This window comes from Nerophis lumbriciformis, linkage group LG09, assembly GCF_033978685.3.
Source record: "Nerophis lumbriciformis linkage group LG09, RoL_Nlum_v2.1, whole genome shotgun sequence".
Lineage (NCBI taxonomy): Eukaryota > Metazoa > Chordata > Actinopteri > Syngnathiformes > Syngnathidae > Nerophis > Nerophis lumbriciformis.
The window spans coordinates 13,092,373-13,164,461 of record NC_084556.2 but is presented as its reverse complement, the minus strand read 5'-3'; the positions used below and the strand labels follow the sequence as shown (position 1 = coordinate 13,164,461).

The 72,089-nt window shown below is 38.1% G+C and overlaps 4 protein-coding genes across 8 annotated transcripts in view; all 4 read left to right on the top strand.

The window, feature by feature from the left end:
* Window positions 1-22,513, top strand: part of hspa4a (heat shock protein 4a) — a 30,766-nt gene extending 8,253 nt beyond the window's left edge. Inside the window, exons 6-20 of the mRNA XM_061962550.1 lie at window positions 1,938-2,037; window positions 4,373-4,506; window positions 5,845-6,089; window positions 6,271-6,347; window positions 6,463-6,614; window positions 6,686-6,792; window positions 7,003-7,136; window positions 7,944-8,125; window positions 14,034-14,111; window positions 17,239-17,391; window positions 17,518-17,643; window positions 17,712-17,819; window positions 17,892-18,011; window positions 18,081-18,242; window positions 21,722-22,513. Of these exons, the coding sequence (XP_061818534.1) occupies window positions 1,938-2,037; window positions 4,373-4,506; window positions 5,845-6,089; window positions 6,271-6,347; window positions 6,463-6,614; window positions 6,686-6,792; window positions 7,003-7,136; window positions 7,944-8,125; window positions 14,034-14,111; window positions 17,239-17,391; window positions 17,518-17,643; window positions 17,712-17,819; window positions 17,892-18,011; window positions 18,081-18,242; window positions 21,722-21,919 (2,076 nt within the window). The 3' untranslated portion in view covers window positions 21,920-22,513. The remainder of the gene's footprint in view (window positions 1-1,937; window positions 2,038-4,372; window positions 4,507-5,844; window positions 6,090-6,270; window positions 6,348-6,462; window positions 6,615-6,685; window positions 6,793-7,002; window positions 7,137-7,943; window positions 8,126-14,033; window positions 14,112-17,238; window positions 17,392-17,517; window positions 17,644-17,711; window positions 17,820-17,891; window positions 18,012-18,080; window positions 18,243-21,721) is intronic.
* Window positions 22,514-28,140: 5,627 nt separating this feature from the next.
* Window positions 28,141-39,627, top strand: rnf14 (ring finger protein 14). The gene is made up of 9 exons (XM_061962551.2): window positions 28,141-28,258; window positions 29,601-29,756; window positions 32,094-32,224; window positions 32,304-32,496; window positions 34,965-35,341; window positions 35,403-35,631; window positions 37,918-38,090; window positions 38,184-38,314; window positions 38,393-39,627. The coding sequence occupies exons 2-9, from the start codon at window positions 29,609-29,611 to the stop codon at window positions 38,451-38,453; spliced, it is 1,443 nt and encodes a 480-aa protein (XP_061818535.1). The 5' UTR covers window positions 28,141-28,258; window positions 29,601-29,608; the 3' UTR covers window positions 38,454-39,627.
* Window positions 39,628-39,871: 244 nt separating this feature from the next.
* Window positions 39,872-51,771, top strand: endou2 (endonuclease, polyU-specific 2). 2 transcript variants are annotated; one of them, XM_061961607.2, is made up of 7 exons: window positions 39,872-40,859; window positions 42,713-42,857; window positions 43,419-43,527; window positions 47,261-47,382; window positions 47,447-47,559; window positions 47,865-48,018; window positions 51,436-51,771. In XM_061961607.2, the coding sequence occupies exons 2-7, from the start codon at window positions 42,756-42,758 to the stop codon at window positions 51,688-51,690; spliced, it is 855 nt and encodes a 284-aa protein (XP_061817591.1). In that variant the 5' UTR covers window positions 39,872-40,859; window positions 42,713-42,755; the 3' UTR covers window positions 51,691-51,771. The 2 variants fall into 2 exon arrangements, with proteins under 2 accessions (XP_061817591.1, XP_061817590.1); XM_061961606.2 differs by having other exon boundaries at window positions 39,873-40,859; window positions 42,653-42,857.
* A 389-nt stretch (window positions 51,772-52,160) lies between these two features.
* Window positions 52,161-64,632, top strand: LOC133607687 (NEDD4 family-interacting protein 1-like). Of its 4 annotated transcripts, none has more exons than XM_061962553.1 (8): window positions 52,161-52,357; window positions 54,573-54,660; window positions 58,388-58,506; window positions 58,750-58,806; window positions 59,104-59,191; window positions 61,199-61,323; window positions 61,471-61,537; window positions 64,006-64,632. In XM_061962553.1, the coding sequence occupies exons 1-8, from the start codon at window positions 52,328-52,330 to the stop codon at window positions 64,107-64,109; spliced, it is 678 nt and encodes a 225-aa protein (XP_061818537.1). In that variant the 5' UTR covers window positions 52,161-52,327; the 3' UTR covers window positions 64,110-64,632. The 4 variants fall into 4 exon arrangements, with proteins under 4 accessions (XP_061818537.1, XP_061818536.1, XP_061818539.1 ...); XM_061962552.1 differs by having other exon boundaries at window positions 58,388-58,518; XM_061962555.2 differs by lacking the exon at window positions 58,750-58,806.
* The last annotated feature ends 7,457 nt before the right edge of the window (window positions 64,633-72,089 follow it).

Below are 72,089 nucleotides of genomic sequence, written 5' to 3'. Positions count from 1 at the left end.
AGAATAATCCAGCAGTGACTGGAGGGCAGGGCAGGTATAAATAGCAGCTGGCTGATTGACACCAGGTGCCAATCAGCCACAGCTGAGGGGACAGCACTCAGAGAGAACAACAGGAAACTGAACCAAAATAAGAGTGCTGACAGGAAATAAAACAAGCACAGAGGAAAAACTAAAACTTAACCAAACTGTCAGGGACAAGCCTGACAACTTTCATTCTTATGTTGATATCAACATAAGGTGCCTTTGAGATTTCCCATTCCCCACCCAAAAATCTGAGATGTTCCATCAAATTTCACATTTATTGCCGTAAGTAGATGTTATGGTTGGAAATGCATTTTGGTCAAGCTCCCACATTTTTTATGAAATAACTGCAGGCAATGAAAGGACATGAAAACCGCAAAATATGTCGACCATTGTTGAAGAAAATCTAAAACCATATTCAATACCCCCAATTTGTTTATTAAAAAATAAAAACAAAAAGCTTTGTTTACTTGTGAAAGTAATAAGTTAATTTCCACAAAACATGGGAGGGGCGTTACAGAGAAAACACAGTTTCCGATCTTCAACATTCAAACCTAATTTTACAGTCAAACCATTTCTACTATTTATTCTACTTTCCACTAGCATTTCAATTTAGAGTCAGCTCTTCAGTATTCAAACCATTTCTACAATAATTCCACCAGCTTTTTAGTTAAGTGTCAGCTCTTCAACATTCAAACCATTTCTACATTCATTCTACATTCCATTTCATTCTACATTCCATCAGAATTTCAGTTCAGCTTCAGCACTGGCGCATTCACACACAATTTCTACAGATATTGCTTCGAATTAAAGGTATGTGCTTCCGCTATTAGGCCAAGTACCTGCCAATCATAGTACCAAGAAAAAATGCTGGTAGTAATATCACTAAAACATAAGAGGATTTCTTAAAGGGTGAAATATCTCATTAACATGTCCAGGAACACAAGCAAAATGTTTAAAATGATAATCAAAATAGAACAGCAATTTATCCATTTTCTACCGCTTGTCCCTTTTGGGGTCTCTAGGGGCGCTGGAGCCTATCTCAGCTGCATTCAGACAGAAGGCGGTGTACACCCTGGACAAGTCGCCACCTCATCACAGGGCCAACACAGATAGACAGACAACATTCACACTCACATTCACACACTAGGGCCAATTTAGTGTTGCCAATCAACCTATCCCCAGGTGCATGTCTTTGGAGGTGGGAAGAAGCCGTACCCAAAGAACATGAATGATCAAAATTAATCATTCTATGAAAGAAGTGGTGGTGAAAAATAAAACATCCATCCATTTTCTACCGCTTATTCCCTTTTGGGGTTGCGGGGGGCGCTGGAGCCTATCTCAGCTACAATCGGGCGGAAGGCGGTGTACACCCTGGACAAGTCGCCACCTCATCACAGGGCCAACACAGATAGACAGACAACATTCACACTCACATTCACACACTAGGGCCAATTTAGTGTTGCCAATCAACCTATCCCCAGGTGCATGTCTTTGGAGGTGGGAAGAAGCCGTACCCAAAGAACATGAATGATCAAAATTAATCATTCTATGAAAGAAGTGGTGGTGAAAAATAAAACAATGGTTGAGAAAAACATTTTATATCATGTAGTTAGCAAAACAGTGTGCGGGACATGCCAAAGTCGCATACATTTAATGAAAAGAAACTGTATAAAGTTAAGGAAACATATTTTAAGAGACTTATTGTTATATTAATAAATATGTAAACATTTCCATTAATAATAAAGCTTCAGAGTTGTAATTTTCTGCTACATTTTCATGAACCCTGAGTAATTCTGATGAGGACACCGAAAGCAGCATATATTGATATTGACCCGGCCACTTAGTTATATTTTTGACTTTGTATAGTATTAGACTTTTCTTATATTAACGTCATGTGTTAATATTTGCAACAGGTTCCCTGCTTTTTCACTGATGCAGAAAGAAGGTCCGTCATGGACGCCGCACAGATCGCCGGCCTCAACTGTCTACGACTAATGAATGAGACCACAGCTGGTACGTGGATACATACGATCCAATGCTAATTATGACACACACTCCTCTTTCCCCCGCAAATACTTCCATCAAACCACTTTTTATATTTAAATTGCCATAAAGAAATTATTTACAATGTTGAAGCAGAGAAAAAAAAAGCATTTGCGGAGGAACAAGTGTCGAACCGCGCACAGGTGGGGAGTCTATTGTTTCTGACTTTAGAGGGCACACTTTGACATCTACATGCAACTTTGTAAGATTTAAGTTCTGTTGCGTTGAAAATTGTAGACCAATAGGAATGGGTACCGTATTTTGGTACTTTGGAATATAGGTACATTTCTGGCCGTGTCTGAATTCACGTGAAAACAAACAGTTCCATATTTCAATACCTTTGTCACTGGCTCAACACTTGGCGAGGAAACAAGCGTCAAGCAGCACTCAGAAAGGACTCAGCCAAACTGCTTCTAGGTAATGTTGCAATTTTCAATACCGGCAATGCAAATATGCCTGATAGAAAACGCTGTAATGTAAAGTAAGGTTACATTGTGCTAGCTTAATACTACAATGGCTTTACCATATACATGCTACTGATTTCAACACCTCTAAATTTGGTAATGAAAACAACTAAGGTGCATGTTACAATCAAACGGCAAGTGTGTGATAAGTATAATACTTACAGTATAAAGACTTTGTAAGGCGCAACATAAGGCTAGACTGGCACATTCGTCTTCATGGCAAAAGCAAGGCGGCAAACCGTGGTCTATACACTAGATATCGACTGATATGTATTTTTTTTTTAGGGCCGATATGATTTTTAGTCAAGGAGGCCATGTAAATAAAAACAATTCTGGGCTCCTTCACTTAGCTTATAATTGAGACATTTTTCAAGCTGGCTGACATCAGTTCTTCCTGGATGTTACAGAAAGTATGAGAATGTATGTGTGATGAAGCCTGCTTTTATTTTCTTGTATAATAAGTTTCCTATTTGTCAAGGTATTTAGACAAAGTTTCGATTTTTGGCAGAGATATATTTTCTGTCGTCTAAATGTCTATTCATATCTGTCGTGTTATTTGATTGAAACAAAGCACATGAAACTCTGCGCGCTCCTTTAACGATCCCACGCTCCGAGTGTTGCGGACTGAGCTTCACCAAACACCTCCATTGGTGCAGTAAGGAAAACAAACAAAACGGGACTGGGAAGACTCCATGAAAGAAGGACAAACACTGGATGGCAGATATTCAGAGACATACTGTAGGCTACCAGCACTGCGATAGGAGAGAACGGGCACGGTCAAAAAAGCTGAGCAGACGGGAGAATAATTCTTACAAGAACTCAAATAAATGCCCTGTCAGATATATAATCGTATTTGTGGAGAATTACTGACAATTAAAGTATTTTTTGTTCTTTAATGATTTGGAAAAAAAGAAAGGAACTCTTCTCATGCAGGACAAAAAGGGCTGGTACTAGAGCAAATTCACAATTTTTAAAATACTAAATACTGGTATAACATGTATAACACTATTGCCATCTAGCATCTGTAGGCAAAGTCTACTATATATTACTTGCAAATGAGACTCAGAAATGTAATAAGAAAACAAGATATAACAACTGGACAACACGGGTATCATAATAAAAAGTTAAGTTAAAGTTAAAGTACCAATGATTGTCACACACACACTAGGTGTGGCGAAATTATTCTCTGCATTTGACCCATCACCCTTGATCACCCCCTGGGAGGTGAGGGGAGCAGTGGGCAGCAGCGGTGGCTGCGCCCGGGAATCATTTTGGTGATTTAACCCCCAATTCCAACCCTTGATGCTGAGTGCCAAGCAGGGAGGTAATGGGTCCCATTTTTATAGTCTTTGGTATGACTCGGCCGGGGTTTGAACTCCCAACCTACCGATCTCAGGACGGACACTCTAACCACTAGGCCACTGAGTAGGTAATCAGCTCCTTTTAAAGTGTTACATTAAAAAAAATAAGATTTTGTTCTTAAAAAATATAACATCAGTTAACAACACACGAAAGTACCAACAATTGGCATGGTTTATAACCGGTATCAATTCCCAGGTACCACTAATAAGTGGTTGTGTGGTTGTCATTCTGGTGTGACAGCAAGCTTTCACTGACATGCTGAACCATTGATTAATGCTTTACCAAAGAATCACAGGTGTTCCTGAAACAAGCACCTCTTATTACACAGTGAAGTGTTTATGCCAACCCCCTTGAAAATGTATATAAAAATGAATATTTGATGTACTGTACAAATGTATTTCTTGTTTGGCTGTGGCAAAAAGCTGTTGAACAATTGTTGTGAGCACAGACTTATGTCACGCTGTGTTTGTATATTGCAGTGACTCTGGCCTATGGCATCTACAAGCAGGACCTGCCGGCTCCAGAAGAGAAGCCCAGGATTGTTGTGTTTGTTGATGTGGGCCACTCTGGTTACCAGGTGTCCATTTGTGCATTCAACACAGGAAAGCTTAAGGTAAACCCAAGGGTCTGTACTAAATGAATGTAAAAATAGTAGTAGTGTAATTATAAGCATGTGTGGGTTAAATGATTCAGGTTTTTCCTCGCAGTTCCTCTGATATTTTATTTGTCTTTAGAGTTTCATTACGGGATGGATGAAAAGTTATTCTGTGTTTCTCACAGGACTGCTACCGATTTGGCGATGAGTCATGACATAAGTTCATGTATTTTTTAAAGAAGATTTAAGGAAATCCCTGGTTTACGTATTTTACAGGAAAGGCGAAATGGTACTAATAGACAAAATGTCTCCAGGTTCTGTCTTGGCACTATTGCTAGACATGACTAGTCAAAGGCTGAGCTGCACGCTTGTGGAGGTGCTCTGTACGCTTCCACACCTTGCCTTTCACAGAGGCCGTAATGCACACTCCTGGGCTTCTAGAGGTGCCCTGCATGTGTCGATATTTGCTCTTTTGTGATAGCTTGCCGAGTAAATGTATGATGCAAGAAACACTTCTTGTTTTTCATTTGGTATACCTCTACTGAATCTAAGGATCCTTACTGGAATTTTTTTTTTTATCCAAACACATGTACTGTTACGTCTTTAGTATCAAGTATCAACATATACAGTAGTACCTCAACTCACAAGTCTAATTGGTTCTATGACGGAGTTCTTGACTCAAAACACTTGTATCTCAAATCAACGTCTCCAATTTAAATTAAATGAAGTCAATTTGATTGGTGATTGGCTCCCAAAACAGCACAATTTTAAACATACCTTAAAAAAACTTTTAGATAAGAAATATTGTATCAAACCAATACAACAGAATGTACTACAAACATTTACAATAGTATTATGAAGTGATATAATAACAATGTACAACACTTACCTTCCATCCAGCTGTTTCTTCATCAAACGAAATATAAGCAGCTGTTGCATATTTTCATTGATAAATGTCCACTGTTTAGATATTATTTTAACTTTCTTGGCTGGCATTAGTCTTATTCTGCTTGCAACTTAAAGCATAACCATTAGCCAAGAGACCACACTCATCTCAAAACACTTTTAAGTTGAGTTACCACTCAAGCTGCAAAGTTGCGAAGTTGACAAAACTGATCCTTCCTGTCACTACTTCTTATTCTCTGGCAGACCAGGTGTATGAGTTGTGTCAAGAAGCTGCATTACAATGCATACCGCCACCTTACAGGTAGCACCAAATCTAATTATGGCGGTCCAAATGTACTTGTGGCAAGCCCCCACAAATAAATGAATGTATGGAAAATAATGATCTTGACCAATGGCCGTAGGTTATCCACTAGATTTATATTTAGTCGCTAACCTGGAGTGCCTTTCCAGGTCCTGGCAACAGCGTTCGATTCCGAGCTCGGCGGGAAGGACTTCGACGACATCCTGGTCAGCCACTTCTGCGAGGACTTTGCTAAGAAGTACAAGCTGGACGTGAGGTCCAAACCTCGCGCGCTTGTGCGTCTCTATCAGGAGTGCGAGAAGCTCAAGAAGCTGATGAGCGCCAACTCCTCGGACCTGCCTCTCAACATTGAGTGCTTCATGGATGACATTGACGTGTCCAGTAAGCTCAACAGGTAAGATGCAAAAGGTTAACAAGTTAACTGCCCTTACATTATTTCAATGGAGATAAATGCTTTTAAAATACAAATAGTTAAGCAGCATCCATAAATGATTTGTCTAAGAGTGAGATTCCTCTGTGTTTCAGTGTTACTATCACCCAACGTCCATAAATTACTTTTACTTATGTGTCCACAGAGGCCAGTTTGAGGAGATGTGTGCAGGGCTGCTGGCCAAAGTGGAAGGGCCCCTGCGTAGCGTCATGGAACAAGCCAGTGAGTGCATACCACTTTTAATGGCAGCTGGACGATCCCATGTCGAACCTATGCTGCGCAGCATTTGTTGGGAAATGAGGTCGCAATCCAAGTATGTGCCTCTCCCTGTGCCCAGAGCTGAGGAAAGAAGACGTGTATGCGGTGGAGATCGTAGGCGGTGCCTCCAGAATCCCCTCCATCAAAGAGCGAATCAGCAAGTTCTTTGGCAAAGAGCTGAGCACCACTTTGAACGCCGACGAGGCCGTGGCCAGAGGCTGTGCCCTGCAGGTAAACAGCCCACTGGTCAGTATAACAAGTGGTCTCTGCAACATGATGACTGTGTGTTCTCCTCCACACAGTGCGCGATCCTGTCTCCGGCCTTCAAAGTCAGAGAGTTCTCCATCACAGACGTGGTTCCTTATAGCATCTCTATTAAATGGAACTCGGGAGCAGACGAAGGACTGAGGTACGCAGGTGCTGTTTTTACACAGAGATTATGCTAAGTGGTCACGTCAATCCTGAATTGTTGGGGTGAAAATACCATATTGTATCATATTCATGACAAAAATCCAATGTCGTGTGGGTGACGTTGTAGTCGTCTACCTCCAAAGATGTCTCTTTTTTCTGTAACTGTGTTCCTAATTTTTTTTATATTCTTCTGCTTTGTCTCTAACAGTGATTGTGAGGTTTTCCCAAGAAACCACGCATCTCCCTTCTCCAAAGTGCTAACCTTCTACCGAAAAGAGCCCTTCCTCCTTGAAGCATACTACAAAAACCCCAAAGAGCTGTCCTACCCCAACACTTCCATAGGTACCGGCCAGCCTACTTACTTACCTACCTACATTTACGGATGTTTGATGTTGATGCAGATAAGCAACTATAAGGGTCGAATCAGGCTGCATATTCTGTAAAGGTGTGCTATTTTATTCTGTTGGGAAGTGAGATGGGTGACCTACAAAAGCATTTTATGTAGTGCAATTTTCATTCAGTAGTACCTCTGTTTCAATCCGTTCAATATGTTTCAAAAGGTCAGACGAAGAGCAATTAATATGAAAACCGAAGCCATTTTTTCCATAGGAAATAATGCAATTATTCCTTTCAAGGCACACAAAATCACTAACACAGAACACATTTCATAGATTATTATGATTTTAATTATCACAGGTCATCATTATAGTTTTACTCACAGAAAAAATGCAAAATACATGTAAATGGCAAAATGGATGGGGCTGGCACTCGCAACTTTCTTTGGCCCCATGGTAGCTTATTTTGCATATACTTGTGGTGTAACTTTGTTAGTTGGCAAGAAAAAAGTGACAGAGCTAGGGGGATTTACTTTGGAATGGGGAATCAAAAGCAGGCTAAAACGGGCGTGATTTGCAACAAAGACATGAATGAACTCAGGCAGTGTTTCAAAAACACAACAAGACTGAGTCACCAACGCATAAGATTCTTTGTTAGGGCACACCTTTCCGTGGATAAAGGGACCACTTTGTTAGGCACAAAGATTGGCAAGCATTGGATACGCAAACCACTGCAAATACTTATTTGAAAACTAGGATTAAAAAGCAGCATTTAACGCTGGAGGAACTAACCATTTCTTTTTTAACCCTACAGGACAGTTCCTCATCCAGAATGTGGTTGCTCAGACATCAGGCGAAAGTGCAAAGGTCAAAGTTAAAGTGCGAGTCAACATTCACGGTGTTTTCAGCGTGTCGAGTGCCTCACTGATAGAGGTCATGAAAACGGCGGATGGAGAAGAGCCAATGGAGACGGACCATGCGATGAAGGAAGAGGAGGTATGTGTAGTGTTTATTTATTTGAATGAGGCTCTCTAGCCGCGCCTTAGCTGTCACTTTTGTCATCACTATGGAATTCAGCAGGCTGGTACCTTTAATGCTGCTTTGCTACATTGTTGTTGCTACCACGCTACCTGCTGAGTCAAAGCAGCGACTCACTGAATATTAAGGCGGTGGGGCCTCAGAAGACTAGAAAAATTATGCATGTACTCGTGAGGCAAACCTTAAATACCCCAATTAATTAGGGATACACCAAAATGAAATGCTTGGCCAAAACAGAAAATAAAGAAAATCAAGGCCGAAAACCAAAACACAGAAATATATTAATTTAACAATTATTAATTGAACCTGGGGATAGGCTGATTGACAACAGTAAATTGCCCCGAGTGTGAATATTTGTGTTGGCCCTACAGTGAGGTGGCTTCATTTGACCTTTCTTTGTGTTTTCTCAAAGCCTGGAGTGGAAAGGAATGAACTCCTCTCCCTCTGCTTGAGAGCTTGATTTAATGTCCAAATAAGTACGTCCACCTCGCTGTGACGTCACAACATAGCCAGACTGCAAAACCCAGTCAACGTAGGCATCCAAAGCTACATGCAAGTTCATGCCAGAATGCATGAACCGATGAATTGACGCTTTGGCATTAACATGAGTACCCAACTTTGTAACAACATTTATTATCTTTACCAACAACAAATTCACCAAGAATTACAGATGTGTAAAGTGGAAATACATGTAAATAGTAGACACAATCCCACTCTACCTCTTGAGGTAAAAGTGGCATGTTCTTCTTGATGAACAGTAGCTTTTATGCTCTATCAAAAAGAAGTACTGTGGAACGTCGAGTTACAAACTGAATTGGTTATTGAACATGGTTCGTAAATCGGAAAGTTCATATTGTGAAGTATAGTTCCCCATAAGAAACACTGTAAACATGAATAATTGGTTCTAACCTCGACAAGTAGTAAAACATAATGCACACTTTGAAAACTCTATAATCCATATACAAACCTTGTTTCCATATGAGTTGGGAAATTGTGTTAGATGTAAATATAAACGGAATACAATGATTTGCAAATCCTTTTCAACCCATATTCAATTGAATGCACTACAAAGACAAGATATTTGATGTTCAAACTCATAAACTTAATTTTTTTTTGCAAATAATAATTAACTTAGAATTTCTTGGCTGCAACACGTGCCAAAGTAGTTGGGAAAGGGCATGTTCACCACTGTGTTACATGGCCTTTCCTTTTAACAACACTTAGTAAACGTTTGGGAACTGAGGAGACACATTTTTTAAGCTTCTCAGGTGGAATTCTTTCCCATTCTTGCTTGATGTACAGCTTAAGTTGTTCATCAGTCCGGGGGTTTCCCTTGTGGTATTTTAGGCTTCATAATGCGCCACACATTTTCAATGGGAGACAGGTCTGGACTACAGGCAGGCCAGTCTAATACCCGCACTCGTTTACTATGAAGCCACGTTGATGTAACACGTGGCTTGGCATTGTCTTGCTGAAATAAGCAGGGGCGTCCATGGTAACGTTGCTTGGATGGCAACATATGTTGCTCCAAAACCTGTATGTACATTTCAGCATTAATGGCACCTTCACAGATGTGTAAGTTACCCATGTCTTGGGCACTAATACACCCCCATACCATCACAGACGCTGGCTTTTCAACTTTGCGCCTATAACAATCCGGATGGTTCTTTTCCCCTTTAGTCCGGAGGACACGACGTCCACAGTTTCCAAAAAGAATTTGAAATGTGGACTCGGCATCAAATTCTAAAGTTAATGATTATTTGCAAAAAAAAAAAAACGTTTATCAGTTTGAACATCAAATATGTTGTCTTTGTAGCATATTCAACTGAATGTGGGTTGAAAATGATTTGCAAATCATTGTATTCCGTTTATATTTACATCTAACACAATTTCCCAACTCATATGGAAACAGGGTTTGTATATTTATACATCAAACAAACATAACAGGGGGGTAATTGATCAGCAATCTCTTCTTTATCAAAATAACACAACAACGGTAATCTCAAATGTCAACGCACACACACACAAAAGTTCCTTTGATGGTTCCATAAAACGTTAACAACCATGTTGCTACAATAATTAAAAAAAAAGTAAAATAATTTTTACCCTGCTGTCCGCATACAGCAGAGACAAGGAAGGGAGGGCAGTCAGAGAAAGGGCACGGGTAGAATGGGAAATGTGTGTGTGTTTCCTCTACTGTCTAAGTTTAAGTTCACAGCGAATCCCTCCTTCTTTCCAGTCTGGTTTCTTGGCTTTTTGAACCCATATTGAGTAAGCAAAATAGAGAAAATTGGCGAGAAAAGAAACACATGCTGACGCACTAACAAGTGGCAGCCGAGTAATTAACTGCGTAAACGGGATATGATGTACTGTAGGGGACTCTGCCTCTCCAAAATGGCCATGCCCTGTGTGTACTGCACTGTAAAGGAAGGGATGTCAACAGAATGGCAGCGCCCTAAGGCCTCCAGCGGCACACAAAATTAGAGATCAACCGATATGTTTTTTTAGGGCCATAACAATTATTAGTGATGAAGAAGGACGATGACCGATATTTGGAGCCGATGTTCATATACACTAAAAATGACATATTGACGTCAAAATGTTGAATAATACTATTACAAACTCCAACACTTAACTTTGTTCATATGCATGAAACATATTTATTTAAAAAATAAATAAATACAAACAAACAAAAAGTGCAGGGAGTTTCTTGGCAGAGTTGCATCTCTTATAAAGGTGAATACACATTTTAATAAATAGCTACCTGAAGATTTGTGTCCCTGAAATAAGTTGTATCCACTGTGATTAATGAAATTATTCTAAATTTACGACTGTTGACATTGACAGACTGTTAGCAGGCGGATCACCTAGCAATATTACACTTTATTACAAAACGGGAAAAGTTATTACAACAATTTAAAGTACAAAACGTAATGTACAGATCAATCAAAAGCAATATTTTGGTGGAAACAAGGGTTACATCATTAACATCTTTATCAAGGCATTATCGTAACACTCCACATTTTGTGTTATGTGCAATTAGGCAGCAAACACACGTATATACTGTATCAGCCTATAAAAAATATTTCAAGGATTAAAATCTTGCAACTGCTTTGTTGTTTTGCAGCTTCTAATGTGGCTATTATTTATCCTTTTAAGTGTGTCCTTGCAATAAAACTAAACTTGGTATAGTTTGAGTACTTTAATCTCTCTCAATCACACAATGATCAATTATTTCTGGAGTTTTGTTTCAAGTGATTCACAGACACGTAAGGTACTACGAGCTTGCGTATGTTCATTAAGTTTTTTAGATATTCTGTTCATAGTAACGTTAGTACCGGTAGTATTCGTGACATGTAGACGACTGGGATGTTTATTACAATTACGTGAGAGTTTTCTGATTTTACATAGGTTCAACAAATCCATACACTTTCTCCGCCGTGAGTTTGACAAGCGGCAAACCTGCCTAAGACCTCGGCTTATGATTGGCTCTGGCTCTGGCTCGTATGCAGTTTGCGTAACCAAGCAAATGGCGCCACCGGCAAGACAATTGTGGAGCTGAGGCACGACTGCATCTGAGCCAAACTGAGAAAGGCTGACGCTTGTTTGATGATTGTTACATTTTAAATGATAGTAATGATGATAATAGAGGTTAAATATTACTAATCATTGTCAATATTTAAAAAAAACTCAAATTAATTTTTAAAAAAGGCGATGCCGATATATGTCAAAATGCAAAATATTAGCGCTGATAACCGGTCCACAAAATGAATAAAGCATTCGTGCACTGAGACATGGTTGACGCAATCTTAACGTTCAAAGACTGAAAAGTTTGCAAATCAAGGTGTTCATAAATCGATGTTCTACTGTATTGTGCCCCCTATCCTCGAGAACATGAGCCGCAGCATTCAACAGTCTCTCGCCTTGGCGCCGTCACGTAAAAACCTTCTTGTCTTTTAAAAAATGCCTGCCACTGACAGAGTGTTCATGCTTGGGAGTACCGGTACTTTCCTTGTCTGTGCGTTGTTGTTAACATAAATCAATTCAAATCAAATCAACTTTATTTATAGAGCACATTTAAAATTTACCACAGGGGTAGCCAAAGTGCTGTACAATGAGCAGGTTAAAAGATAAAACGAGTACCGAGCAAACACAATACAACACAAACAGAACACGATAAAAAATAAATAATTAAAATAGAATTAATAAAAACATAAAAACAGGATCACAGCAGGTGTATTATGGGGCGCCATTGCAGTATGGATATCACTCAGTGTTAAAAGCCATGGAATAAAAGTATGTTTTTAAGAGAGATTTAAAAACAGGAAGAGAGGAGGCTTGTCTAACACTCAGGGGTAGGTCGTTCCAGAGCTTGGGAGCAGCAACGGCGAAAGCTCTGTCACCTCTAAGCTTCAGCCTTGTGTCAGGGACCGTCAACAGCAGCTGATCGGCTGATCTTAAGGATCGGGTGGGGCAGTAAGGCTGAAGGAGGTCGGAGAGATAGGTTGGCGCGAGGTTGTTTAGACATTTAAAAACAAATAAAAGGAGTTTAAAATGTATTCGGTAACGCACAGGGAGCCAGTGAAGGGACGCTAAAATAGGGGTGATGTGCTCACGTCTGCGGGTCTGTGTTAGCAGACGAGCAGCAGAGTTCTGCACGAGCTGCAGGCGGGCGAGGGAGGCCTGGCTAATGCCAACATACAGGGCATTACAATAATCAAGACGAGTCGAGATAAAAGCGTGGATTAATTTCTCAAGATCATGTCTTGATAGAAGCGGTTTCACTTTCGCTATTTGGCGTAATTGATAAAAGCTTTTTTGAACGACGCTGCTGATTTGTTTTTCGAATTTAAAATCTGAGTCGAACTTTACCCCCAGGTTTGTGACAGAGTCGCTGAGATACGGGGTCAGAGTGCCGAGGTCAACGTTGGGGGAGGGAGAGCGACTTGGACCGAACAACATAACTTCTGTTTTATCTTCATTTAGGCTCAGGACGTTAGCTGAAAGCCAGACTTTGATGTCGTGCAGGCAGTCAATAAGACGTTGAACCGTGTTATTTTGTGCCATGGGAAAATAAATCTGGCAATCATCGGCATAAAAATGAAATGCAATACTGTACTTCCTAAAAATAGAACCAAGGGGGAGAAGGTAAAGCGCAAATAAAATTGGGGCAAGGATTGAGCCCTGGGGGACCCCATGTGGTAAAGGAGCTGTGGACGACATAAAACTGTCTACTTTTACACAAAAACTCCTGTCGGAACATAATCAGAATGGCAATCAGAATGTTTGGATTATTGTAGGAGCGAGCCAATGTTGTGATGTATTAAACCCGAGTGCAGAACGTCTTCGAAGAAGTTCCCATTCTTGATCATTTCCACATTGCACGTTTTGCAGATTGCTGTCTTTCTCAGAAATATTGAAGCACATCCACATTGCAGACATGTTCACCATGTTTCTCCAGACAAGCACATGCTTCCTTACTTGATCACAACAACCGGTTTCGGCAGTGTTATTTCGCTGATCAAAGTATTTTTCGGGTTGCCGAAAATTTGGCACTTCCCTACAATAAATTCTTCGTTTGTTCTATAATGACTGGGTGTGTAGTCTGTAAATCTAAAAACTATTGGGGTCTTCAGTTAGCGCTGGGTCAATGACATTGGCATTAACAGCTGCGGTTGTCGGCAACCTCCTAATTTAAACTGTCATATGTAATATTTCATATTCCCTGAACTACTTTTCAATTATGGTGTGCTTTTAATTAATACCACATCCTATTTGTGGTTTTGGTAAACAAACACCCAGCCTAAATATAAAGTATTTACGGTATTTCACAGTTTCGCCGTGTTTGCTTTTTGTTTCACGTCAGAGCAAAATGCAAGTGGACCAGGAGGATCAAAAAGCAGACTCTGGCGGAGACAAGAAATGTGAGACTGAAGAGATGGAGGTAAAAATTCAAAAATTGTTGACTGAATTTGATGAATGCTGCTCGTCCAAGGGAGCCGAAGTATGCTATACTGTCATGTTCCTTGATGTTTTTTTTTTTAGAAAGCATCACTTTTGACATTTGTTACACATTCTCAAAGAATACTCTTCACTTAGATGCTCACACCCTGAGAGGGCATAATTACTGGGGCAGAGTCGTGTGTAGGTAGAGTATGGACAATCCAATTTCAAGCGATCTCCTCAATGATTGGTCAAAATGCACTCCCGTGACTACAGGGCACCATGTTACGTACCAGTTTAAAGCCGCAGCTAAGCGACACTGCACTTCCTCATTATACATTTAATCTAATTGAAAAGTGTTTGCCGTGTGTAAACATTCCCTGTTTGCGGCATGGGGATGCTCACTCGCAAAAAAATGCAGTAAGCAATTGCATACGTTTCCCGAAACAAGAAAATATGGGAAGTAAAGGTTTGCCAGAAGGGCTGGAGAGCCAACAACATGAGGAAAGCAAGCATACATTCACATTGGAAACATGGTATATTTCACTCTCAGTAACACTCAATTATATACTTTACCTGACAGAACTTTGCACCTTCTCTGCATGTCTCACCAATAATTCAAACTAAACTAATAAATATTGCAGTAAAAAGCAGCATTATTTCCGTATTCAAGTTATTATGGTGAAAATATCATCAATATTAAAAAAAAACAGAAGTAAAAGCACAGACATATTCAGCGCAGTGTTTGCAAACAATACATCGGAGGCAGACACCACAGTTGACATACTACACACAAAAGTCATTATTTCTCCGTAATTGTTAGTCCAATTAAGATTTTGGCAAAATGAGGGTATCCCATTTATTTTTGATCATTGTGTATTTTCTGACGTACATTTCGCCAACTGGAATGTGTTAGAAAGCCGCTGGTCACTAAACACTGCATGAATGTAGCAGTGGAGTGCATCATAAACGGCCTAATAATTATTAGTATTAAATATGCTACCTTAACAAAATAAAAGCATGTGTTATTGTAAGTTTATGAGCTGGAGTATATTTAGAACTATATTTAGACGTACTATTTTGGTTTATTTTGTCAGGAAAACTAATAACGGAACAACTGGATTACATACTTCCGGCACAGCCGCACACGTCTTTGGTACGAAACATGGCACCTCTCGTTTAGTCGTCCATACTTTCTCTATACACAACGCTGTATTGTGTACCGTTTGTTGTAGTTTCAAAACCATGTAAAGGAAATGGTGTAAAGGGAATTAATTTGTTCCAGGCTCACCCTCAGAAAATAGATTCCCAATTGTCACCATAAGTGCCATTTAAGTATAATAAATGCACCACAAAATGTAACTGACATTTAAGTGGGTTTCTCATTGTGTATTGGGCAGCCTTACACTTTCTGACTTTGCAAGAAGTTCTATATTTAATTCTAGAGGTGGGAATCTTTGAGCACCTGACGATTCGATTCCGGTTCTTGGGTTGAGGATTCGATTCAAAATCGATTCTCGATTCAAAAAGATTCTCACAATATATCTTGGTATATGAAGTATAATAAAACTTTTTCAAAACAGGTTACAAAAGCTCCTCATGGCTGCTGATGTACGACTTACACGCATAGTGTTGGCCTAAAAAAGGTCTATTTAAAAATGTATTTTTCAAATTTTATTGACAAAAAAATCACAGAATGTTTGTTAATCTAATAAAGAAAATAAAGCAACTCTAACCCATCCCTAGCTTTACAATACTTAAGATAGAATTTAAAAAGCAATTGAGAATATAATAATTGTTCTTTAATTCTCAAAAATTATGAATCGATTTAGAATCTGAGTAAATAAAAATCGCGGTTTGGAGGTTAATCGATTTTTTTAGCACCCTGATAAAACTTAGTGGTTATCATTACACAGAGCTAAAACAACACTCACTGATTTGAAGTCTTATGAAATTTGCTGATTTGAAACAGGGCTGCAACGATCAATCGATTAAATGAGAAACACGCTTTAATTGACATGTTGTTGTTTTGATTAATTGTTGAATGAGTATTTAATAAGTTAATAGTTTAAAGACTACAATGAGTAACCGGTAACTTTTAATATGCAGACATAGTCAGCTGAGATTTTTTTTATTTATTTAATTTATTAATGCACATATGTTAAACGTGAAATTTCAATGTTGATCATGTGAATTTATTAGAAAAAAAAAAAAGGAAATGGCAAGCGGATTTTTTTTTTTTTTCAACTATTTTTTTTAATAAAATGTGCATTGAGGCTATAAAGCAGGGATGTCAAACATGCGGATCGGGCCCACGAATAGGTTCCATACTTCCCGCGAGATGAGTTTGCAAGGTGTGAAATTGAGCTGCATTTAGAAATGAAAGAAACTGCTGTTCTGGATGTCGCAATAGAAATTCTGTTAGGCAAGCAAATAGTTTATACAGAGGCGAGCAAATATACCAAGCTAGAGGTAGCAAGTATACCAAACAAGAGGTACACGGTAAAGCAGGGCTGTGACTCCTTCTCGTTGACCCAACGTAAAACAAACAGGAGTAAAATAAACAATTGGTAACTCCACTTAAAATGCTGCATGAGACACTGCACATTGACATAGTTCTGTGAAAATTGTCTTCTGTGCAAATTTAAAGAAAGTGAACTGTGGAAATGACAAATGAGGTAATTGATACACAGAAGTGTTTTTATTTATGCTTTATTTTGTTTTTTGTTCAATCCTAGATGGGCTGTGACTTTAAGTTTAATTGCTTTGTAAATACACTGAGATTAAGTCCAAGTTAATTGTCTTCTTCATGGTGTTTTTGAAAACTGAAGTTGTATTTTTTAGTTATTTTGCCTTGATTTTCCGGCCCATGTGATAATAGATTTTCCTCTGTTCGGCCCCTGAGCTAAAATGAGTTTGACAACCCTGCTATAAAGTGTCTTTTATCCGATTAATCAAACTAACTAATTGAATATAATTACTTTATAATATGCTGCGATGTACACATAGTTTACAATTCCTTTACTGTGAAGATATTTCTCAGCATCCACACACTTTTTCAAAAAAGTTAAATTTCTGGTTCCCACATTAACCTATCAGCTCAAATGATTTTCCCCTCCTGATTTCAGACGGCAACAGAGGACAGTAAGCAGGAAAAGAAGAACGACCAGCCTCAGGCTAAAAAGCCAAAAGTGAAAACAAAAACTGTGGAGCTTCCCATCGAGAGCAATTTGTACTGGCAGCTGTCCAATGATGTGCTAAATACGTTTGTGGAGAATGAGGTAATGTGTCTAAAAGCAGCAGGCATGTCTAGCATGCACTCACAGTATTAGCTTGACCCAGCTGTTGGCCATTTTGATTACCAAACAAAGAAACGTGGCTCTAAATCTACCCCCATTGTTCTCCAGGGGCAGATGATAATGCAAGATAAGCTGGAAAAGGAGCGAAACGACTCAAAGAACAACGTGGAGGAATATGTGTATGAAATGAGAAACAAATTGTATGGCGTCTTAGAGAAGTTTGTCAAAGAAGCGGTGAGAGCACACACGCAAATCCTCGCTCGGGGACTTTTGTTCAATCTTTTTTGGTTTTGTGCCTGCAGGATCGTGATGCGTTCTCCCTGAAACTGGAGGACACCGAGACTTGGCTCTATGAGGACGGAGAGGACCAACAGAAGCAAGTTTACATCGACAAACTTGCAGAACTGAAGGTGGCTGTTAACTATTAACGCCAGTACTGTTGCCCAAAAACCAAGCTGATCAAACGCTGAATGTGTCTGCAGAATATCGGGCAGCCTATAGTTGAGAGAGCCATGGAGGCCGAGGAGAGACCGAAAGCATTCGAGGAGCTAGGCAGACAAATCCAAATGTACATGAAGATCATTGCCGCCTATAAGGCAAAGGTAACAATCACTTTGTAGGTGAAGGGCCCTGTCTTAAAGTTCCACCAATGAGCTGTACTGTCCAAACAGGACGAGCAGTACGACCACTTTGACGAGCTGGAAGTGACCCGGGTGGAGAAGCAGGTGAACGACGCCATGGCTTGGATGAACGGCAAGATGAACCAGCAGAACAATCAGGACCTCACACTGGACCCTGTGGTCAAAGTGAATGAGATCCAGACTCAGTCCAAGGTACCGAAACTACATACAATTTTAACATCAACACTCATTTCAAGAACACCTATGTTCATCTACATTTAAAACAGTTACTTGTTGTTTATATAATATGCATCAGTGTTGGTGCTAGGAATTTTCCAAATAGGGTCCCTGGGACCCCATCAAGTCATAAAAATGGGGTCTCACTTTTTTGTAACCATTTTGAAAACAAATGATAAATCTATGCATTATCCTGTTATATCTCACATTCTATATTGTGTTTTGGAAAAAGGTTGTCATAAATGTTAATTAATTAAAAAAATAATACAAAAGAAAACCCATTTTTATGCATATGTAAATTTATTCAGTTATAAACATTCATTCACTTTCTTCTTTCCTTCATGGATCTAAACTTTACCGCTGCCGGTATTTTTTTATATTTTTATTTAATAAGTTGTAGGTGTATTTATTTCAGTATTAAGTGTAAAACGTTTTTTGCTTCGGTTATGAAATTATGATAATCGTGTGCCAGGGCATACATGCATATGACAAATTTGATTATTCTCACCTGTATGTAGATCATCAGTCGTTTAAAAACCGCCACATCTACACTTTCATGGCAAATAATGCCAACAAACTTAGAATTTTGCAAGTTAGTTTCAATGTCATTTAATACAGTGGCACTCAATGCATCTAGCATTTCATCTATGGCTTGGTGATGACCATAAGCTGTGTGTTCCCCTTTTAAGAAGGCGGTATGTGGGGTGAGTGACGTGTGTAAGTGAGTGGGCAAGTTAGGAGAGGGAGCGCTAGCACGTTCAGGAGTGTTAATAGCATGGTGGATGTCCGGTTGGCTTTGTGGAAAACATAAATAAAGAGTTGTAACAAATCGACGGCCTTGTCATTCCGACCAAAGAGCGGAACTGACCCAAATTGGAGGGTGTTTCTTGGTGCCTGGTGAGGCTGGATCTTTGAAAATCAGTGCATCCGATCATAAAGGTGTTCTTTTTCTTATCCCGTTTTCATGGCGTGCAAAACATGTTTCCATCTTCATAAGTGAGCCATTTGCTGAAAAGTGACATCTGAAGCCACTTTTCATTGAAGCTTCGCTTCTTGGGTTTATTGCTCGCCATGACGAAAACAATAACACATGGGAGTCCTAATACCGGAAATGCAGTATTTGTGATCGATAAAACTCGCGGCGAATCAAAATTTAAGAAACTTTACCGGAAAGTGCATTACTTTGAAGTCGACCAATAATTAATAATTAATCATTTGACCTGGCAAATATAAAGAAAACAAAACACCGGCGGAAAGCGATAATCGCTAAAAAAATAAAATAAAATCCGCGTCCGGGAGACGCGCGAACTTCCGGAATTTCGAGTCCTTTCTGATTTCAATGCATAAAAAGACACAAAAAGTGTGTTAACGCCAACACTGCTGCATTAAATGTGCTTTGGTGTAAATTTTGCTCCACAGTCCCTTTTTTGAGGGACCTGGAAGATGTTCAATTTTGGAGGTGTTCCCAGATTGCAAATGAAACCACCCTCTCCAAAAATGTACACCGTTTAAATATATATCTTGAAGTCGTCACCGCTATTTTATTTTTTTACAGACACGATCAACAATAAACTTGATAAACATCATATTGATTCACCCGGTCACAACATTAATAAATACACGGACATATTCTCCGATCCCTTCAGACTGCATAAAAAAGCTGCTTTTAGCAGCATTTGTGTCACTGCATGTCAGTGTTATTGTGCAAATGCCGCGATTAGATTTGTGTTTCATCAAAGCCTGAAGCAGATGGGGAGGACTTTTCTTCTCTGGCTGAGGGTTTCATTTGTATTGTCCAAATAAGTACGTCCACCTTGCTGTGACGTCACAACATAGTCAGAACGAAAAAACCCACAAACGGAGGCATCCAAAGCTCACGCCAAAATGCATGAACCTTATGATGTTATGATTTGACATTGCTTAACACGAGTGTCAAACATTTTAACATTCATAAGTCAGAAAAAATTAAATGGGTCTACTTTACACACGCGCTACCCGCAGGAATATATGTAAAGTGGGTTAATATGTTCCAGGTTCATCCATCATAAAACCATTATTAACTGTACAGGAAGTGTTTTAACTAACATTTTATGCACAAGTATGTGAGGCATATTGCAGTATACTTTCAGTGTTTGGCGTGTTAGTTTCTGTCACTAGTATACCAGCCATTAAAGAGAAAGTATCTAATCTAATAATTACACAGCTGTTAATGCAATTATTAGCATTATAACAGGCGAAGTTGGTAGAGTGGCCGTGCCAGCAATCGGAGGGTTGCTGGGTACTGGGGTTCAAACCCCACCTTCTACCATCCTAGTCACGTCCGTTGTGTCCTTGGGCAAGACACTTCACCCCTTGCTCCTGATGGGTGCTGGTTAGCGCCTTGCATGGCAGCTCCCGCCATCAGTGTGTGAATGTGTGTGTGAATGGGTGAATGTGGAAATACTGTCAAAGCACTTTGAGTACCTTGAAGGTAGAAAAGCGCTATACAAGTATAACCCATTAATCATTTATCATTTAGCACTCCAAAATTGGAGAAGAATGTCAAACTAGCAGCGGAGTTGGAGGGGTAGGAGCGAGCCAAAAAATATAAATTTTTATGGGCGTGTGAATAACTTCCAGATTTTCCCCTTATTGTGGATGACCAGAGAAGGTAATCATGTACTGTATTTAGGGCTGCTGCTATTGATCACTTTAGTAATCGAGTAATCTATCGATTAGTATGTTGATTAATCGAGTAATTGGATAAAACACACTTTAAAGCCTCAATGTATATTTCAGGGGGAAAATGAGTTTTTCCTGTATGCCATTACCTTCATTCTTTATTTTTGTAATACATGCACATCACCATTGAAATTACACTTTTAATATGTGCACATTGATACCTTTTTTAACATTTTAAAAACTCTGCTGTTCGCTGACACACAGATCACAATACCACACACCACCGCTCTCATGTGCGCTCTTTTGCAGCAACAGTGCGGAAACTATGGCCGCATATTTCAAGTTCCAGGCACTCCATTCAGTTCAGATTTGATACATGCTCAGTAGTTGATTATATTTATTAGCTAATTAATTCAAGTAAAGGAATCACTGAAGTAAAATTATCTAAATTGAAGCTTTTTTCTTCTTGAGTTGATCGATTCAGTTGATTAATGGTCGCAGCCCCAACTGCATATGTTTACTTAATTTTCCACCTTGTAGTCAGCAGCCAGACTCTTTCCTATGCCACAGTAGGTTCAACATCCGCTTCTATGGTTATCATCATACTGTTTATATTTGCTATTGCTTTGCGTTGGTGTCACAAAACACTAAAAAAGCAAAACATCCTGAAGTCTCCTGAGATTTGATGACAATGGGTTTACCTCCACAGTTTTGTTTGACTTTGATGCAGTTTTATTTGTGGTTGATACTGGAGATCATTTTGATTTTATCGTGTCCTCGTTCTTTCCGCATAGGAGCTTTACACAGCGTGCAACCTTGTCTTGTCAAAGCCCAAGCCCAAAGTGGATCCACCAAAGGAGAAGACCGAAAATGGGCCAGATGAGGGACAGGAGGGAACAGAGAACCAGTCCCCCAACTCAGACAAAAACCCACCAAAAGCCACGGAGCAAACTACGGCGGAGACTAAACTTCCCAACATGGACATAGACTAACTTTTGCATTTGAACGTCACGCTTCTGAGATTGATCGTGAGGATCCAGCAGCCTCGGCATTGTGGACATGGACAGCAACGTCTCTTATCAGTACTACTGTTGTCATACTGCTTTATTTCTTAATTACAAAATAGTTCACCTACATGTTTATTATTGAACGGTCACAAAGGATTCATTAATATGTTTGTAGTATATCTTACTAAGGTATAAATAATGTTGCAAAGAATGTGGATTGTTCCAGTGTACTACATGATGTGTGCATTTCACTCCACATCGACTGGATTATTTTGTATTTAGATTCAAAAGAAATGTTTGTTTTTTTCTGTGTCTTTACTGTCATGCAGGTTTCTATTGGCTGGCAATGGTTGTGTAGTTTACGCTCTGGTAGCTTTGTCATTTTTGTTTCTACTCCACAGTATGAATGCTGGCCCAGGAAATTATGTTTCCTGGTGCTGCGACTGTTATCACAGCGTTATCATCCTTTAAAAATAAAATACAATTAATCCAAATAACTACAAATCAAGTGCTGTGTGTGGAGACACTTGCCAGTCTTGTTTTAATTTCTTCATTTTTAATAAAACTACTGCACAACTATATGCATAAAATTGTGACTATACTTGCAATCTGTGATCATGGGCTCTTGTGAGATATGACTTACAATAAAACAATTGCATTTGGACGAACCAAAACAACCAAATCGCATTGATAGGATATGTGGGGCTCTTTTTTTTTTCTCCTAATGTGATGAAGTTTTTCTTATTGAACCATAGAACACACAAACATTGCATATTGAAAATATACAGACAAATTAGGTCACTTCCAAAATATTTCAAACATGAACAGGGTTGAGCAGTCAATATCTTTTAAATTAACAAGAATTACAAATAGATAAAAATAAATGTACCTAGGAGTCTTGTTCACGAGTGGGGGAAGAGTGGATCGTGAGATCGACAGGCGGATCGGTGCGGCGTATTCAGTAATGCGGACGCTGTATCGATCCGTTGTGGTGAAGAAGGAGCTGAGCCGGAAGGCAAAGCTCTCAATTTACCGGTCGATCTATGTTCCCATCCTCACCTATGGTCATGAGCTTTGGGTTATGACCGAAAGGACAAGATCACGGGTACAAGCGGCCGAAATGAGTTTCCTCCGCCGGGTGGCAGGGCTCTCCCTTAGAGATAGGGTGAGAAGCTCTGCCATCCGGGAGGAGCTCAAAGTAAAGCCGCTGCTCCTCCACATCGAGAGGAGCCAGATGAGGTGGTTCGGGCATCTGGTCAGGATGCCACCCGAACGCCTCCCTAGGGAGGTGTTTAGGGCACGTCCGACCGGTAGGAGGCCGCGGGGAAGACCCAGGACACGTTGGGAAGACTATGTCTCCCGGCTGGCCTGGGAACGCCTCGGGGTCCCACGGGAAGAGCTGGACGAAGTGGCTGGGGAGAGGGAAGTCTGGGCTTCCCTGCTTAGGCTGCTGCCCCCGCGACCCGACCTCGGATAAGCGGAAGAAGATGGATGGATGGATGGATAAAAATAAATGCATATATATTTTTAAATAATATATTTTAAAACTGGGCTTATTTAAAACAACTTCAATTCTTCCATTAAAGATAATATACGGGCTTTTCTACTTTTTTTCCAAATTCAAAGATTTTACTAACTTGAAATCATTAAACAAGTGTGAGAATTTCGGTTTTACTTTAAGAGATGGACTTTTATGAATGCAAAATTTAGCTTGCGTAATATAAATAATCACTTCTCGGTTGCTATATTTAAAAGATGGGTTGTAATCACGTGACTTGGAGGCACATCCGGGTTTCAGGCGACGGTCTAATAACCCCATTAGGCTACTGTTATTTATCTGAATCCGTGAAGATTTAGGCTTATTTTGAAAGGTTTAGAGGCAAATATAAAAGCGATCATGAAAAAAAATTACATTTGGATGGAGTGGATTTTTACACTCTTAATAAAAAAAAATATTTCTAATATTTAAACCATTTATCATTACCAAGAGGTTCGTGCATCAAGTATTTGGTTGACATAACGAGTGCTATGCTGCTGTGATCGTGGCGCTAATGAGAAAAATGATACATTTGTTTGCAGTTGATTTCCTGCTACAAATTATAAGTCTCATCTACAATTCATGTCTGCAGTTATTATGGTGTGAAGTTCATATTTTGTCTTAGCTGTATATGTGTCCCTGTTGTTCTGCAATGTTTGCTGGCGATATTAAGGTTCAGTATATGCTGTTGAGGCTACGAGAGATGTATTCATCTAGTTTATTAATATGTTCTTGATGTTAATGTAACCTGTTTTTATGGGCTTGCCTCTTTGTAATGTTAAGTTCCTTTAGCTGTTATACAGTATATGCCTTAAGCTCTTATTTTGAAGGCGCTAAAACGGAAGTGGTGACACGTTGTAGTGGAGCGGGGGTTTTGAAAGAAAGGAAATAAAGTGGTCCTCGTGTAAAACTGGAGCCTCCGTGTTTGTTATTTTGTAGTTTGTACAGTGTAGGCGACATATATAAACCCTCAGTTACATTACAACATGTCACCACTTCCGCTTTTAGCGCCTTCGAAATAAGAGCTCAAGGCATATACTGTATAACAGCTTATAACAGGAACTTCACATCACAAAGAGGCAAGCCCATACAAATAGGTTACACTAACAAACGTAGTTCTGCTATCAAACACTACTATTATAACTTGATTGCATCACAGAAAGTTTACCAAACAAATCAAATGTTTACAAAGTGATCGCTGTAGATACAAGCGGTCCGATTGTATTCCACAATGAGTCACTTCTTTCGGGACTATGTGACATATATTTGTTATCTATTTTGAACGACTGGAACACCAAAGTACAGAACAGTATTATGACATTTTCTGCTCAAACTACTCTCACTTATTTTAATGCTATGCTCAAGCTGCTTGACTATCGTGTGAATTAAGCCGCGGGGAAGAAAAACGGATGTGCTATATGCAGAGGTGGGACCAAGTCATTGCTTTGCAAGTCACAAGTAAGTCTCAAGTCTTTACCCTCAAGTCTCGAGTCAAGTCCCGAGTCAAGACAGGGCAAGTCCGAGTCAAGTCCAAAGTCAAGACTGGAAAGTCTCAAGTCAAGTCCCAAGTCCTGCATTTTGAGTTTCGAGTCCTTTCAAGTCATTTAACCACAGACTAATATATTTACACAGATTGTGTATGCTTTTAAAACGCTGTATTTATTTATTAAAACAAGTGCATTTGAAATTGCAGGGAAAAAGATAGTGCTGACATTGCACTTCAAAATAGCACTATTAACCAGTCATTTTAAACATGTAACTCATTCCTTTACAGAATAAACACATTTGAAAAAAAAACAAGTGCAACTGTACTTATTTGCACAAAAGTGTTAACATTGTATTTCCATGGCATATTGCATTGTAACTAGTTCCACAGCAGTTTCTATCCTGTTCTTACCTTATCTCATTGATCTCATCTCATACTGTATGTGTGTTTATGTGTGCGTACACATGAAAAACATAACAAATATATGAACATAACAATGAACAGAGTTGTACTTTTTAGATGTCAGGACCCTATGCAATATGTACACATATTCTTAATATAGTATACATTTTAACTGACCTTTATTTGACTATGTTTGTCTTTTTGTAGGTGGCTAAAATACGCGGTGCTGCTGACTGCAGTCTAACGTTACGTTACTGTGTGTGATACATTGACTAACGTTACGTTACTGTGTGTGATACATTGACTAACGTAACGTTATGTATAGGTACCTCATGAAATCCTGCTTAAAAAAAAATCACTTGACAAAAAGTATGAATAAGGTAGCAAACTGCAGTGGACGCAACAGATTGCCGTGTTTGCAATGACGTTATAACCATAGACATCTTATAAGTAGACGCAGCATTGGTTGCTGTGACGTGAGCAATTTGGCCACCATCTTGAAGTGCTGATGAGGAGCCGGCGAGCAGCCGAAACTGACAGATGACAGGTAGAAAACAAAGATGGTGTTCAGCGTTTTCCTGCTCAAATGAGCGGACTGTTGAAAATAGGAATCGGGGGATTACTTTTCACAAGTGAGATTTAACATTAACGTACTATTGGTTGTATTTTATGAAAATAATATTACCACAGAGTTGAGAAGGATCAAAGATCTTCAATATTTGTATGTGAAAATCACAAAGAAATCTTCTGGGGGAGGATGACGCCCCTACAGGGGTTTGGTTTACAAACTTTCAGCCCCACCTAAAACAAAATTCACCAGCCGCCACTGATTATGATGCATTCTCATTTTAGGCAAAGTATAAGACAATACTTTCTTAACAGTATAATTGTAACCAGGAATCAGTCTTCAAGTAACAATATTCAAATACTAACATTGTTGGGTTGAACAGAATTTGGTTTTATTCTGAATCCAGTGAAACAGATTGGTGGTTTTAGCTGATATGAAGACTTTCAGGTGTTTATATATGTTTAAGTATTTGGCAGACGCTTTTATCCAAAGCGACTTACATAAAATAATACATATAAAACAATCACTGCAAACATTATCATTTAAGGGAAGAATGTAATAGAAAATATCAATACAAAGTGTCAAGACAGAATAAACTCTCTGCTGCTGAAGCAACAGAGATACAGTCTATATGTCCCTAAAATATATAGATATCTAATGTATTCATACATTGTTTATGTAGGATACACACATATGTATATATAACCTAATCATATTGTTTCTTCAATTTGAAAATAGATTACCGTTTTTTTCCCCCTTCTCTGGGATTATATTCCCAGTTTTGATCTCGGACGTCTGGTCATTTATAGTGTATAAGAATATTATATTACTGTTAAGCAAACTATGAATAATAAAACACGCCAAAACACGTGTCTGTTATCATGGCTACACGTATGACAAAAAAGGGGGTGAAAATCAGTGGTATTCAGTGAGGTAAAATGAATTAAATGCGCTGACAGTTCATTGCTCCTGCCAAATGAATTGCACTGAGTGGAGCGGATCACCAGTCCAAGATGGCGGCCACGCGCCTCGTCTGCGCCAGTAGGCAGTAGCGCTCTATGCTGCGTCTACTTATAAGATGTCTATGGTTATAACGTTAGCAGTGAGTTTGCAGCCTCACTAATTTAACTACACAGCAAATAAAAGTCACGTTACTTAGCCAATAAACGTTATCTTACATTCAAAACTTACCCTTCTTTGTGCAACTTCAAATGTCGAACGAAGTTGGAAGTTGTTGCGTCTCCGTCTGTAATATTCGAACTGCGTGATTTGCATACCGCAATTCGTTTTTTGTTGACCAAGTCGTAGTTTTTATACCCGAACGAAACCAACTTTAACATAATTGTTTATCACTGGCACGTTGTTGGACAACTCTAGTTCATTGGTTGTCCTGCAATTTGATTGGATGAATGCTGTGTGATGAAAACAACGTATATCTAATTTGATTGGCTGTTGTACTGACAGCACACCAGCTGACAGGAATAACACGCTGATAGACAGACGAAGAAAATGAAAAATACGGAGCGCTCCCAAATAACTTTTTAAGCTTTGGATTTTGGGGAAAGTGGCAAGTCATGTCAAGTCATGTCAAGTCAAAAGGCTCAAGTCCAAGTGAAGTCACAAGTCATTGATGTTAAAGTCTAAGTCGAGTTGCAAGTCTCTTCACATTTTGTCAAGTCGAGTCTAAAGTCATCAAATTCATGACTCGAGTCTGACTCGAGTCCAAGTCATGTGACTCGAGTCCACACCTCTGGCTATATGTAATGTGACAAATTTATATTTGGGGCTCTTGTTGTGGAAGGGTATTTCCGGTGGTAAGGACGCAAGCTGTGGGCGGAAGTTTTTGAATGATTGATTGAGACTTTTATTAGAAGATTGCACAGTACAGTACATATTCCGTACAATTGACCACTAAATGGTAACACCCGAATAAGTTTTTTAATTTGTTTAAGTCGGGGTCCATGTTAATCAATTCATGGTAGAAATATATACTATCAGCATAATACAGTCATCACACAAGAGTATATACATTGAAATATTTATTTTTTACATTAAGTAAATATTGACTCGTTTATTTTTTTTTTCGTTTAAAATTTACTCATGTGCAAGGTGAAACAATCATATAATCGAAGTAAAAATAGTTTAAATATCACAACGTGTGAGTGTTATGGTTGTCAAAATGTATTTTTTTAAAAATAAATCCTCACGGAGTCGTAGACGGAAGTGAGTTACCTGCAACACATCTTCCAGCCAGCAGGTGTCACTGTGAGAAACAAGCACAGGAATGCAATCGACGCAAAGCAGGCCTCGATAGCGATTGGTTCTTATAAGGCAAGAAAAATACAATTTTCAGCATATTATTTTATATATTGACGTAACTCCTTTTGTTATGGTCTCTATTCTATGTATAGAAGTACGCGTGTGCGTTAATTATGGCACGCTAAAGCGGTGGAGACTTTAGCCACTGTTTACGCTAGCTAGCTAGCTTGAGAGCTGTCAAATGATGACTTTTGTCCTTTTGAACCTTTTCACATCAACACACTGCTGTTATTTAGACGAGGCGTTGAATATTTAGAGAAAAATTCAAATAGAATATTGACAATACTCAAATTAATTACCAAAGGAATGTGACAATCGGTAGAAAATGGATGGAGTGGATGCCTTGTTTGGATAGCTAATTTTAGCTAGGAAATAAAATCCTGGTATCCATCCATCCATTTTCTACCGCTTGTCCCTTTTGGAGTCGCGGGGGGTGCTGGAGCCTATACTTTTCCCTCAAATGAACAGCGATACCACATAAGTAGTCCTCATTGGTTCGAAGTCCACACTCTTCAAGCAGCCCAGTTTCACCATCACCATAAACAACTCCTTGGTCTCCCCCTCCTCCCATGTTAAGAGTCTGGGTGACAGCACTCTGTCATTTCATAAGGGACAAGCGGTAGGAAATGGATGGATTCTCAGTAATATCAACTGCTCCTGCCCTTCGCTCACTCCCAATAGTTCTGCAATCCTGCTTCACTTTCTTGTCACTTCCCGTCTGGATATTTGCAACTCCCTTTTAAGGATTGAGACTTTTTTTTAGTAGATTGCACAGTACAGTACATATTCCGTACAATCGACCACTAAATGGTAGCACCCAAATAAGTTTTTCAACTTGTTTAAGTCGGGGTCCACATTAATCAATTCATACGCTTTAGTCTTCTCAACAAACTCCTCCGTAAACTCCATCTAGTCCAGAACACTGCTGCCCGTATAATCACCACAACTCCTGTCATCAATCACAACACCCCCGTTCTTCACCAACTATCGATTACCGCATCAACGACAAGATCCTCCTCCATACATTCAAAGCTATCCACAACCTCGCCTCGCCATACCTGTCTGACGACCTACACGTCAATATTCCTACCCTCAGCCTGCCTGTCTACCATGGGGTCAGAGCCCGTGTCTGTTTTTAATGGTTGCTTTGCCTAAATTTAAATGTATTAATAAATTTTTTTACAGTTTTTATGCTGCTTTTGTGTTTGTATGAGATGTACGGCGATCCTTGAGTGCCTTGAAAGGCGCCTTACAAAATAAATGTATTAATATTATCATTATTATTATTACAGCTAAGGCACGTTGACATCATGTCGTAACTTGAGTTTTGGCTGACATGTGATTGTTTTACCAGGAATGTAAATGTCTCAGGACAAGGCAGACCAGGACGATGAGCTACTTGCCTTAGCAAGTATCTATGAAGAGGAGTTCCACCGGGAAGACTCGGCTCAAGGAGGGGAGATGCAGCTCTGTGTGAATCTCCCTCTTGACTTCAGAGTTGTTGTCAAAGGTATATATATATATATATCTCTAATATCATTCAGGTATGTGTGTAACATTTTAAAAATAGATTTACATTAAACCAGTATTATCAGACAGGCCCTGTAAAGGAGATTTTAGCGATATACAGTACAGGCCAGAAGTTTGGACACACCTTCTCCTCATTCAATGCGTTTTCTTTATTTAACGATTTATTTAATACTATTTACAGTGCAGATTGTCACTGAAGGCATCAAAACTATGAATGAACACATGTGGAGTTATGTACTTAACAAAAAAAATGTGAAAAAACTGAAAACATGTTTTATATTCTAGTTTCTTTAAAATAGCCAACCTTTGCACTGATTACTTTTTCGCACACTCTTGGCATTCTCTCGATGAGATTCAAGCCCGCCTGTGAAGTGAAAACCATTTCAGGTGACTACCTCTTGAAGCTCATCGAGAGAATGCCAAGAGTGTGCGAAAAAGTAATCAGCGCAAAGGTTGGCTATTTTGAAGAAACATATAAAACATGTTTCCAGTTTCACCTTTTTTTTTGTTAAGTACATAACTCCATATGGGTTCATTCATAGTTTTGATGCCTTCAGTGACAATCTACAATGTAAATAGTCATGAAAATGCATTGAATGAGAAGGTGTGTCCAAACTTTTGGCCTGTACTGTAAGTATCATTTACCTTTGATAAATATTAAGAAAGTTATGGACTTTTAAAAAACCTGTGAAAATGCTCTAATTTATGGTCAACTTCTAAATCGATGGGGCTCAGGATTTTAGGTGTGACCTTTTTGTTAGAAATGTTGTTACGTTCTCAATATTTACCCCATTTTAAAAAGGTTGGTATCATAGGGAAGCTTGCTAAACAAGAAACGGAAAAAAACGGTTTCAGAGTTACGGTGTATTATTAATTTATTAAATTCATGAAATTAGCATCGGAAGTGACGTAAAATTTGAGTAAACATGGCTGGTCGGACAGGCACTTGAAGGGTCCAAAAAATCGGTGTGCGAACCAATCAGTTTAAAAGATACTCTGTAAACTCACAGATTAATGTATAACTTGTATTATAATAGCGATTCCAATGAACATTTTATCCATCCATCCATCCATTTTCTACCGCTTATTCCCTTTTGGGGTCGCGGGGGGCGCTGGAGCCTATCTCAGCTACAATCGGGCGGAAGGCGGGGTACACCCTGGACAAGTCGCCACCTCATCGCAGGGCCAACACAGATAGACAGACAACATTCACACTCACATCCACGCACTAAGGCCAATTTAGTGTTGCCAATCAACTTATCCCCAGGTGCATGTTTTTGGAGGTGGGAGGAAGCCGGAGTACCCGGAGGGAACCCACGCAGTCACGGGGAGAACATGCAAACTCCACACAGAAAGATCCCGAGCCCGGGATTGAACCCAAGACTACTCAGGACCTTCGTATTGTGAGGCAGATGCACTAACCCCTCTGCCACCCCATAGATTTTTTTGCAGGGGAGTTTTGTTGTGTGTAAACCTGCCAAATTCTGTCAGAGCTTTATTGACTTTGACTTTGAGTTTGAGTTTATTTCGAACATGCAAGCATACAACATGATACATCACAATTTCCAGTTTCTCTTTTCAACATGTTCGAAAAGGAGTAGGAAGAAGCAGAGCTTATTTAATCCTACCCCTTTTCTTTTACATAACAGTTGCTAAAACTTTTTGTTCACTTCCTGTTCACAATTTATTCACAATATACTCCATAAGTAGTCACAATAAAAATAAATAAATAATAATAATTTAATAATAATAATTGGTGAAGTAAGTCATATTTCATATGATGAGATAAGTAAGTTTATTTTGAGAATTAATGAATGAATGAATGGATGGATGAAATAAATTGAGAATGTTTGTCATGGTTCTTGTTCTTTGTACTTTGTAAACACTTTAAGTTTGAAGAGTTTCTTGAAGTGGATCATATTAGTACATTGTTTGATTGCTTTTCTTAATCCATTCCATAATTTAATTCCACATACTGATTTACTGAAGGTCTTAAGTGTTGTACGTGCATACAAATGTTTTAAATTACATTTTTTTATGGTACATATGTTCGATATTGTGGATAAACTGGGATATGTGTTCAACATCATCAGTATTGCTTTGGAGATGAGAACAACACGAATGCAGGTGAACTCTCAAAACGGGTCCGGTCGCTGTTCATGATACCGCGATCAAACATTAAAAAAACACTGAGTGACCACTGTGGAGATCCAGCAAACGTCAAATACACTCATACCAACATCATGGGGTGGGTTGTTAAACATGGTATGCATTTTCCTGCAACTAAAAAAAAATATCAAAATGTATTTTTTTGCAGGAGAGAAGCAAACCGAATATAAAATCAGCTTCCTGCCGCCTTTGGTTCTTAATTTTGAGCTTCCTGTAGACTACCCATCCACACATCCACCAGTATTCACACTCAGCTCTAAATGGATGACCAGAGGACAGGTGCGGATCAAACATCAGTTTTAATTCAGTCGGTTCTATTTGCGCTTTGTCCTTTATTGCTGGTTTCTTACCTTGTTAGGTGAGCTCTCTGTGCAGACATCTGGACCAACTATGGGAGGAGAACCGAGGCTGCGTTGTTCTTTTCACATGGATTCAGTTCCTCAGCGAGGAGGTTCTGGACTTCCTCAGCATCCAGTCTCCTCTCCTGATCATCAGAGAAGGAAATAAGGCAAGCGGAGAGCGCAGCAGGAAAGCTGACCATGCAGCCACAAGTAGGACTTGTTTTACTGAAATGCTTTTTCATAACATTTGTACTTTGACTAACATTTGATAACTAATGTGGCATCAATCATGTGAGATCTAAGCAAACCTCACTAGACTAAATCAACACGTATAATTTGTTTCTTACTTTTTTGTGTGAAGCCAAAAAACAGGCTGTAATACAAAACAATACAATTTATAAAAAAAAAAATCAAGAGCATACTGACCAAGCAAATACTAATGTAAATACATTACAGCACACACACTGCCTATAAGACACCACTTGGTGGCAGTATCGCTCTGCAAACACATTTGCGTTTCTTATTATAGGGGTGACAAGTTTTATATTACTTAACTTATTGTCCGACTAAAATGGTAAAATAGCTACTTAAAACAGTATCGGACGTAGTAAGTGATCGGCCATTGACGATTAGTGTGTTTCAACGCTGATCACCTTCAGCTGATCAAATATTGTATTTTTTTAATTTTGTATTTATTTTTGGTCACTTGACTAACAGAGGCGGCTATCAGATAGTGTGGAGCCGCTCCCCTAAGTTGATAATAGTCACCTCCAAAGTAGCAAATAAATTGCATTTCTTAGTATCTTAAAGGGGCCATTTTATGAGGTTTTTTTTCTATATTTAAAACACTTCTTCGTGGTCTACATAACATGTAATGGTGGTTCTTTGGTGAAAATGTTGCATAAATTATGTTTTACAGACCGTTATTAAGCCGCTTTCTGACCGTCTCTTCAAGATGCGCCGTTTTGTGGCGGTCTTATTTACGTGCCTCCACTTTGACTGCGTCTTCTCCTTGTCATCCATATTGTAGTTTTTAGCGCTTCCATATACAGAAGGAAAAGAAGGAGCTAAGTGACGACAGTGTCGGACAACAACGGAGAAATGGGTAAATTTATACCATATGGATAATCCGGTGACATCATCGGTGTGAAAAACGTCATAGGTATTGCAAAATACAAAAAGCTTGATTGAAAGAAGTAGGGAGGAAGGCAAGATTCCATCCATCCATCCATCTTCTTTCGCTTATCCGAGTTCGGGTCGCGGGGGCAGCAGCCTAAGCAGGGAAGCCCAGACTTCCCTCTCCCCAGCCACTTCGTCCAGCTCCTTCCGGGGGATCCCGAGGCGTTCCCAGGCCAGCCGGGAGACATAGTCTTCCCAACGTGTCCTGGGTCTTCCCCGTGGCCTCTTACCGGTCGGACGTGCCCTAAACACCTCCCTAGGGAGGCGCTCGGGTGGCATCCTGACCAGATGCCCGAACCACCTCATCTGGCTCCTCTCGATGTGGAGGCAAGATTGTTTTATAAATATCTCTGCAATGTCTCCACGGTTTGATTAAAAATGTTTGGGCTTACGCTGATCCCAAATACACAACAGCAGGCACCAATAGGTAAGAAAAGTTGGTTTTGCATAATATGCAGGTAAGAGGCGAGACAGGTTTCACACAGAGTAAGAGTAAGCCGAGAGCAGGCATGTTAATTGGCAATAGTTTTTGTTAATGTTTACAAACTCAGGGAATAATTTATTTGACACAGGAGGACTTTGAAGGCAAAAACCAAAGCATTTAAATGAGTAGTAGATTGTAGTTTTTGCTTTTTAGTTATTGTATACTGTTGACTTTGTTTTGCTCAAACAATTGTATGTAATAAAAATAGATGTTATTGTTATGTTATTTAATATTGTGTTGATATTGTTACACTGTCAATAGCATTTACCATAAATACATGAAAATATTTACAGTTAATACATGTGCTCGGAATTGGCAGCACAGAACCCTGATAGGAAAATTCCTAATGTTAGAGGAATATTTTCCCCCTTTGAGCAGAGTAAAATGCTTTGGAAAAAAATTGCTTTGGCCTTTGTTTTTGCAAGAAGGATGAAAACAATGATCTCACCCTGTTTGTTATCTATGGACACAGACAAATATGTTATTCTCTATGGTTTCCATGGCGTCATGAAGTACCAGGTGCAGGAGCAAGAGTGGAGGAAAACGTGTGTGCGCACTGCACACACACGCCAAGTTAACTTTCAGTTTCGAGCCTCGCCTCACCAAAGCGCCACAGGCAAAATGGACAAAAGCAGGAGAGGCGGGCGGCCATTTTAGAGATTGCTCCGACCTTAACACGGCTCAGTTCGCTCTCCCCGCACTGGTGTTGCTATTGTTTATACTTACTCCTTTGTTGTAAAATACATTGTTTCTCTTCAATTCTAGTCACCTCTCTCATCATTTTAGACAGCCTAAGAACTAAAGGATTCTGGTGGATTCTTCACTTTTAAAGGGAAGGTCCCAATAATAATTAATAACATGCAAAATTATTCTTGGAAGTCACAAGAAAGAATTGTCCTCCACTATTTGTAATATTGAATGGAACATTCTAATTGGAAAGGAAGTTAAAAGAAACTATCTGATGTGGGATTTTTTTACAATTCTCTGATGTGTTTTTTTTTACAATTCTGACCAGACGTGACACAGGTCGGAAGCCCTTGTGAAAACTCAGAAACGAAAAGAGAGTTGAAGAAGTCAGAACAGCAACCTTTAGCGTCCTGCCACCTGGACTCACGGGCCATCGTGTCTGTGGACGTGCACGCCGACCTCCTACCTCAGCTGCTGGACTTTGACGAGGCTCAGCGTCAGAGGGCGTTTGACTGCACCATATTCTGCTGCAGCATCTGCTTTGTGGAGAAGCGGGGCGCCGACTGCATCCGCTTCAAGGATTGCCAGCATGTCTACTGCAAAGACTGCGTGAGGGGATATTTCCAGAGCCAAATACGCGACGGCAACGTTCAGTGCCTTAATTGCCCGGAGCCTAAATGCAGATCAATAGCTACGCCTATGCAGGTAATACTGATGTGTACCTCATATCCCAACCACAATCTACACGTCCACTCCCACCTCTCAGGTTAAGCAACTCGTGGACGAGGAGCTGTTTGCCCGATACGACCGTCTGCTGCTCCAATCCAGTCTGGACCTCATGGCAGACATTGTGTACTGTCCGCGCCACTCCTGCGGCACGCCGGTGATGGTGGAGCCAGACACTACCATGGGTATATGCTCTGCGTGCCAGTATGCCTTTTGTACGCTGTGCAAAATGGGTTATCACGGGGTGTCCCACTGTAAGATCCCTGCAGGTAACTTCCTTTGCATACTCTCAATGCATACTCTACAGAATAACCACTTTGATACGAATTTATACTGTCATCTTTCAAGCATGTTCGCAAGGTTAAAGGTGCTGTTGGCAACTTCTTTACAATGACAATTTTCAAAACAATAAATATAACAAGAACACCACAAGCTAGCTTATGTTGTCATTAGTGGTTTAACAGAACACATTTGTTTGACAATTGTCTATATTTTTCACAATTACAAAGGTTATATAACAAAAAATGTTTACCGGCCCCAATAAAAGGATTGGTGTTTTTGGCTGTCACTCATCCGGTCACGTCAACATGTACGCACAGGGAGCGCGTGCTTACACACAAAAGCAGTCTAAGAGAAGCAACGAACAATTTACAGTCATGTTGTTGTTATGGCTATTATTAACACCTAAAGCTGGTGCGCGTGTTTGTGTTGTGCTAATAATTTAGGTAAATTGGATAATTACCCTCAGCACACCTGATAATCTAGTGCCGCACACTAATGTGCCACGGCACTGTGTTTGGGAGTTCTTAGAGTACCTGTCGAGTGGAAAAACAAGTACTTTAAGCTGAGCCATCTTAATTGACATTTTAGCTTTTACATTATAGGGGCCAAAGCAGATTAGTGCAATATCTAGTGATACATATTTTATAATAGTGTAGATTTTTCGATCAGTGTTTTATGTTGCCGATTCCGATATCGATCGTTTGTACATGAGGGAGATCGTCCAAAACCGATCACATGTAGTAACTGTAAATATTTCCATTAATTTATGGTGAGTGCTATTGACAGTGCAACAATATCAAAACACTATTTCAACTAGTTCCCTATTGTATTCTATTACATACAATTGTTTGATCAAAACAAAGTCAATAGTACATAATAACTAAACAAAAGCAAAAACTACTATTTACGACTTAGTTTTTTCCTTCAAAGTCTTCCTGTATCCAGAGAATTACTCCCTGAGTTTGAAAACATTTGCAAATACAGCAACACAATTATTGAGAAAACAAAAATATCTAATTACTTGTGTCAATTATATGCTGATACTACCTCTGGTATCCATCCATCCATCCATTTTCTACCGCTTATTCCCTTTTGGGGTCGCGGGGGGCGCTGGAGCCTATCTCAGCTACAATCGGGCGGAAGGCGGGGTACACCCTGGACAAGTCGCCACCTCATCGCAGGGCCAACACAGATAGACAGACAACATTCACACTCACATCCACACACTAGGGCCAATTTAGTGTTGCCAATCAACCTATCCCCAGGTGCATGTCTTTGGAGGTGGGAGGAAGCCGGAGTACCCGGAGGGAACCCACGCAGTCACGGGGAGAACATGCAAACTCCACACAGAAAGATCCCGAGCCCGGGATTGAACCCAAGACTAGTCAGGACCTTCGTATTGTGAGGCAGATGCACTAACCCCTCTGCCACCGTGAAAACGCCTCTAATTTATGGATGGACCTGCCCTCCTCTTACCTGTTGTGTACTGACTGTGACAATGTTGACACACCGACAATGCTGACACACCAACAGTTGTATCACCCTCTCTCTACACTCTTATTAATCTACTTGTTATTTTCATATTAATATTTGCTACAAAGCACTTCTTTCTTGGTGTTGTCTAAAGCGAGCTTAACTATTTTCATGCCTGCTCCTGGCTTTCACTCTGTGTGCAACATGTTTAACCTCGTCTTCCAGGGATAATGATACCTGATATTAACGACACTTAATAAACTAGATAATGCAGTTTATTTGCACTAATGTAGGTGATTATTATTAACTTAGGGGAGCAACTCCACATTGTGTATGGAGACACATACAATGCATCCGGAAAGTATTGACAGCGCTTCACTTTTTCCACATTTGTTATGTTATAGCCTTTTTCCTCAATGGTGTACCTTCATTTTTGTCCTCAAAATTCGACACACAATACCCCTTAATGACAATGTGAACAGTTTTTTTTTCCAATTTTGCTAATTTGTTAAACTAAAAAACTAAAAATTCTCGTGTCTGGAAAGGTATTTAACAGTATTTGCTCAATACTTTGTTGATGCACCTTTGGCAGAAATTACAGCCTCAAGTATTTTTGAATACGATGATACAATTTTTAGAATATGCCAAGGAGCAATCAGAATCGAGCTGGTAGTTAAAAAAGCCTTGCTTTAGAATGAAATGCAATGTTAGTCCAGGGTAACACGTTGGCATTTCTCAGTCAAATCTCACGTCAGGGCTTTGCTCTTTTTTTTCTTTTTTCTCCTTGTCCGGTGCTATAGAGGATCTACGTAGCCTGCGAGACGAGTACCTGTCAGCCACTCCGCAGGGGAAAAAGTTTATGGAGCAACGCTTTGGCAAGAGAGTGATCCAAAAGGCGGTGGAGGAGTCCTTTAGCAGGGACTGGCTCAACGAGAACTGCAAAGGCTGCCCTCACTGCGGCACCAACATACAGGTGGGCTTCTCCTGCTGGTCACAGCGTGGCACAGCAGGGTGCACAGATATTTTTCATTTTGAATAAGCTACTTTTGCTTTGTCCCATGTTCAGAAAGTAGACGGCTGCAACAAAATGACGTGTACCTCGTGCCGCCATTACTTCTGCTGGCTGTGCCTGGGCCTCCTCAACAAAGCCAACCCGTACAGTCACTTCCACAACCCAGATTCACCCTGCTTTAACCAGTGAGTCATTCCTTCCTCTTCATAGTCAAGACGCCTACGTTGTTATCTCGCATCTCAACACGCTGACTTTCTTTCTAGGCTCTTCCAGGGTGTGGACCAAGATGAAGACGATGCCTTATATAGTGATGAAGAGGACTGATGTCTCTGGTTTATCGTCCGCCTCAATGCACTTTATCTCACACCACAGTCTATTTTTCATGGACTGTCACCTTATGCGTCATGCAGTGACGCTGCTATGAGATCACGGTCAGGCCTCATGATTCTACACTTATATGCCGCTTTATTAGGTACACACACACACATTTCTTTCATACAAAAGCCGCCTTTTTAACTCTAAGAATGCTAACTTTGTATCCAAATTGTTTCCTTAGCTTAATAAATTACAAAATCCCACACACAATCTCGCTCAAACATCAATTCACAAAAATGACAAAAATATGCATGTAAACATATAATCTAAAATAAATAAATCAATTGAAAACGAAGTAATCAAATAACTAAATAAACCACTTAAAATGATTTTAGTAATAATGATACAAAATCCCCTTGAAAACGTCTCTCAATTAAGGAAGCAATGCAGTTTCCAACGTGATCCATATTTTTTATGTTTTGCTTTACCCATTAGACTACTTGACAAATGATTAGAAGTGCAGGACTTTATGGAGGAACCTCATACAGTGGCCCTGTCCACAGTTGACAGGGCCTTGACTGTTATAAAAGTATCTGATACCATAAGCAAGTCTGGTCCATGAGTGATGGTGATCCAGTTAACAATCACTGTGTGCTGATAAGGTTGGTTGGAATGACTAGAACACCAGTGATCACAGCCTATGCTTAGTTTGTGGAATTAATAGTTTACCTTCATACTTGTTGTGACAGTATTCAAGACTATGTGTTAAAGTTGTTAAAGAAATCATGAAGGGGGTTCCTCAGGGTCTACTGTTTTCTTGTGCAACGATGCCAAATGCTAAAATCTAAAGGGTGGAGCCACAGAATTATGAGCATCATTTACAAAACACAACTTTTTGTGTACAGTAATTTTTTTTAAATTTGAATATAGAAATATATCTATGCTTTTGTTTTTTTGTTAACGTTGCTACCGCAGAAGATATGGAGTTAGATCTTTTTTCTTGAACCCGCATTGTGCTTCAAAATAAATGTTCCCACTTGAAAATCAAATCATGCATCCAGTGTGAGTCATTTTCAACTTCACACTTTTGCCAATATCACCTTATAAAAGTAGACCACAGTACTAAAGGTGCCTAAAACTATCAAGCAACCACTTAAGTTTGTTATGTATGAAAAGCGCTTTATAAAAAAGTTCCAAGACTAAGACTTACTTAGCGTAGCGTTTTTTCCGTTGCAAACGCTTACATACAATATTAGAATTGGCGCAGCAAAGCATGTATGACCGCATTTAGCGATTTGTTTTTCATTCCTTTTATTTAAAACACAAATTATTATTATTATTATTTTTTATTTTTTTTGTTTAAAAACAAAAAGCTCACAAAATGTGGAGATGCGTGTTTTTCACTGCATTATCAGACTCCAGTTACCTCACTGCAAGATTTTTTTTTTAACACAACTATGTAAAAAGTTGAAAAAAAATACAAATTTCATCAGTAACATTATTTTAATACTTTATTCATATCTAGCCATCATATTTAATTATTACATAATTTGTATATGTTGCACCCCAGCGACCCCGAAAGGGACAAGCGGTAGAAAATGGATGGATGTTTCAACCTATAAATATGTCTCCCCAAAAAATACATTAAAAAAATATATATATATTTTAAACTTTTGTCTTACCGGTACATGTTAGATCATTATTGTGTTTAGTGGGCCTATTTATATATACATATAACTATTAGTGTGTCATTTCTAAAAGAGAAATATGTATGATTTAGAGAAGAGTATGTTATTAATATATTTTTTCAGGTAGGTGGTGTGCGGCGAAATATGAGTCTTGTATTGTAGGTTCCCGATTTTTTAATAGTAGATAAGTTAACCATACTTTGAGCCTCAACGTGTCATTTGTAACCGCATTAAAGAGGCCAATGAGAAGAGGTAAGACTTAAAGTGATGATATTACGACAATGATGCTGTTGTGCCGCTGCGAGAGAGCAGGTCGTGCCCCCCACTCTCGCACAGAGCGTCTTGTAACCTGTAGCGTGACACATTTAGCTTGTAATCCAGGTAGTGGTGCCGTGTGACACCAGTGCGAGAAACAATGAAATACTAAAGAAACAAAAGAGCGCACGTTTTAGCCTGAGATTGAAAAGAGACGACAACATTGTGTAATCCCTTTGGCTAGAGTTGCTGACAGGGGACAACCCTTTAAAATGGCCCCCCTCTCCTGTCCTGTCCTGTTCGGTCCCCCCGCCCCTCTTGTCCAGCCCCTGTCTTTCTTCTCCACACAGGCTGACTGACTGCCCTAAAGACACCTGCTCTCACTAACAGGGAAGAACCGTCACCTTTGGACTATCAGCCGGCCTTCTGTCGTCCTCTCTGAAGCAGGACAGCGCTCCCCACGGGATAAAAGGTCAGTGAGGGATGTTGGGATGTAGCCTGAGGGGGTGCTCAAAGGGTCACCTGGGGGTATTATAGACGTGGAGTCACTTATTTACATTGTAAAAATAGATTTACCACTTTTCATCATGGCTCTGTTGGACAGTGTGGTGAGTATCCACATGTGAAAAAAAACTTCTCTTAAACTGTTCATGTACATGTCTTTAAAATTCAAACAAGTCACTTTTCATTGGCCAAGGAACCATATTTGCTGTATTCAACACGGATCCAAAGTGCCTCACGACTGGGCAATACAACCACGTGATTTCGATACCATTCTAATACTTTTCTCTAATCTTGATAAAAATGTATATATTTTTTCAGAACAGCTCTATTTAAATTCTGATAATAAATGTTTTTGTTTCTAATGTATTTGATAAAAAAACAAAAGTTTTTTCCTTATTTTATTATACGCAAATAGTGGAATATATTGAAATGTCTTCACACTGACATATATACTTAAGTTGAAAAATGTAAGGTATTCCCTAATAATTGTCACAAAATTGAATTATTTCCTATATAGGGTGTTTTGAAATGAAATAGTAAGAGGCAGTAGAACTGTGTGATTTTTACCATTCCAATATTAATAATACTTTTTTTTCCAATGTTGATTAAATATATGTTTTTTCAGAATGGCTTTATTAAAATTCTAATAATACATATTTTTATTTTTATTTTGTTTGATTTAAATATGTTTATTCCAACTTATTGTATTTCTATGTAAATAGTGGAATATCTTTATGTACCGGTACTGTATGTTTTAACACTGACGTATACATTAATTGTAAAATGTAAAGAATTATAAAATTATTATTAATTATTGTATTATTTAATTATAATAGGCAGTAAAACCGTGTGATTTCTACCATTCCATTTCAATAATGATAATATATTTTTTCTAATCTCGAATAACTAATAGATTTGTGTCAGAATGGCTTTATTTAAATTCTAATAATAAATATTTTAGTTTCTACTTTATTTGGTTTGAATATGTTTATTACAACTTATTTTATTTCTACATAAGTAGCGGAATATATCTATATACAGTATGTATTCACACTGATACTTTAGTTGAAAAATGTTAAGTATACAAAATGTTATTATTTCCGATAAATGGTGATTTGAGCCATGTGATTTCTATCAACCAACAATAATACAACCATTTTTATTTTATTTAAATATATTGATTTTGAATTATTTGAACCTCAATAAATAAATAAAAGATATTTAATTTCCAAAAATAAATTTACAGATGTAATTGTTACGTTCTGACAGTGACATGCTGTATAATTTAGTTTGGAAATATCACCAAAAAAGTGTAAAAAACACTCGAAACATTGACTTGTGTTGAATAAATATTTTAGTTTATGACCTAAGATGAATAATTTTTCAGATTTAAGGTAGTCCCACACATTTGACATATTGTTTTGTATATTAGGTTATACTCAAGATTACTATTTAAACATTTAAAATGTGTTTAATTTCATGTTTTTTAGCTGGCATGTTTAAAATATCATACACATAAACCAGAAATAGTACAAAATAAATGAATAAAAACAATAAAACATATAATACAAAAGTGTTTTGAATTGTAATTATTTCAAAACTTTTTAAACACTGTTCTATCTTGTAAATAAATGATGAATTATTTAACAAATATATTATCAATAATTTTTGGTTTATTTATTTTCATTTTAGCTTTTGTATGTGGACTATTTTCATTGAATGGTAATTGTGTTGATTTTGAGCATTGTACCTTTTTTACAGGTATACAACAAACTACTTTACTATTTTTAACAATTTAGTATACGAGAAGACCTCCTGCAGCTCCATCACCTCTAAACTGAGAAAAAAGCCCAGCAGTTGTATCATGATCGAGGGGGAACGCGAGCTGTCGGCTATGGTGCAGGAACTATGGGACAATGACGTCAACCGACTACGGCCTGGGAAGGACTACAGGATCTCCCTGCAGGTGCACCACACACACACACACAAACACACACACACATAAAATATAGTCTTGCTGTTGGAATGTGGACATTTTAAAAGTACTTTTATCAGCCCCACAGGAAACAACGCCGTTTTGTGTGTCTGTAGCTTTAATGCGAATGAGCTGTGTTTATCCTCGGCTGTCTCCCAGAAAGCGCTTTATCCACCTTTTACATATACACTGTATCTACTCTTGTCGAAAGTAATAATATATGTCAACAATCACATACAAAAACGTACCATTGAGGAGTGGGACATGAGGACACTATTGTTTGCAACGCTAGTATAGCTATGTTAGCTACCGTGCTAATATTACAGTCACATTTAACAGCAGTATCATGCTAGGTTAGCCGGATTTCTAAAAATAACAAGGTGATCAAACATACATCTTCCATGTCTGTAGATGACTTACAAATAGTTGGCAGAGTTTTATTTTCATATGTGTAGCAAAGCCTGCTTTTTTTTTAACAGTGTCCTCTGTAAAATGTCAGGTATATAGACACAAGGAAGTTTTTCTGTGTCCTAATTATTGTCCAATTTGTAGGGAAAAGCTGGAGTCAACATGGCCATCAACGACGACGACAACGACGGAGCAGGATATCCTCTGTTTAAGTTTGTCGACGAGAATATTTTCCAAAAGGAAACATTTTTAGGTAAGCGGGTTTTTTTTGTTTTTGTTTTTTTTTAATAAAGAAATTAGGATTTAGAATCTGCTGCCTTAGCGGGCTGTTGTGGAACTCAAACCAGCAAACAAACAGGACATTTCTGTGTTGAAATGTATTGCAAATCTTCTGTATTTATTCAAGACGAGTGGTAATCAATAGATTGAGGTTGCCGGGATTGCAATGTTCGCGTATCAATACATCTTGTAGATGATTATACAACTAGTGTATAAATAAGCTTTGGATGCTTAGTCAGTTGGCCGGCATTACTTGGCAGACTTTCAAATTGTTCTCATTTCTGAACAATTTTTCTCCACAGAAATTATGTAAATAATTAAATTTCCTACAAAAGAAGTTATGTTGAAGCTAAATAAAATTTAAGTAAAACTACTCACATCACAGACAATACTGTTGTCTGCTGGTGTTTTACAGTTCCATCCATCCATCCATCCATCCATTTTCTACCGCGCTTCCCTCTCGGGGTCGCGGGGGTGCTGGGGCCTATCCCAGCTGCATTCGGGCGGAAGGCGGGGTACAGCCTGGACAAGTCGCCACCTCATCACAGAGCTAACACAGATAGACAGACAACATTCACACTCACATTCACACACTAGAGCCAATTTTTAGTGTTGCCAATCAACCTATCCCCAGGTGCATGTCTTTGGAGGTGGGAGGAAGCCGGAGTTATTGCTGTAATTAGTAGGTGTACTGTATAGCATCAAAACAGTTGCTAAAGCACATATTTTTCAAGTTGCACCAGTGTTTACCCCCCTTTCATCGCACCCCCTCCATCACAGCAAAGCTTTTTTTGATCTACTCCTAATCTCCTTATGACGAACAGTGGCACGTTGTGTAACCAGCACAGAGCACACAGAGTTCACTAGGATGCACGTCAAGCATGCTGATCCCCCCTTTCGCTTGTTGTGTCACATGACCAGGAAGTGATAATGGCTTGCATTTTCTCTCGGCGGCCTTCTTCAAGGTGCTCTTTTATGTTATAGTATGCATTTGACTTCATTTGTCCACTTAACTCAGTGCTGCTGTGTGTGGGTAGCAGCCATAAACGGCATGTTTGCTATGTTATCAATGTCCTTGTTTCCTTTTTATTTACAAGAACCTAGTTTCAACTAAAATATTTCCATGACCACTTTGAATGTTTTCCACTTTTCTCAATTGAACACACTTTTTGACCTTGAACCATTCATAAAGCACTCGATAAAATGCAGTAAACAACATAGAAATACCAAATAAATGTTTTTTTTTCAATATTATGTTTATATAATTTTTTGTGAAAACAATTTATATTTTGTATCAGTAAGTTGTCCCTAAAAATGTAGTATATACTAAAAAAATATATATATTATTTTAATAAAAAAATATTTTCATGAAAAAGTAATATCAGGTAAAACTATTTTATTATAATAAGTTTTCCCCAAAAATGATTTTATTTAAAAATAATTGTTAATTAAAATAAAATACTATAAATTATTTTTTGAATTTCCTGAATAAAAATCATCATAATTTTTTGTATATATATATATATATATAGATATATATACACATATATACACATACAGTGGGGCAAAAAAGTATTTAGTCAGCCACCGATTGTGCAAGTTCTCCCACTTAAAATGATGACAGAGGTCTGTAATTTTCATCATAGGTACACTTCAACTGTGAGAGACAGAATGTGAAAAAAAAATCCGGGAATTCACATTGTAGGATTTTTAAAGAATTTATTTGTAAATTATGGTGGAAAATAAGTATTTGGTCAATAACAAAAATTCAACTCAATGCTTTGTAATATAACCTTTGTTGGCAATAACAGAGGTCAAACGATTACTATAGGTCTTTACCAGGTTTGCACACACAGTAGCTGGTATTTTGTCCCATTCCTCCATGCAGACCTTCTCGAGAGCAGTGATGTTTTGGGGCTGTTGCCGAGCAACACAGACTTTCAACTCCCTCCACAGATTTTCTGTGGGGTTGAGGTCTGGAGACTGGCTAGGCCACTCCAGGACTTTCAAATGCATCTTACGGAGCCACTCCTTCTTTGCCCGGGCGGTGTGTTTGGGATCATTGTCATGCTGGAAAACCCAGCCACGTTTCATCTTCAAAGCTCTCACTGATGGAAGGAGGTTTTGGCTCAAAATCTCACGATACATGGCTCCATTCATTCTTTCCTTAACACGGATCAGTCGGCCTGTCCCCTTAGCAGAAAAACAGCCCCAAAGCATGATGTTTTCACCCCCATGCTTCACAGTAGGTAAGGTGTTCTTGGGATGCAACTCAGTATTCTTCTTCCTCCAAACACGACGAGTTGAGTTTATACCAAAAAGTTCTATTTTGGTTTCATCTGACCACATGACATTCTCCCAATCCTCTGCTGTATCATCCATGTGCTCTCTGGCAAACTTCAGACGGGCCTGGACATGCACTGGCTTAAGCAGGGGGACACGTCTGGCACTGCAGGATTTGATTCCCTGTCGGCGTAGTGTGTTACTGATGGTAACCTTTGTTACTTTGGTCCCAGCTCTCTGCAGGTCATTCACCATGTCCCCCCGTGTGGTTCTGGGATTTTTGCTCACCGTTCTCATGATCATTTTGACCCCACGGGATGAGATCTTGCGTGGAGCCCCAGATCGAGGGAGATTATCAGTGGTCTTGTATGTCTTCCATTTTCTGATAATTGCTCCCACAGTTGATTTTTTCACACCAAGCTGCTTGCCTATTGTAGATTCACTCTTCACAGTCTGGTGCAGGTCTACAATTATTTTCCTGGTGTCCTTCGACAGCTCTTTGGTCTTGGCCATAGTGCAGTTTGGAGTCTGACTGTTTGAGGCTGTGGACAGGTGTCTTTTATACAGATAACCAGTTCAAATAGGTGCCATTAATACAGGTAACAAGTGGAGGACAGAAGAGCTTCTTAAAGAAGAAGTTACAGGTCTGTGAGAGCCAGAGATCTTCCTTGTTTGAAGTGACCAAATACTTATTTTCCACCATAATTTACAAATAAATTCTTTAAAAATCCTAGAATGTGAATTCCTGGATTTTTTTTTCACATTCTGTCTCTCACAGTTGAAGTGTACCTATACCTCTGTCATCATTTTAAGTGGGAGAACTTGCACAATTGGTGGCTGACTAAATACTTTTTTGCCCCACTGTATATATATATATATATATATATATATATATATATATATATATATATATATATATATATATATATATATATATATATATAAAATTAATTATATATACAATATTTTAAATGTAATAAGTTTTGCCTAAAAATATTACAACAATTAAAACGACTTGGGGAAAAAAATTATTTTTATAAAAATATAATACCAGGAAAATGTTTTTTTGCTTACTTTTTCACTTAAATTATTTCAGTAAGTTTCACCTAAAAATTATAAGGAATGTTTTTATAATGTATTAATGTATTATTAATATATTATTATAATCACTGCTTTTCTTTGTTGATTGGCTAGGACTAGTCACTTGGCTCTACTGGCTAATAACGAAGGGTTACCAAGTATGGTTCAGAAACCCTCATTGAGAAATATGAATGCATTTCATGTTGCTCCTCTTCTCTTATTTTGTCCTCATTTTTTGGATTATTATTTTTTACATCAAAGCCTGTTACACTATAACATTTAATGTGATACATTTGTAACACCTTGGAAACTTGGCCTTCATTGCATCTGTTTGGTCTCGGCAGCTTTTATCTCCTTGTTGGATAACTACGTGAGTGACACCGGAGAGCCAGAAGTTGTGACTGCAGAAGAGGTGGCAGAGAACCACAAGTTCCTGGACTCCATTGTTCAGACTCCCACTATGAAGGTACACATTGTAGCTTTTTCTCTGTTACCACCAGCATTTCAATCTCTGTCGTATTTCCTTTTAGATAGCTCACAAATACCTGGTGGAGAAGCAGCTCTCTCCACAAGATACGACGCAGTTTAAAGAGCAGCTCTACAGGATCTGGTTTGAACTCTACGCAAGGAGAGGATCCAGCAGGTGGGTGCAATCTGGCACTGTGGCTTAAAATATATAATGCTTCAACAAGCGGAATCTTGCACCACCATGGCAACAGTGTGAGTAAAGCACTGTGGGTACTGTGGGTAGGGACGTAGCAGCTCTCTTCGACTACATCGTCATCTATAACCAGCAGCAACAGAACCAATGTTGTAATAGCACTGAGGAGCAAAAGTCACAACAAATTAAAGCGCATGCAGACCTACATAAACCTGCAGGATGCTGACCACTCATCACAGGTCAAATAAATGCCTGGTTTCTAATGCTCTCGGTCTTCTGCCAAGCAGGCCTGACTCCTCGGGTTTTGAACACGTATTTGTTGGAGAAACCAGAGGAGGGAGGACGGTCATCGGCTTTCACAACTGGATCCAGCTCTATCTGCAAGAGAAGCTGGGACACATTGACTACAAAGGATACAGCGTCAATGCAAACTCACCCAAGGTACTCGGTTACTGTCACTTATGACTGGGTGATATGGCAAAAAAAATTATCACGATTAGTATTTTCATATCATCCGATCTCGAATAATATCACAATTATTTTGTTTTTACTAAAGTCGGATTGTGCCGTGCAGGATTATAGCAAGTACCGTTGCATCCCTACTGTTTACTATTGCAGTATCTTGTAACACATTTACGCCATGTTTGATTGAGGTAATATATGTTAACAGCTGACTACTGTCATTTTGTTCATTTATATATAATTGGGCTTACGAGAGGTGCAACGGTACAGGTAACCCACGCTCCGGTCCGTACCTGGTTTTAGGGCCACGGTTTGGCTTCTTTTTCGGTACATTTTGTGGGAGTAAAGTAAACTTTTGTTCCTCTCAAAGTTCTTTTGTTATTTTGGTTGTCCTCAAAAAATGCATTCTGCAGTAAACAAAGTATCAGTGGTGTACTGAATACTAGAGCACTTTTACTTCAAGTTAACATTTAATTATTACTATTTGTATTCTTTCATGACTTGTGTACACCAGTGCTTCTCACTAGGGCTTTGGCAAGCAGTAACCCAGATTGTGGAGTTTTTAAAATTCTAATATTGTTACATATATTGAATCAAATTACTTTAAAGTGCAGTTTACTGTAAAATAATGTGGACCAACATAATTAAACAAGTTGATTGATTGTTTTAAAGTTAAAGTTAAAGTTAAAGTACCAATGATTGTCACACACACACTAGGTGTGGCGAAATTATTCTCTGCATTTAACCCATCACCCTTGATCACCCCCTGGGAGGTGAGGGGAGCAGTGGGCAGCAGCGCTGGCCGCGCCCGGGAATCATTTTTGGTGATTTAACCCCCAATTCCAACCCTTGATACTGAGTGCCAAGCAGGGAGGTAATGGGTCCCATTTTTATAGTCTTTGGTATGACTCGGCCGGGGTTTGAACCCACAACCTACCGATCTCAGGGCGGACACTCTAACCACTAGGCCTTTGAGTAGGAACAAAATGTTTTTTTTATCCCCAAACAAACAAAAAGAACACCACGTGTCTATTTTCAGTTTTTTTAGTACATTTTATATCAGAGTGGAATCTTGTCAGTGCCTGTAAGTCCGCGTTCAGGGCAGCATTACTTGGGCGCTAGAACAGATAGTGAAACTAAAGCCTGTCACTAAAGCAGCTGCTCCTTCTAAATGTTGTTTCAACTTCTATGCTAGTGTTAGTCATATTTCGCACCACCCTCAAAACCAGCTTCTTTTCCATGTTGCTGTTCTGTATAAAAGGCATTGACACAAAACAGGGGATAAGACAAACCTCTGTTTATATCAATTGTTGTTATTTAATATCAAGTGAATTAAATACAAATGGAAAAATGTTATTGTATTTTTACTTTGTAATTTTTACCTGAAAAATATTTTATTAACATTTTTTTTAACAAATAAATACCAAGTAATTATATTTATTAAATGTAATGTTTAATATCATTATAATAATTGTATTCATAAAAATGTACATAACAACAGTACATCTAAGAAGGACAGCTCCAGACTGGAGAAAAGTTTTATTCTACGATCGGAATAAAACTTGACTCACTGGTGACGTGAGGCTCAGTTGTTTTTCCAAGGATCCTGGAAAAACTACTGAGCCTCATGGATGATGCCAGTCATCCTCTGCATACCGTTATCAGTAGCCAGAGGAACCTGTTCAAGTGCAGGACTAATAGACTAGAAAACTCCTTTGTCCCACACGCCATCAGACTGTACAACTCCTCTCTGGGGGGGAAGGGGGTACTAGGATGACAGGGGATACTTCTTAAAGGGGAACATTATCACCAGACCTATGTAAGCGTCAATATATACCTTGATGTTGCAGAAAAAAGACCATATATTTTTTTAACCGATTTCCGAACTCTAAATGGGTGAATTTTGGCGAATTAAACGCCTTTCTATTATTCGCTCTCGGAGCGATGACGTCACAACGTGACGTCACATCGGGAAGCAATCCGCCATTTTCTCAAACACATTACAAACACCGAGTCAAATCAGCTCTGTTATTTTCCGTTTTTTCGACTGTTTTCCGTACCTTGGAGACATCATGCCTCGTCGGTGTGTTGTCGGAGGGTGTAACAACACGAACAGGGACGGATTCAAGTTGCGCCAGTGGCCCAAAGATGCGAAAGTGGCAAGAAATTGGACGTTTGTTCCGCACACTTTACCGACGAAAGCTATGCTACGACAGAGATGGCAAGAATGTGTGGATATCCTGCGACACTCAAAGCAGATGCATTTCCAACTGGACTGGACAGATCAGCTTTCAGGAAAAGAGAGCGGATGAGGGTATGTCTACAGAATATATTAATTGATGAAAACTGGGCTGTCTGCACTCTCAAAGTGCATGTTGTTGCCAAATGTATTTCATATGTTGTAAACCTAGTTCATAGTTGTTAGTTTCCTTTAATGCCAAACAAACACATACCAATCGTTGGTTAGAAGGCGATCGCCAAATTCGTCCTCGCTTTCTCCCGTGTCGCTGGCTGTCGTGTCGTTTTCGTCGGTTTCGCTTGCATACGGTTCAAACCGATAAGGCTCAATAGCTTCAGTTTCTTCTTCAATTTTGTTTTCGCTACCTGCCTCCACACTACAACCATCCGTTTTAATACATGCGTAATCTGTTGAATCGCTTAAGCCGCTGAAATCCGAGTCTGAATCCGAGCTAATGTCGCTATACCTTGCTGTTCTATGCGCCATGTTTGTTTGTATTGGCATCACTGTGTGACGTCACAGCAAAATGGACGGGTGTATATAACGATGGTTAAAATCAGGCACTTTGAAGCTTTTTTTAGGGATATTGCGTGATGGGTAAAATTTTGAAAAAAACTTCGAAAAATAAAATAAGTCACTGGGAACTGATTTTTAATGGTTTTAACCCTTCTGAAATTGTGATAATGTTCCCCTTTAAATACGATCTCAATTCTGTACACTGCTGCTGGAATTATAATTTTCCTGAGGGAACTCTCCTGAAGTAATCAATAAAGTACTATCTATCTATCTATCTATCTATCTATCTATCTATCTATCTATCTATCTATCTATCTATCTATCTATCTATATATCTATCTATCTATCTATCTATCTATCTATCTATCTATCTATCTATCTATCTATCTATCTATCTATCCATCTATCTATCTATCTATCTATTCATCTATCTATCTATCTATCTATTTATCTAACAATTAAATAAAATGATTTTTTTTAACTTAAGTTTTCCCTAAATAACAAGCCTTATATTTATTTAAAAAAATAATTTCTATTAAAATATAATACCTGGGATATATCTATCTAGTTATCCTTTTAGCTATCAATCTAATCTGTCTCACTAATCGCTATCAATACCTCTGTTTTTACCTTTCCCACAGCCCGATGAGAACGAGCACATTTTGGCTCTGCAGTTCAGCTGGAAGAACGGCATCAAGCCTAAAGGCAGCATCTTCATCGGCGTCAGTCCAGAGTTTGAGTTCGCCTTGTACACTCTGTGTTTCCTCTCCTCACCCAACGAGCGTGTCAAAGTCCAGTTCAGTTTCTATGATGTGGAGATTGTCTGCCACCACTACAACCAAAAGCACATAGGGACCACTTACCCTGTGCTCCTTAAGTACCACAACCACACTTAGGCTGTCCATTTATAGCATGCAAAAATGTACAGGTACTGTTGTCTTTTTATTTCACATGAAGATGCAATAAAACCTTACGATACCTCGTTATATGCTATTTTTTCTTTTCTTTGCACATTTGATCAAGTAACACAAATACATATACTTTTTTTTAGCCTCCAAAGAGAGACAACACACTCCATTAAAGCCCCAAAAGGGGTGTGGGGGGTTAGTTGTGACTGATGACGTCAATGACCAGGTTAAAAGAGTCAAGTACAAGATAAAAGTAACGTGTATCCGGTTTTATTCCAAAATAAAATCATATGTATGCTGTGAAAGCCTAATTTTCCCTGACAAATAAATGACTAATCAATATAGTTAATACAATCTGATACATGTGTGTATAGAACTGTGGCAACTTGTTTGAATGGGTAATGTAATCCTGGAAAAACGTTATTCCGCTGTCGTACCTAAACCGGAAGTGGCGCACTTTCGCTTCCGCCACCTTGACTACACGCAGCGCACGTAAAAAGCAGGGTTTTTTTTGTGGCGAGGATTGACTTGACAGTTTCCACTGTTATATAATTTTCTTCAAGCTGGTCCTGAGCGTTGTGTCACTTCTTTATTGTTGCTTCTTCTGAAAGCCGTTCAGATCGGAATGGCTGAGCCGAGCGCCAGATATCAGCAGGTATTGTTTATATTTGTCCACACCTATAATCATGGCCACCTGACGCTAAGTAGTACTTAACATTGGACGCAGTTACGACGGTGTCCACTAGTTTGTTTGTTCAACGCCAATTAACTTGCGTAGAAGCTAAATTGCCAAACTCATATGTGCTAAAACGACCCCAAATTAGACGTTAGTCCCAAATATCAGCAATTTCATGTATTTACACCGTTGTTGTAACGTCTGGACGTGGCAGCCAATGTTAGCATGCTAACTTCCTCGCTAGCTTCAGCGAACCTAACTCCCACGAACATTTCGCCTTAGGTTGTGAAAGTATTTAGTGTTGCTATGTAAAATGTTCGTGGAATGGCGAGCTGGCTAACCTGTTTTTTTTTTTTTTTTAAATAAATGTGTCGATAACTGCTCGTCAAGATGTGGAGTAGCTAAACTAGCCTAGCATGTCCCTGTTTGCTAACATACACTATGGCTGGCATAATGAAGCCATATTAGCTGAGGTTCTTTGCACACAACCCTAATAATGGTCACTTTAGGTTGTTTCAATCCAAGAGGTGTGACTTCCAGACGTCAAAAATCGTGTACGTGGTGTTAAAATGCACCGGATCGTATGGTTCACACATTATGTTCAAGTTGGCCATTTCTGACCACTAAAGCAGGAAGTTAGTGCAACGTTCCTTGTTCGATTAGTCATGTCTGCGTTAATTATTATTTTTTTAAATATTATTTTTATTTTTAAAACCTTTATATATAATATTCAAACATTCAAATAAATAATAATAATCAAAACAAGTACAGAAACAGTACAAAACAGCGCCAGGGGGTTGTAAACTCAATAAAGCAACTAAAGACTATACAAATAGACTTAAACTTCCCTTTTATTGTCATTCAAACTTGAACTTTACAGTACAGATAAGAACGAAATTTCGTTGCACTAGCTCATGGTAGTGCAGGATAAAAAAGCAATAAGGTGCAAATATAAATAAATAGATTACTGTACAGATAAATATATTGCACTTTTCCATATGCATCCGTGTTTATGGATGTATGTTCTATTGTCTTTATATTGCAGCGAGTTAATCAATTTTTTGGGGGAATTGATGGGATTATTTTAATGCGTTCAAGAGTTTTACGGCCTGAGGGAAGAAGCTGTTACAGAACCTGGAGGTTCTGCTACGGAGGCTGCGGAACCTCTTTCTAAATGGGACCCATTCACTCCCTGCTTGGCACTCCGCATCAAGGGTTGGAATTGAGGGTTAAATTACCAAAATGATTCCCGAGCACGGCCACCGCTGCTGCTCACTGCACCCCTCACCTCCCAGGGGGTGAACAAGGGGATGGGTCAAATGCAGAGAATAATTTAACCACACCTAGTGTGTGTGTGTGTGACAATCAGTGGTACTTAAAGAAGAATGCAAAATGTGTAAAGCCATAGGCTCACACACGTTACGTAAATAATCCAAATTTGGAGCACAGCATCATAGTTTTCACAGCTTTTTGATTGTTAGAGGGAGAAAGCGTTTTAAAAGGAAAGTTCTAATTCTTTTTTTAAGGGCACAAAAATTGAGAAACTTACATTTATGAATATAAAACTTAGCCAATCGTACAATGAGGTTGCAAAGGTAAAATTCCTTTAAAAAAATGTTTTTGATGCTGTTTAAAACCAAAAAGCACATCTTTAAAACAAAGCACACATTTGTCATGAATATTGTCCAGGATGAATGGACAGATGCCCTGCCATAGTGATTGAGTGCTTTCACAAGTCCAAAACAGGTGGTAAACAGTCTCTGGATGCATGTTACGTAAGGTGCAGGTAACATCAATGTCCTTCTTGTATCTAACCATCAGTCTTTACAGGGTAATAACCATGAAAGATTTTAAAATAAATCTCTTTGACTTTGTTCATAAGTAAATACCTGTTAGGAAGAGACCATGTTTTGACCCAGCAGATGTCATTCACAACATTATTCCAGAGCGCAATTACATAGGAGACTGACACACAATCAATGTTATTTTTCTGATTAAAACAAAAGTTTCCCTACAGGAGTGTCAAGTGGATCATTCACAATTGTAACAGCAGAAAGAGGAAATGAGTAAGCCCTGCGCAACATAACAACACCTGATGGAATGGCAAATACAGTGGCAAATTGTTTGGGAGTCACAGGGACCTTAAAACGATTGAGACATTCTTGGTAATTAAGCATTTAATTGTTTTTCTCAGCTTCCCAATGTGAATGATGCTGATGGGACTCCACAGGTAGCTGCTGACGCCCCACCTCCATACAGCAGCATCACAGAGGACAATGCTGGTAAGCCCGCTAGAAATGTTGCTCCTTTCAAAGGCATCCTATTACAATTTTTAATCTTCCCTTTTTTCCGAGCTATAAAGTGCGTATGTAAGCTGTACCCACCACATTTTAAACGAAATTAATATTTTTACATATATGGGCCGCACCGGACTGTAAGCCGCAGATATATACCGGTACGAAATATTTTGTAAATATTTATTTACATACCTTAATTGCTTCCCAACAGTGCCTGTCACACGGCAGTAAAACGGCTAATAAATCAAAACAGAAATCATCGTCATTGAGCCGCTATCTGCGGAAGCTAGCTCCCCAATCAGTGAAACCAGGGGTGTCAAACTCATTTTAGCTCAGGGGCCGCATGGAGGAAAATCTGTGCACACGCGGGCCGGACTATTAAAATCATGGCATTAAAACTAAAAAATAAAGACAACTTCAGATTGTTTTCTTTGTCTTACTTTGGCCAAAAATGGACTAAACACATTCTGAAACTATTACAATAAAAAATACCGGCAGCGGTAAAGTTTAGATCCATGAAGGAAAGAAGAAAGTGAATGAATGTTTATAACTGAATACATTTACATATGAATAAAAATGTGTTTTCTTTTGTATTATTTTTTTTAGTGAATTAAGTAACGTTTATGACAACCTTTTTCCAAACCACTATATAGAATGTGAGGTATAACAGGATAATGCATACATTTATCATTTGTTTTCAAAACGGTTACAAAAAAGTGGGACCTCAAAACTTTACTGTGGGACCCCATTTTTATGACTTGATGGGGTCCCTGGAACCCCATTTGGAAAATTCCTTGCGCCAACACTGATGATTGGTGTGTGCAAAACAGCAGCAGGCAGCTGTGGCCTGCGGACTGTTTCTAATACTAATCAAATACCATCCCGGGGGCCACAGATAATTAATTTGGCCCGCGGGCCTTGACTTTGACACCCCTGAGTTAAAAAGACTCAATAACTCCTCTGTGACGCTTTGGTGAATTTACGAAACTGACACAAGATCTAATGCATGAAACTGTTTAAGTATGAATTGTTTTAGATATATTGTAAAACTTACAAACATTGCTTGGAGTGATGAATAAAGAATCCTTTCAAGCAGAAACTCTATGGACAGTTATACTTGCGGTTCAAGGCATGGAACAAATTACATTTTCAACTCGCAGTGAGTGGTCTCATCCAAAAGTTGGCACCATAGCGCAAACGATAACACTTCTTTTCAGTGTCTCTGTCCGTGTTATATGAAAACAATTTTTTTAGTACAAAACATTATGGCCGTTAGCAATGAAAAATCCATAAATTAGCCGCACTGCTTCATTAGCCGCAGGGTTTTAAAGCATGGAGGAGAAAGTAGTGGCTCATTGTCTGGAAAATATGGTACATTTAAAGGGAACTGCACTATTTTTGGAATTTTGCCTACCATTCAAGTGAGGGAAGAGTGGATGGTGAGATCAATAGGCGGATCGGTGCAGCGTCTGTAGTGATGTGGACACTGTATCGGGCCATCGTGGTGAAGAAGGAGCTAAGCCGAAAGACACAGCTCTTAATTTAACAGTCGCTGTACATCCCTATCCTCACCTATGGTCATGAGCTTTGGGCTATGACCGAAAGGACAAGATCCCGGGTTCAAACGGCCGAAATGGGTTTCCTCCGTCGGGCAACGGGGCTCTTCCTTATAGATAGGGTGAGAAGCTCTGTCATTCGGGAGGAGCGCAGAGTAAAGCCGCTGCTTCTCCACATCGATAGAAGCCAGATGAGATGGTTCGGGAATCTGGTCAGAATGCCTCCCTGGGGAGGTGTTTAGGGCACGTCCGACCGGTAAGATGAAAACGGAGAAGAAGCAGGACACGGTGGAGAGACTGTCTCCCAGCTGGCCCGGGAACGCCTCGGGATCCCCCGGGAAGAGCTGGGCAAAGTAGCTGGGGAACGGGAAAACTGGGCTTCACTCTTTAGGCTGCTGCCCCAGCGACACGACTTGGAAGCGGAAAAAGATGGATGGATGGAAGTTTTATTTTTTATCTGGAAATTTTAAGGTTGCATAAAAAATGTTTTGAAAATAGAATAAGAATAGTAATGTATAATCTTCAGTCTTCTTTAAAAAAAGGCTTAAGCTATGCTCAAATCCTCAGTTAATAACAAAAACACAAAATAACTAAATATAAAATAAAGTTCCTGGTTTAAGAGGACATTTTAAACATCAGCAACAACTTGAAAATAATTTACCTTTTAAACGGGAATTAACTTTTTTTGGTATTTTGCCCATCATTTACAATAATTATGAAAGGCATGACGACAGAGATATTTATTTATGTTTTGAGTGCATTCTAAATATTGAATAAACGCGCTGATTTCTACTAACTGCAGACTTTGAGAGGCGACAAAATAATAAATCATCACTTACTGTACAATGTCTGCTGTCATAACGATGCAGGCTGATAGAATCTTATTATAGTCACGTTTGACTCCTAATCCTCATGAAGAAAAAAGAGGGATGGAACCAAGTGTCTTTTCATGTCGTTCTCTCCATTTCCTGGTCTAAATTTACTGTCAAAGTGTACAAACTTGTCGGAATACGTCCTCGTTCTTCTACTATCCAGGTGAGAGGCATGCTTTATGATCCACAATAAACTTTCACAAGCAAAAGAAGCGAGGAAGCAGCTGACCACTCGATGATGATCACTAGCGTGTGTGCCAACACACGCTAGTGATCACGGCGCCGCTAAAGTTTGTCTGCGTTAGCGCTTATAATAACAATATTACTAATATTTGGTCAATATTCAAGTCACAAAATGTAAATGGAATATTGTTGGTGCTTTTTGGATGTTTTTTATTGGGCTTTATTTATTTATTGGGCTGTAAGTGGACTAGAATGCATTAAGAAAAAAATACATCCGTCGTCATGTCTTTCATAAAGATTGTGAACGATAGTCAAAAATCCCCCAAAAGAGTGCAGTTCCCCATTTAAAAATAGTGGGGTTTTTAGCTCAACATTTTTAGAAGACCCTAGTTACCTCAAAAGCAGGATGCTGTGTGGCAGATGACAAATATTGCCACTGCAGCTAAACACGCTTTCAGTTTGGGTATACATTTGTGGTGGCAGTCCTCCTTGTGCTAAGTAGTTGTGCCTGAGAAGCTCATTAATAGTTAATTATTTGTGGCAGCTTTCATATGGTTGCAACTGGAAACATATCTATTTCCTCAAAGTTTGTATTTTGGCAGAATTTTTTTTCCCCCATCGTTTTGAAGTGCATCCATCTCACTCGAGTTGTTCATTTGATAGAATCACGTAAAGTGCCACACTACCGTTATGAACGTGTGTTGCCCCGAGTGATGCCGTGTTCTCGAGGCTTAAGTCAAATGGATCTGATCGCTGGCAATACTGCTGATTATTTTTACATTAAGGCTTTTTCAAACATTTCTTATTCACTTTAGAGTAACAGTGAAAATTAGATTAGATTAAATTAGATTTTCTCAATTATTCAAAATGATCATTGTCAATTGCTTACTATTTTGTCCATACAGACAATTGTAAGCCTTTGACTACATATAAATACTACCTGCAGTAGGACATGGGCAATAAATGTGTTTTAAGTTGCAATAAAAAGTAATTCCAAAACATTAAATTACCGGTAGATTGCTGATATCTGCAGAAACCCTGTGAAAATTAATTACCAATATTTTTTTTAAATGTTTCCATATTTTATTGTCTATATTTCAGCCTACTTTGACTTCAAAGAAGACGGGAGTTTCCCCAAGCCTCCGTCCTACAACGTGGCGACCACGCTACCTTCCTACGACGAGGCGGAGAGGAGCAAAACTGAGACAACCGTTCCCTTGGTAACTGGAAGAGTGAGTCTCTCACTGTCCTTTTAGAGTTCCTGTTCTGCTTCAACACAGGAAGTGTTAAGAACGCACTCAGCTTATGTTGAAACCGAACCAAACTCAAAAGTGCGAGTACATTTAGTAGAAGTACTCATGTGTGGCCTCTAGTGGCGAGTGTTGTGATTGTGGGGGTGGCAGGGCGTCGTTTTCATCGCTTGGTGTTGTGTTTCTCTGTTGCCTGGCGCTCGGCCGCCACAGCCTCAGCACAGGGAACGTCTGGAGACTTTTGACGATGTAATTCGCAGTTCGCTGGAGGTAACTTGGAAGAATGTGTGTATGAGATGAGTATTTTGGCTCTAGCTTTGGTGTGTGTGCCTCCATATCTCATTATATTGATACAAACTGTGTGTATATGTGTGTGCTTTCTATCTAGAGACAGATATGCTTTGCTAGTTGTCAGGCTTGTAGACATTGTGATGACCATTACACGTTTGCTGTGTTGCTTTTGTGTGTGTGTGTGTTTTGTTGTACTTTTATGCAAGTTAGGATTACGGTCTTATAGGATCATGTGTGTATGTTTAATTAGTTTTTTTCCCACTTGTTTTATGGCAGGATGAAGACTTTGTGGCCAGGGATGATTTTGAAGATGCAGATCAACTGAGGATAGGGAATGATGGCATCTTCATGCTCACCTTCTTCAGTAAGTCCAGAATGACTTCACAATACTTCAAGCCTTGCATAAAAATAAAACAATAATAAGCAAACATCTCATCCTTTCATCCAGACCAATTTTAAAAGAGATGATGCCTGTTGGCAACACTGTTAGTTCACTAAAATGTTATTATAACACATACAAAACATCTAAAATAATGCTAATGGTTTAGTTTTTTATTATATAGTAAGTAGAGGAGTAAAGCTGACAAAACAATGTTTATTAATTAGGGATGTTTTGATCAATATTTTTTACCTTATATCCCCATCTGATTTTTTTGACATAAGATCCGATCCGATTTTGAGTCCCAATCTGATACTTTGACAATAGATCATAGAATTGAAAATGTTTCATAGTGTGTAACAAAAGTAAACACATTTGTATAAAACATATCTTATTACATTTGGAACTTGCTGGTTTTGTTGTACAGTAGGGGGATTCATATGGCCCCATTCGTTGCTGTTTATCTGACACTGACACATATGTGATGAATTGGGGGTGTGCACTATCCACTTTAGCCGCCAGGTGGCGGTTTGATTGATTGATTGATTGAGACTTTTATTAGTAGATTGCACAGTACAGTACATATTCCGTACAATTGACCACTAAATGGTAACACCCGAATAAGTTTTTCAACTTGTTTAAGTCGGGGTCCACGTTAATCAATTCATGGTAAGGTAGGGTGTTAAATGTCTTAAAATGTGTTTTGTGGCAATTCCAACTTTGACCACAGCGTCCATTGCTATGTAGTGGCACTTTTCATAGTTGTCAGCTGCCTTAACGCCAGTGTGCAGTGCATGAAAATGTTTGCATGGTTATGGTCATATGAAGAAAAAATATTTTTTTTTCTCCATCCATCCATTTTCTACCGCTTGTCCTTTTTGTGGTCGCGGGGGGTGCCCCTGCTCTACTGTCTTTAAGAGTAACAGTAATTCAGTACAGTGTGAGCCATTTCCAAATATTAGCTTTGTTGTCTACAGTGGCAAAGATGAAGTGCGTACATTCTCTTTCTTCCCAGTATAGAAGAAAAAAGTATTGCGTCTTGTTTTTCGGGTGAAAAATCTAAACTGTCTCCATTTTAAAGACTCTAGTTCTGATAGGATGCCCTTTGTGCTTTTCCACCTGCCTCTCTTTCACATGCAACTGTGATTGGCTATTTTCTCCCACCCACCTACAGACAAAATAAAAATATGATTGGATTTCGTCTTTGTCAATCCTATCACTGACTAAATTGTCAATTTCGTCATTGTTTTAGTCAACGTGCTTTTGTTTTCATTCGTTATGTCCTAATTTCGTCAAGGGAAAATAGGTCGTTGACGATAACAGACGAAAATTTTTAGTCAACAAAATTAACACTGATTTCTATTAATAAATATATAAAAAGTACTATGACCAGACAGTTGCAGATAAACTTTTATTTGTAAATGTGTACCTCTATTTCCCCAAAATTGTTTTATTTTCATTTGACATATTTTGTTTTAAAAATTACAGCTTTATTCTCTTAAAATTCTTAGTTCATTCATGTAATTACAATGATCGTCTTATATAGTGTAAACCTATTTTCCTCTACCCTCCTCGCTATATCTACTACACAAAATGACGACATTTTCTCTTAAAATCCAAAACCTCATCCTCAAGTTGTATAACTTTTTCCTCAGAAAATTAAGTTTTTATTCTAATGAAATTCCAACATTACTCTCAAATGTGCGACTTTCTCTCTTCAAATGAAAATATTACTCTTAATAATTTGCTGTTATTTATATATGTTGCTTTATTCTCTCATAATTACTATTTTTATCAGTAATATAACTTTGATTTATGTAATTTTCCAAATGCGTTCTATTGAAATTACCACTTTTATTTTGATATTTCAACATAAAATCTGACTTTTCTTCGTCTATCTTACTATTTTCTGTCCATCTTCAGTCCTCCTCCAGATGATGTTACTTTTTTACATGTCTGATGTATTCGTGCTTATTGTGTTTTTTTGTTCAGTGGCATTCCTGTTCAACTGGATCGGTTTCTTCCTGTCCTTCTGCTTGACCACTTCAGCGGCCGGCCGCTACGGGGCCATATCTGGCTTTGGTCTCTCCCTTATCAAATGGGTCCTCATTGTCCGGGTACGTACACACACACACATGCTTTAAATGTGGTTTCATATATGTTGCTTCTGTAGTGGTTGGTTTCTTTGTTACATCTTGCACACATCTTTTTGAATGCTCCTCCATATTTGTTCTAACCCTCCATTCCACCTCTTGTGTTTGTAGTTCTCCACATACTTTCCTGGTTACTTTGATGGTCAGTACTGGCTGTGGTGGGTGTTCCTAGTGTTGGGTAAGTAGCTATATTGTATTGTATTATAAAACTGAACACTATTCATTAGTTATATAAGTCCCTGAAACATTTCTGGGTTGAGTGTAGTATCACATTTTAAAACATTTTTTTTTTTTAAAGTTTCATAAATATATTAAACAAAAACTTTTGTAAAAAAAAAAAAAAAAAATTATGAAAAAACTTTTTTGAAGCTAAACGTCCAACCATCTATGTTCTACCACTGGGAAACTACTGTTGTGCTATGATAAATACACAATGCAATACACAATACACAAGTCTGTTGATTAAACCTAAACCCCACTGGTATAGAGCATTCTAATTAATTTAATATTTTGAACAAAACACAAAGTATGAAAAATGTTGGAAAAATGTAAGACATAATCATAATAAAAGTATTTTTTATTTTGAATTCTTATTTTTACATTTTTAGTGTTAATGCTTCCTCACATCAATTGCAGCTCAAAGACAATCCATACACCAATTAATAAGGACTGTTTGCAACATTTACTCATATGCCTAGAGGGTGCCAACTTTCCAATGTATTTTACACAGTATATCCCGCTCTCTCACGGCTTCTCGTACGTAATGACGTACGGTAATTACAAATACATGCAACACATGCATGCGTAGGAGCTTTAAGTGTTGTTGGCTAATAATAGCAATTTGGATAGCTAGCGTTAGCTGTCATTGAATGTATATTCTATCATAACAACAACATGACTGCAAATTGTTTGTTGCTTCTCTTGAACTGCTTTTGTATGTGTGCACGCGCTCCCTGCGCGAATACGGTAAAAAAGTGTATTCAGAAGACTTCGACAAACTTTATTGATCCACAAGGGAAGTTGAAAAATATAGACAATTGTCCAACAAACGTGTTCTGTTATACCACTAATGGTAACATAAGCTAGCTGGTGGTGTTCTTTTTAGATTTTATGCTTTGAAAAATGTAACTGTGAGCAAGTTGCAAACAGCATTTTAAAGGCCTACTGAAATGCGATTTTCTTATTTAAACGGGGATAGCGGGTCCATTCTATGTGTCATACTTGATCATTTCGCGATATTGCCATATTTTTGCTGAAAGGATTTAGTAGAGAACATCGACGATAAAGTTCGCAACTTTTGGTCGCTGATAAAAAAGCCTTGCCTCTACCGGAAGTAGCAGACGATATGCGCGTGACGTCACAGGTTGCAGAGCTCCTCACATCTGCACATTGTTTACAATCATGGCTACCAGCAGCGAGAGCGATTCGGACCGAGAAAGCGACGATTTCCCCATTAATTTGAGCGAGGATGAAAGATTCGTGGATGAGGAAAGTGAGAGTGAAGGACTGGAGGGCAGTTGGAGCGATTCAGATAGGGAAGATGCTGTGAGAGGCAGGTGGGACCTGATATTCAGCTGGGAATGACTAAAACAGTAAATAAACACAAGACATATATATACTCTATTAGCCACAACACAACCAGGCTTATATTTAATATGCCACAAATGAATCCCGCATAACAAACACCTCCCCCCTCCCGTCCATATAACCCGCCAATACAACTCAAGCACCTGCACAACATACTCAATCCCACAGCCCAAAGTACCGTTCACCTCCCCAAAGTTCATACAGTACATATATTTCCCCAAAGTCCCCGAAGTTACGTACGTGACATGCACATAGCGGCACGCACGTACGGGCAAGCGATCAAATGTTTGGAAGCCGCAGCTGCATGCGTACTCACGGTACCGTGTCTGCGTATGCAACTCAAAGTCCTCCTGGTAAGAGTCTCTGTTGTCCCAGTTCTCCACAGGCCAATGGTAAAGCTTGACTGTCATCTTTCGGGAATGTAAACAATGAAACACCGGCCGTGATTGTGTTGCTGAAGTCGGCTGCAATACACCGCTTCCCTCCTACAGCTTTCTTCTTTGCTGTCTCCATTGTTCATTGAACAAATTGCAAAAGATTCACCAACACAGATGTCCAGAATACTGTGGAATTTTGCGATGAAAACAGACGACTTAATAGCTGGCCACCATGCTGTCCCAAAAATGTCCTCTACAATCCGAGACGTCACGCGCTGACGTCATCATACCGAGACGTTTTCAGCAGGATATTTTGCGCGAAATTTAAAATTGCACTTTAGTAAGCTAACCCGGCCGTATTAGCATGTGTTGCAATGTTAAGATTTCATCATTGAAATATAAACTATCAGACTGCGTGCGTGGTCGGTAGTAGTGGGTTTCAGTAGGCCTTTAAAATCACAATGTCATGAAAAATATATTTTTTACTTGAATGCATGTCATTTATTTGCTCAAAAATTTAAAGTAAAAGTAAAACAGCGCTTGCGATCAATACAAATTGCATGTTTAATCTGCAGTTAAACATGATTAATATGATACTTTAAAAAAATATATCACATGCCATTAATAGCAGCCCTACTTTTTAAGATATTAAAAAAAAAATCCTCTTCTGTTTTATTTTCAGGCTTCTTGCTTTTCCTCAGAGGTTTCATCAACTACACCAGAATTCGCAAGCTGGCGGACACCTTTAGCACGATGCCCCGTACCCGAGTCCTTTTCATCTACTGACCTTAGACACAAAAAATATAAAAATCATTCCTCTGCTTGACACGATGAGGATGCTTAATCTTTGTCCTCTTTTTTTGTTGTAAAAGCTATGAAACAATCCTTGTTAGTGTTGACTTGTAAAAGTGCTTATTGCTGATTTATGAAGTGAAGTTTTCTGCCTTATTTACTGTGGCATGCACTGCTCCATGCCACCAGAGGGCAGTGTTGTTTGTAAAATGTCTGGTCAGATCATTTGTATTGGCCCACATAATAATAAAAAAAAATGATACATAGCTTTTAACCTCTTTTAATTAGCATGGTTTTGGTTGATCAGGTTGTATAATGAGCTGGTGTTGCTGCAAGTGTTTGTTGCTTTTTATTGTACTGTACACAACTAAAGGAGCAGCACTGCATTAGGGAGGTTAAACCTATAAAAACTAATTAAATCAAAAGAATGTATGTCTTGTTAGCAATCAATGACATTATTGAAATGATGCTGTTTGACCACAAGTTTGCTTTGGTAATTAAAGTGGGGTAAAGTGTTTTTGTGTGTGTGTGTTAATTCTAAGAGTGTGTTTTGCCTCTTAGTGTGTTTTTTGTGATGTCACTGCAGAAGGGGGCCAGTGATGGTAAAGAAGAAAAGTTTGATGATAACCATAGAACCAGAAATTAAACATCCTGCCTTCCTGTTTTCTCGCCGTGATGCGACTTGTCAGGCGTCTTCATCAGATGAGTAGTTTTATTTTACTTCCATTTAGCTATATTATATATGGGCTAATTCCTTACGCTAGCTGAATGTCGAAATTCTACCCACTGCTCCACTGGCCAATGAGGAAGATATCATTGAGCCTCAAATGTTTGCCTTGCAGCAAGTCATTGCACAATTGTGTGACATTACAAGGACCTATTTACTTGTTCTAAGTTATTAAATTAAATACATTTTGAACTTATTTATTTTTGGGATTCATATTTTTAATTCAACAGTTGTAAATGTTTTGGTTGGTTAATGAAATATCTTACATTGTTTCAAAGAAGGAATTGTATTTCATTAAGAAAAAATTAACATATATGTATAACAGAACATAACATTTAGAATAAAACCTGAATTTTAGGATCAACATATATATTTAAAATATGAATATGAGCGTGCAGGCCTCTCTGAGTATGACAATATTTTAAACCTTTTTTTTTTTTTTTTTTACAACAATCATAAGACAACACTAAGAAAATGTATACATAGTTTTTTTTAGATGTTTTATACAGTATGTAAATCATCGTCCTGTATAATAAATTATATTATATAAATGTAATAACTTCACAGTATGTACATATGTGAAAATGTACACCATACATCACTTTTCACTGCTTTTGTACATATAAATTAGTTTTAATATATTTTTAGATGAGTGTGCATGTCTATCTGCATACAACAAAAGGTTATATTTCAAACAATGCTCTAATTACGTATATTATAGTGGAACTGTCTTAAAAGGTGTCTTATTTTGCGAAAACTACCCCACATCTCTCCTTAATTCCAATTAATCTTAAAAGAAATCCAGGAATATTGTCTGATTATTTCCAAAACTCCGCAAGATGTTTTACAAATGTATTCAGAATTTTCCACCCCTGTGCAACCTCAGAAAACAAAAGGGAATCCAATGATGACATTTAATATGCAATAATGCTGCCAATATAGCGTAGGGTTCTTTCCAAAGATGAGGATGTTGGATGCATTTCAATGATATGTGCTTCCTGTGTGTGGCGATGGGGGAGGGGCCTTTGCATTGAGGTGTGAGTCATCCTGACCCCTCCCCTCCCTTGTACGTCATGTGTTTTAGGTGTGTGTGTGTGTGTGTGTGTATAAAGTGGTGATGAGTCATGCACAGTGCGGCCTGTTAGCATGGCTCACACACAGCAGGTGCGCCGCCATGCACCTTCCTCCTCTTCCTCTTCTTCTTCTTCTTCTTGTCGTCTGACTCACGACTTACTCCCCCACCATCATCAATGACATCACCAACACCCACCCCGCCACCACTCTCATCCAACACTTTATTGTGGTGATTCATACTGTACCCCCCCATGAATGAACTCGTCGCCCGTTCATTCACAAAAAAAAAACAAGCAGAAGGCTTTAATGCGCTTCCACCATCAACGTGCTACATTTTGAAATCTTATGAACCTTTTGACCTCCATTGAAATCTTTGTGACACTTCATTAGGGACACCCGTACAACCAAATATATTCTGCCTTTTCAAAATATGGTAACATTTACTAATGTCCTTATATTGTCACTTTATTACAAGAGAGGCGCTAATGAGGTACCTGCTTTTGTGTCTGTTAGTATATATTTCACGTATTTGAATTTTTAAAACTCTGGTATATATTCAAAAATGTTTAGTGTAACGGAATTACAAATGTAAAATAAATTAATTGAAAAATGTGCAATTCAAAAATATTTTTCATTATTGGGTCATTGGTTGATATAATAATGAATAGAATAGAGCAGGCTTGTCCAACATAATTACAGGATATGAAAGGCCCCTTGATACATTTTCTACACTTCATACGCTAAAAGCTAATATTGTATATGTAAATATCTCAGTCATAACAAATTTATTTTAAACATTAGCTGTGAGCTGATAATGGCCTCGTGCAGCACTTTGGACACCCCTATAGTATAAAAAAGGCTTAAAAAAACAATGTTTTAAGGAATACCTGGTAATGAAATGCAATTAAATATTTTTTAATTAGGTAAAATGTAAGTCTTTCATTTTATGTGTAAGCTATTAAATATTAAATACAAATAAGTACAACAAAAACACAAGTAAATGATTTGGTAAAATAAGAAAAATAGTAATATAAAAACAAGTAAATAATTAGGTAAAATAAGAAAATGGTATGTAAAATAAAAACAAGTAATTAAATCAAGTAATAAAAAATAAAAACAAAATTATTTTTTACTTTATAAAAATACAATAAAAACTAGTTTAATAAAGTAAAAAAAAGTAAATAAAATAAAAACAAGTAAATTATCAGGTGGAATAATAAAATGGTAAGTAAAATAAAAAACAAATAATTAAATCAAGTAATACAAAAGAAAAAAAATTAGTAAAATGAAAACACGAGTGAGTAAATAATTAGGCAAATAAAGTTATACAAATATTAAGTAAAATAAAAACTAGTTGAATAAAGTAAAAAAAAGAGGAAAAATAGTACAATAAAAACAAGGAAATACTTGGGTAAAATAGTCAGTAAAATTAAAAAAAACAAGTAATTAAATCAAGTAATAAAATCAAATAAATAATTAGTAAAATAGAAACAAAAGGGTAAATTACTAGGTAAAATAAAATTATAAAAATACTAAGTAAAATAAAAACTAGTTGAATAAAGTTAAAAAAAAAAGTAAGTTAAATAAAAGTACGTAAATAATTAGGTAAAATAAAAAAAAGGTCTGTAAAATCAAAGAAATCAATAGATATAAAATTAAATAATACAATTAAATAAGTTAAGTCAAATTACAAAAGCACAAGTACAAGAAAAAATATTAAAATATAGTAACATTGGAAAATGTTTATATCAGGTCATATTGTTAAATTAATGCCTCTGTGACTGAATCATAATATTTTGATCGTGCAGGTGTACCTAATGAAGTGTCTGCTGGGTGTGTTACGCAACACTGCAAAGCGTGCTGGACACTATAATATTGCGCCGCACACGCAATATCATTAACATTGTTATGTTGTCACATCTCAGCTAGCCTGTCAAATCTGTTGGCGTTTAGTTAGTCCTTTTAATGCAGGAGACTGAGCATGCTGTCACCATGGCAACAATAAAAGTGAAGCAGCTCAGAAAGACCGTCATTGCTTTAGAGTGAAGATTTTTATGTTATTTCAATATATTTGATAACAGCTCTTGGCGGGTTTTTTTTGTGAATGGAGGATGGGTGAATGAAGTAATGAATGAGCGGCGGTGGCTACGTCACATGACGCTTCTGCAGTGCATCAAGGGACCTGTCTGTGACTCATACCAGCAGGGAGGGAGGGGGAGCATGATGGAGGAGACACAGAGAAAGGAGGAGGCGGAGTCTCATGTTTATTTAGCTTTTTTTGGTCCTACCTTCTCATACCCGCTGATGTAATACAGGTGACCTATTGTCGTCATTACAGCTTCCTGCATTGCTGCTTTTATTGTGGAGGGGCAGAAGAAAAGCCAAAGATAAACATCTTCCCAGTCTGCGTTTGGATCTTTCAAGATGTTCCAAACGTGTTAAACAATAACATCTTACCAAGAAGACGGGATAAAAAAAAAAAAAAAGAGGCAGGAAGAACAAAAGTTTCCACTGCTGGCTTTCATCTTGTCTTTATGAGACAAAGCTCTGCCAACACGAGCTTTATTATGAAAAGCAGAATGGAGGATTTGATGCATCGGAATGTGCCGTAAAAATACAACTATGCATGTAAACCAGTATGGCTGGTTCTATGGTTATCATCACAACGTGTCTCTTTGACATCAATGGCAAAAAAAAAATAGCCGAATTCTCACAAGATTTGCTGACATCACGCGTGATGTCCAACACCTCGTATGTCTTACTTCTTTTACATTGTAAGAACTTCAACCAAACCAACTGTACCACTTTAACACTTACATGACAATTGAAATGTAAACCAGGCCACATTGGAAGGAAATATGCACCACGAACATTAGCATTACTTACTTCTTGTTACACTTTTAAGGCCGGTAAGAACCAAAGTTGAACAAAACTTAAGGACCAAAACAAACCAATACTTCTCAAATTTGGGTGAAAAAGAGATTTAAGTAAATCCCCAGTTAACCAACCAAAACTTTAATAAAAAAATATCCGTGGTGTACTTATTTTTACACCTTAGCTGTTAAAAAAACCCCAAAACAACCAATATCTTATTGAAAGTGTACCTTTAAAGTGTGAGTATTAAGAATAAGTGTTAAGAACTAAAACAAACTATGTTTACACTATTTTATGACAACTAAAAACAAAACTAAAGTTGCAACAAATGTCAATATTTAACTTTGACTCAAAATTTGTGTGTACTTCTTTTTACATTTTAACTGTTAAAAAACCAAACAACTAAAATCTGGGGAAAATATAGCTCAAAACGTCAGTAAACTTATTTTTACACTTGAATGAATGTTAAAAAACACAACTTTGTTGTTTTCTAACCATCTAATAGCTGTAAAAATGAGTTCACTTTGAAGTTTGTTGCAGCTTTAAGAATTGTTTGTTTAAAAATAAAGTGTAAAGATAAGTCAAGCATTAAAGTTTTGTTTAACTTTTGAGACACAGACGCGGTTTTACCACACATTTTAGTTTCTTCAGTTATTTACTTGTTTGTATGCTTGCATGACAAGAAAACATGTGCTTAATTTTTACTATATATTTTTGATAATAATATACTTCATCTTTAATTTTTAGTGTTTTATGTTATTATTAATAATACTGAACTTCTTTTTACGCTTGCATACCAAGAAATAATGTTTAAAGAGAGATATTATGCTTCATGTTGACTATATATGTTCTATAAAATTGTACTTTGTCTTTAATGTTGAATTGTTTTTAGATCTCATTACTAATAGTTCTGAACTTCTTTTTTCGCTTGCAGGACGAGAAAGAATGTTAGAAAGCGACATCATGCTTGATGTTGACTATATTATTTTAAACTAGGTGAAGTAATTCCTGAAGAAATGTTCCAATGCTGAACTGAAATGCTGATGGAATGTAGAATTATTGGAAAAATGGTAGAAATGATTTGAATATTGAAATGGTTTGAATGTAGAAATAGTTTGAATGTTGAAATGGTTTGAATATTGAAATGGTTTGAATGTAGAAATAGTTTGAATGTTGAAATGCTTAACTGAAATTCTAGTGGAAGTATTAATGGTCTGAACGTTGAAATAGTTTAAAGGGTAAAAATGGTTTGAAAGGTGAAGAGCAGAAGCTGTAATGAAAGGTAGTATGAATCTTGAATTGTAAAATGTTGGTATAGTTAGAAGAGTTAGCATATTTCAAAGGGTTATAAAATAACAGAATCTCTGAAATTTAATGCTAAATGTATCCTAATAATAATAATAATACTAATTAGGCATGTCCGATAATGGCTTTTTGCCGATATCCGATATTCCGATATTGTCGAACTCTTTAATTACCGATACCGATATCAACCGATACCGATATCAACCGATATATACAGTCGTGGAATTAACACATTATTATGCCTAATTTGGACAACCAGGTATGGTGAAGATAAGGTACTTTAAATTTTTTTTTAATAAAATAAGATAAATAAATTAAAAACATTTACTTGAATAAAAAAGAAAGAAAACAATATAAAAACTGTTACATAGAAACTAGTAATTAATGAAAATTAGTAAAATTAACTGTTAAAGGTTAGTACTATTAGTGGACCAGCAGCACGCACAATCATGTGTGCTTACGGACTGTATCCCTGCAGACTGTATTGATATATATTGATATATAATGTAGGAACCAGAATATTAATAACAGAAAGAAACAACCCTTTTGTGTGAATGAGTGTAAATGGGGGAGGGAGGTTTTTGGGGTTGGTGCACTAATTGTAAGTGTATCTTGTGTTTTTTATGTTGATTTAATTAAAAAACAAACAAAAAAAAACGAGACCGATAATAAAAAAAACAATACCGATAATTTCCGATATTACATTTTAACGCATTTATCGGCCGATATTATCGGACATCCCTAATACTAATGATAATAATACTTTTGAGATGGTACCGAGTAACGGAATATTTGGTTAAAAAGTACAAAATGAGCTAAAATGCTAGTATAAAACATTAGCGTGCTAATAATCATAGATTTCATTACTTGGTGGGATCTTAGAAGTAAGCTGGCTGTTACCCTGTCAGCATGCTTATGTTTCATACTTTTTATTCGAATTATCAAAGATTCTATTATTTTACCTCAATGCTAACAATGGAACAGTTAGCGTACTTCCAAAATTGCCCAATGTAACAAGCTTCATGAGCTAAACAGGTTGGTGTTGGAACTGATTGAATCGGTCAAAAAAATGTGGGAATTAGGAACTTGGAAATATGTCCCATTTATTTCAATGGGAATTTCCTGGTAATTTGGGAGAATTTCGGGAAAAGTGGGAATTTTTGGAAAGTGATAAATGGCATGAATGTCCTGGATGAGTGGAATGTGTTTATGGTTGAATGGTTTGAATTGGTTGAGAAATGTGGGAATTGTGGAACTTGGAAAAATGTCCCTTTCATTTTAAATGAGAATTTCCTGGTAATGTGGGATTTTCAGGAAAAGTGGGAATTTATAAATGTGATAAACAGCATGAACGAGCTGAATTGGTTGGTGTTGGAATTGTTTGAATCGGTTGAGAAATGGGTTAGTGGTTACAATTAAAATTTCAGAATATTTGTTACAGAATTCCAGAAATTCCAGGAAAACTGGAACTTGGGAACGTGTTAGTTTAAATGTCCAGGATGAGTGGAATGTGTTGATGGTGGATGAATGGTTTGAATAAGTTGTAAAATGTAGGAATTGTGGAACTTTAAAAACAATCCCATTCGTTTCAATGGGAATTTCCTGGTAATTTGGGAATTTTTTGAATGTGATAAATAACATGAATGTCCGGAATGAGCAGAATTGGTTGGTGTTGGAATGGTGTGAATCGGTTGAGAATTGTGTTAGTAAGTTACAATTTATATTTGAGAATTACTGTAACAGAATTCCAGGAAAACGGGAATTTGTTTTGGAACTTGGGAAAGTGTTAGTTTGAGTGTCCAGGATGAGTGGAATGTGTTGATGTTGGAATGGTTTGAAAAAACTAAGAATTTCCTTACAATTTCGGGAAATGCGGGAATTTTTTTGGGAAAATGATAAATAGCTGGAATGTCCCGGATGAGCTGAATTGGTTGGTGTTAGAATTGTTTGAAAAAGATAACATTAAAAAAAGAATGAAAAAAAGAGACTTTATT

Excerpts from the sequence above, each read along its gene's own strand:
- endou2 (XM_061961607.2), top strand. The coding sequence starts at position 42,756 with ATGATCGAGGGGGAACGCGAGCTGTCGGCTATGGTGCAGGAACTATGG. Across the intron at positions 43,528-47,260 it reads CCAAAAGGAAACATTTTTAG|CTTTTATCTCCTTGTTGGAT; the intron begins GTAAGCGGGTTT and ends TGGTCTCGGCAG. Across the intron at positions 47,383-47,446 it reads TTCAGACTCCCACTATGAAG|ATAGCTCACAAATACCTGGT; the intron begins GTACACATTGTA and ends ATTTCCTTTTAG.
- rnf14 (XM_061962551.2), top strand. The coding sequence starts at position 29,609 with ATGTCTCAGGACAAGGCAGACCAGGACGATGAGCTACTTGCCTTAGCA. Across the intron at positions 29,757-32,093 it reads CTTCAGAGTTGTTGTCAAAG|GAGAGAAGCAAACCGAATAT; the intron begins GTATATATATAT and ends ATTTTTTTGCAG. Across the intron at positions 38,091-38,183 it reads ACTGCGGCACCAACATACAG|AAAGTAGACGGCTGCAACAA; the intron begins GTGGGCTTCTCC and ends TCCCATGTTCAG.
- LOC133607687 (XM_061962552.1), top strand. The coding sequence starts at position 52,328 with ATGGCTGAGCCGAGCGCCAGATATCAGCAG. Across the intron at positions 58,519-58,749 it reads TTCCCTTGGTAACTGGAAGA|CCTCAGCACAGGGAACGTCT; the intron begins GTGAGTCTCTCA and ends CGGCCGCCACAG. Across the intron at positions 61,538-64,005 it reads GTGGGTGTTCCTAGTGTTGG|GCTTCTTGCTTTTCCTCAGA; the intron begins GTAAGTAGCTAT and ends TTTTATTTTCAG.